This window comes from Eumetopias jubatus, unplaced genomic scaffold (genome assembly GCF_037043125.1).
Source record: "Eumetopias jubatus isolate StellerSeaLion01/CBP00866 unplaced genomic scaffold, mEumJub1_p1.0 scaffold_15, whole genome shotgun sequence".
Taxonomy (NCBI): domain Eukaryota; kingdom Metazoa; phylum Chordata; class Mammalia; order Carnivora; family Otariidae; genus Eumetopias; species Eumetopias jubatus.
In genome coordinates this window covers 39,218,572-39,290,660 of record NW_028274821.1, presented here as the reverse complement: position 1 = coordinate 39,290,660, position 72,089 = coordinate 39,218,572, and positions in this window count along the sequence as shown.

The window sequence follows — 72,089 nt, the reverse complement described above, 5'->3', positions numbered from 1 at the left end:
CACTGAGGAAGAAGCCCAGGAGGAGGTGAGGAACTCAGTGACCCAGGCGACAAATAGATGTTGAGTAAAAAATGTGACATTCAAGCCCTGGACTAGTATGCACATTTGGGGGGAATTCTATGGGCTAGAGAAGCTGGGGACATTTTCAACCGTGAGAAATCAATGTTCATTCTCTTAGGAATCCTCTACCAAACCAGAAGCCCAGAGATGGGTGAGACTTCTCAGAGGTGGCAGAATCATTTTCCCGTTTCACAACACTTCTGGTCCCCCTTCACAGATAATGCAATGACAAGCATTAAAAGATGTACAAAAGGTTGTGGCTGTTCTCTTTAGAACACTGACCAGACTGCTACATTGATTTTTAGAAGTATCTTCACTAAAATGCAATAAAATGGGTGCTACCAGAAATTAAATACTGCTAACCAAAGGAGATGCCCTGAGTTTTGGATTCAACTCCTGCTTCTTACAGCCTACTTGAAGAACAATTTTTTTTCTTAACAGTTTTTTATAGAAACTGCCCCTATGCTAAAGGACATGAGATAATTCTGAGGTCAGAAAAAATGATTAGTTTTGGGAAGTGTCAGAGAAACTTTCAGAGAGAGAGCAGTTCATGAGAACTTACTGATAAAGTGGAAATAATATGTTCCAGAGCAGGAATGGGAGGAATTTGGAGGGAGAAGTTCACTGCCTTTAGGGACAGGTTGTTTACTTCCTTTAAAAAAAAAAAAGACTTTGAAATCCTGTAAGAGGTTAAAGCTTTTTAAAAAAGTAATTCCCTTAAAAATTAAATTTAAACTGAAATATGCAGATGCACAAGTGAGGCTGTGGAAAGTTTTTATCATAATCAGCGTCAAATTTACTAAGAAAATAGGATGAAATCCATATGCAGTCATGAATTGAGGGAAATCAAACTAGCTTATCTGCATTTCAAATAAATTTTTTCATTGAATTAACATTATAATTTTCCTATTTATAGAATGGGAAAATGAAACATTAAAAAGTTAAAATTAGGGGATTCAGAGAGATAAATTAAAAGCAATGTCAACATCAAGGGATTTGTGTTGCATGTGTGATTACTGATATTGTTTCTTATAAGTAGTTTTGATATGTTTTGAAGGGTTATCACTCCTCCCTTTTCCCCTTTACACAGACACACACTCATATGTAGACACATTACTTCCTTACGCTGAAATTTGTCTGAGGGGATTTTGGTAATGTGAATCATATTTAGAGAAGACAGATTTGCTTTTTTTTGTTTTGTTTTGTTTTTTATTATAAGAAGTTTAAAAAATGTTTGAAGAGACAACTAATATTTGGTGAATACTCACATTAAAGATATCCCTTTAATTTTTAGATAACCTTTGAGACGTGAGACAATGGTGGAGTATTCCCATACTCTTTCTACTTCTTCCCCAGAACCAAAATTCACCCTCTTTTCCCTCCATACTCCCTCTGATAATCCACAGGGGAGGCTGGACCTCAGAAGTTACACCACAAGGGGAGGGAATGAAGAAGTTGGCAGATCTGAAGTGCTGGGGGCCAGGTGGAAGGTGGTAGGGAAGGGTGCACAGAGTTCTGTAAGGTGACATTGGAGGACCAGGACGGTGTCAGAAGGGTGTCCCGAAGCTCATGTTCTACCCTGGAGAAGGCATTCCCGATTGCTGCCACCCCATGGACTCTGTATGGTTAAGAAGTATCCCTTATATTTAAATTAAGCAGTTGGTTAAAATGAGTTCTGTCTAAAACAGAGTGAGTTTTATCAGTTAAAGCTTTTATTTGGGAGTGCTCAACCACCTTGCCCTTGCAAATTAGGGTCACAGCAGAGTTACAATTGTTATATCTAATGTAAAAGAACTTTCTGCACTTGATTATTTTCCTGGAATGTTCGGTGTGAGGGTGGACGTATGTAGGGAACATAGTCTTATTTTTTTTTAAAGATTTTATTTATTAGAGAGAGAGAGAGAAAGAGCACAAGCAGGGTTAGCGGCAGACAGAGGGAGAGGGAGAAGCAGGCTCCCCACTGAGCAGGGAACCTGACATGGGACTCGATCCCAGAACCCTGGGATCATGACCTGAGCCGAAGGCAGACGCTTAACCTACTGAGCCACCCAGGCACCCCGAGGACAGTAGTCTTCAGGCAGAAATGCACACCATAGGGAAAAGTAGAAGAAAAAAATCTGTTGGTTTTGTGGGTCACATTGAGTAAGTGAGGCAGATTGTAGTACATGACTCATTGTAAATGTCATACCTGTTTATTCACATGTATTGCTTCCAGTATCTTTGAGATTTTTGAGATTTACAAAAAGGTTTTGTTAATGTCAACCGTGACTTCTTACCTTTTTAAAAAGTTTGTAAAAATTCCTAAGTGGGATTCTAAGAAAAGTGCTTATACAGACCCTATAGGGAAAGGTCTTTTGTTTTTATTAGGAAATGACCTATTAGCACTGCTTATTTCATATTTTATATCTTTCAAGAGTTCATTAATAGTCATTTTTCAATTTTTATATTTGTCTTTTGTTGTTCCATAATTTAACTCTTGTCTGGGCTGTTGGTAGTAAAAACATGCCTCGCTTAACCGTTCATTATCTACTCTTTTGTTTCTGTGGACATCAGTTAGGGAAAGGAACTCACACTCAAAAAGTACTTATAATATTGGGGGCACATTTGTAACCCATTTTACAGTTAAGTCTCACACAAACTCTATAAGATACATATCCTTACCCATAGAAGTTCATAAAACTGAAATGATTTGCTTAAGTTTGTACACCAGCAAATAGGAAATCTGGGATTGAATGTGTTTTACTAGTCCCATTTTCAGCAATATTTCCATAACATTACAGCTATTGTGTTGTTATATAGTTTGTGTTATTATATAACTTGAAATAAACGGGACAATTGTGGCAGGATATGGGGATGAAGGGAGAAGAGAGGGAACTATTAAAAGCTGTCTAAGGGACTGAGATATTGGTTGATAGAAGACATGTTTTTTTTTATGAGCTCTTAAAACTATAAAAGGTCATAGTCCCATAACCTTTTAATATCAAACTCCTTGTCTAACCACAGTGCAATGTTCCAGGTGTCATTTGAGTCTCCTTTCTGTCAGTGGTCATTATTAAATGTTTTCCTGTATTTGGAAATGAGCTCTACCACTGGATTGTTTTCTTATGCAGAACTACAAGTAGGTCAGTAAAAATAGAGCTCTGTATTCTTTCTGAAGTGCTCAGTGATTTTCCCCTAACATGCATAAAAGGTTTAAATGAACAAAATAGGAACTTGATGAGAAGGAAAATTAAGCCCAGATACTAATCAGTAGGAAAGATCAAATGGAAGCAAACAGAAGTTTTCCTTTGAGTAGATGAAGCATAGTAATCCAGTCACAAAATAATTTGTGTTCTCTATTCATGGAGGTATATATTAAATACTCTGATTATTATTTTGATCCCTGCATTTAAAAAAAAAAGTCAGGTCCTTAAAACATTACGTACTTCTGCCACTGCAGTTTATTATCATTTTTAAGACATAATGTGGTAAACTAAATCCTTTTACCTGGATAGTAGATTAAGAAATTTAGCCTAAAATTGACCAAAGCTATTAAATTTTTTTATTCAGCTGGAAATTTTCCACATAAGAACTATTCTTTCAAAATAAAAATGGAACATACACTCAGCAACCCAAACAAAAAGCAAAAGGAAAGGCATTAAGTACCTCCTGCAGAAGACTCACTTATAAGAAATTAAGAAGAAAACTCTGATTATATATTGTGATTTTCCTAAGCTTTCTTAATCTATGTTATATAAATGGAGGTCTTGGTCCTCTGATTCCCTAGGAGAAGATTTAATGGGGATCCGCAGGTGAAGAATGACAGCCAGAAGGAAAGTAGCAAGCACAAAGCAGTTTATTAAGGGGAAGGCACACTCTCCAAGTGGGAGAGGGCACAGGTTCTGCAAGGTGGAACTGGCCCTAGGTTGTTTCAGGATTGGAGATTATTGGGTCTCTCTGGGCTGGGAGGAGCTGTGGGGTGGTGTCTAGTGAAGGCTGCTTTCAGTCATTTGGGGACACTCCTCTTGCAGGTTGGGAGAGAGGGAGTTTTTGACCCTACAAGTTTTATACCTGACCCCTCCTCCTGGCAGCCCTTTCCATCAGGCAGGGCAGTTCCCGTAGTGCAAATGCATTATCCAGAGTCTAGGGGTTACCCTGGGGCAGAGGAGCAAGCTCTGCACCTGTGGCTCTTGATCTTTCTGGCCTAAGATCTTGGAAGCCACAAGCTCAGGATGTTGAGCCCCCAGGCTTTCAACGTGTAGTTTATTTATCATTGTCCTTGCCTCCAGCTCAGGTCTCTATCACTCCCCTTGAAGGACATGGGACTCTGCCTCGGGGCATTCCTTCCACTGCTTTTGTCTAGCTTCTACCTAGCAATACCATGACGAATATTGGGATGAAGCTTTCTCCCACTCTTGGTACCGTTTCCCCCCAGGCATGGGTTTATATTAAGCTGCCCCCTGGTAGCTAAGTAGGGCTATGCGATGAGTTTTGTCTGTGGATCATGTATGAAAGTGAAGTGTATCACTTCCAGGCTGAAGCATTTAATTATTGGCACAATTCTTACAGCTTTCTTGCTTGTGCGGGACACTTATGAAGGAGGCTCCATACTGAAATAAATGGCAGGGCTACAAGATCCATGCAGTCTGGATTACACAGGATACCTGGAATCCAAAGTGGTACTGCAGGCATGAGTTAGGAGACTGAGTTGGACATTGTTTGTACAGTATCTGCTTAACCTTACCTTGACTAATAATATGCCTTTACATTTATCTCAAAAGCTGGGCTCCTGAGTGGCTCAGTCCGTTAAGTGTCTGCCTTAGGCTCGGGTCATGGTCCCAGAGTCCTAGGATCGAGTCCCACATTGGGGTCCCTGCTCGGTGGGAAGCCTGCTTCTCCCTCTCCTACTCCCCCTGCTTGTGTTCCCTTTCTCGTTGTGTCTCTCTCTGTCAAATAAATAAATAAAATCTTTAAAAAATTATCTCAAAACCATGCAAGAAAGATTTGTTCATTCTAATTTTCTATATAAGTGAGGCTCAAAGAGGTTATAAATAACTACCAAAAGGTAGTCCAGGAGAAAAATTGGAATTTGAACTTAAGGTAGAGTTGCCAGATAAAACACAGGACTCCCAGATAAATTTGAATTTCAAATAAACAACAATTTTTTCATTGTAAATATATTGCATGGGGCATACTTTTTTACTTAAAAAACTGTTGTTTATTGATATGCAAATTTACCCAGAAATCCTCTAACTTTATTTGCTAAATCTATCATTCCTAACTTAAAGTCATAAGGCACATACTGTGTCTAAGATTCCATAGTCAGAGTAGATGCTATTTCATGAAGAGCTGTGTAATTTTTTTCCAGATCAAAAGGTAAAGAAGGAATTGCTTATTATCCTTCCAGATTATTCTCAAACAAAGAATGTGGATAATTTGATCTGAATAAAACTGATACAGTCATTGCTCCTTAACTGAAGTACAAAGAACCAGCTGCCACCACTTGGCCTGAGCCCGCATTTGATAACAGCACTAGACAGACCATGGGGCCCCTTTCCCTGCCAGCATTCACCTCAATGTAGGACTTTCACCAATTCATCACCTTCATTGCTGTGGATGCTGCATTGTGTCAACTTGTTAAAATATCTAACATAATCCATCTATGTGTCCCAAATCTTTGGTTCTCTGAGGTGGAGCAAGATTTAAGCTATCTGTAAGTTCCATAGCATAATCAATTTTCCAGCTTTCTAGAAGTTGGAAGAAACATCAGACTTAGGTCATAGTATTCTTTCTTTGTCTCCTAATACAAAGTATTTAAAATATATAATTAGAGAAACTCAGACAGCAATGTTTGTGGTTTGTCAGTACTCATTGCTGGATTTTTCATATGACTTTACCGTGAGATTGTGCTTTCAGGCAGAAATAATTTGCATTCTTTTCTTCCTTTTTTCACTGTAACTCATATGATCCTGGAATATGCCCAATGTTTTGAGACTGAGATCCAGTCTCTGAGTAGTTAAGTATCTCAGTGTCTGGCCAAATAATCATGTCTTTGTTGTCGGAAAGTAGTAGAAGCAGCTTTCTCTGTCTTCCATTCTCATTTCAGCTAACATTTAGTAACTTTGTCTATGGGTTTGGCACCGGGTAATGGAATGGCACACAAGAAAATGAGGTGTACCTTCTATTCCCAAAGAAGCTCAAATCATTAAAAAAAAGGCACAAATTATTAATTGCTAAAATGGAGGTAAATGACAAAAGAAATGGAAATACAGAATATGGAGTGATTAATTTTGGTTAATGATCTAGGATTATTATTTTCTTCAACAAATTATTGATCACCTATGTTAAGCACTGTGAATACAAAGGGACTACTGATTTGTACAGTGCAAAAGTCGCCTTGGTCTCAAGAAGCTTGTATTCTAGAAAAAGAACCAGTACAAATATGCGCACGCGAGAGAGAGAGAGTACAAGTAAAAAGTAAGTCCCAAACCCTGACAATTCAACAAACTGATGAATGAATTAAAAACATTGCAAATTGTGATTCTCAGTATGAAGGAAAGAGACAGAGGGTTGGGAAAGAAGATCACAGGGGAGAGTTGGGAAACCTATTTCATTTTTAATGAGGAGATCAGGAAGGTTTTTGTGAAGAGGTGGCATTTAATATAAAACTGTTAAAATGCTGCTTACACTGAATTTCACATTATATCCTTCATATATCATCTGTAACATAGGTAATTAATTTCATTTTTCTGCTTTCAATATAGAAAGAAGAAACACTTGAATTTACTTGACCCAACTTCGCCAGCTCACAGAATGGTATTTATGTGGTTACAGACATAATAGTTGCTACATACCAGTAGAGTTGCTGCTAGTTACTAAAACATTGAAACATTTCTCTATCAGTAGGCAAATAGTTCCCAGAGCTCAGTCCCACTCAAGCTCCTTTCTCAGGACCCTGCATACCTTCTCACCGTCTAACAAGTACTGCATTAAAGCCAGGCACTACAGGACTCTGTTATTTATATCTGTCCAATTGATCAGTGAAGCTTTCTCATTGCTATTAAATATTTTGAAAATTACTCTTTGTCTCATCCAATCAGTATTAAAAATAATTGATCTATAATGGGATACTATGGCTGACTCTGATACAGAAGGCCCCTGGAATATTCAAAGAACCACAGATACTGGTTTTATAATCGTATAATCAGAGACTGAAGGCAGAAATTGCAAATTCACAATTAATTTCCTCTAAAACTCATAAACGTCAGGATTTTACATTCATTACCTTACCTATGGATAGTTTTATTCCTTTTACTCCCTAGTCCTAAAAAATAGTCTGTACCTTCTATACTTTCTTCGCTAATTTGCTATGTATTTTTACATAATGTCTTGTATTTTTTCTTAAGTAAATGACATTTATAATAAAAACGTAAGTCATCAAGGCACATACTGTGTCTACGATTCCATAGTCAGAGTAGTTCTGAATTTAATAGGAAGAAATTCAAAAGGCAATTGTGGCTTATTAGTGACTTGCTGCCACAATTTTTGTATGATTTTTAGAATAAAACCATACTTTCAGACAGAAATGATTTGTAAGAGATACAATATGTTATTGAAGGAATAGTTTTTTTTTCTTAAGATTTTATTTGAGAGAGAGAGAGAGAGAATGAGAGAACGAACAGTTGGGAGGGGCAAAGGGAGAAAGAGAAAGGGAGAGAAGCAGGTTCCCTGCTGAGCAGGAAGCCTGATATGGATGGGGCTTGATCTTAGGACCTGGAGATCACGACCTGAGTTGAAGGCAGACGCTTAACTGAATGAGCCACCCAGGTGCCCCTGAAGGAATAGTTTTCATTTGATCTTAATTTATTTCTCTGTTCCCTCACATTTGAGTAAACCAGGTTCTGGTATTGAAAGGATTCCATTTGATTTACTGCAAGAGAAGAAAGGGGGGTATCTTTTTTTTTTTTTTAATTTTTTTATTGTTATGTTAATCATCATATATTACATCATTAGTTTTTGGTGCAGTGTTCCATGATTCATTGTTTGTTCATAACACCCAGTGCTCCATGCAGAACATGCCCTCCTCAATACCCATCACCAGGCTAACCCATCCCCCTACCCCCCTCCCCTCTAGAACCCTCAGTTTGTTTTTCAGAGTCCATCATCTCTCATGGTTCGTCTCCCCCTCTGACATACTCCCCTTTTCTTCCTCTCCTGTTATCTTCTTCTTTTTCTTTTTTCTTAAAATATGTTGTGTTATTTGTTTCAGAAGTACAGAACTGTGATTCAGCAGTCTTGCACAATTCACAATGCTCACCGTAGCACATACCCTCCCCAATGTCTATCACCCAGCCACCCCATCCCTCCCAACCCCAACCACTCCAGTAACACTCAGTTTCTTTTCTGAGATTAAGAATTCCTCATATCAGTGAGGTCATGTGATACATGTCTTTCTCTGATTGACTTATTTCACTCAGCATAAGACCCTCCAGTTCCATCCACGTCGTTGCAAATGGCAAGATCTCATTCCTTTTGATGGCTGCGTAATATTCCATTGTGTATATATACCACATCTTCTTTATCCATTCATCTGTCGATGGGCATCTTGGCTCTTTCCACAGTTTGGCTATGGTGGACATTGCTGCTATAAACATTGGGGTACACGTACCCCTTCGGGTCCCTACATTTGTATCTTTGTGGTAAATACCCAGTAGTGCAATTGCTGGATCGAACGGTAGCTCTAATTTCAACTTTTTGAGGAACCTCCATCCTGTTTTCCAGAGGGGTTGCACCAGCTTGCATTCCCACCAACAGTGTAGGAGGGTTCCCAAAAGGGGGGTATCTTTAAGAAGCTGTTGGAGAAGATGCATTATGTAAGGGAATAAGGTAGGTGGAGATGTGTGGGGATAAATTGAGGGTTATTTAGGCAGTAATGGGTACCTCAGAAGTGGGTAGAAGAAGAGAGAAGTGGTAAATGAAGGAGAAACAAGGAAGGTGGAAAGTCCCACAGGGGTTGGTAGCATGGTATACCCAAGGAGGTAGGACTTGGATCATAGGATCCTAATATTTCTATACCCAATGTGTGACAATACGTGGAAAGCCACATCATTTTGGGTAGTCATTCTGAGCTAAGAAAATGAGGGTGCCAGCCGTGATATATATATTGTGTGTGTGTATAAACATACATATATGTAAATATGTGTGATATGTTTTATATATATACACATATGTGTGTGTATATATATATACACACACACATAGAGAGAGATTTAAATATTAAACTGACAAGACTAGAGAGCAAAGAAATCAGAATAGAAGATCAAGATGGAGAAACTAAGACTGTACATGCTTATATATACATATCTAAGATTTCTAAAGAGTTGACAACATTATAGAGTGATTGATTGTTTTAAAGACAAGACATAGATCATGCTGTCCCCTGTTCAAGACTCTCAAATGATCTCTCCTCACACATGGAATAAAGCCCTGATTACTTCTTCATACTACAGCACTGGCATTGCCTTTTCCTGCCCATCTCTCTGACCCACCTGATTGCACATTAAATCCAGCCACTTTTGTGGCCTCTTTCTTCTCCTCCGCTTTTCTTTTCTTTTCTTTTTTTTTTTTTTAAGATCTTATTTATTTGTTTGACAGAGAGAGACACAGCGAGAGAGGGAACACAAGCAGGGGGAGTGGGAGAGGGAGAAGCAGGCTCACCGCCGAGCAGGAAGCCCAATGCAGGGCTCGATCCCAGGACCCTGGGATCATGACCTGAGCCGAAGGCAGATGCTTAACGACTGAGCCACCCAGGCGCCCCTCTCCTCCCCTTTTCTATCAATGGTTTAGATTGTTGACTTTCTTGGGGCTTTTGTTCTTGTTGTTTGCTTTGTTTAGACACTCTGGTCCAGAGCTTTGACAGTCGCCCTGAATTAGGGCTCAATTCTCATCTAAAATGCCAGATTCTCTCAATCATGTCAACGTATTTAATTTCTTTCCTAACATTCTCTTTACAGAAATTATTTTGCTCAGTTATTCCTTTTCTTCTTTGTTTCATCTTTCTCCTTTCCGGGTCCACAAGAATGGATGTTGCAAGAGAATGTTCCTTGCCTGTCATTTTCACTGCTGCATTCCCAGTACCCAGACCAAAACGGTTTCTGAACTGTACTGGACATTTATAATAATTCCACACAGAATAAATGAGTGAGTGTGTGAATTCTGTGTTTGCAAGCAATAGAAGGGAAAGGGGGATATGATGAGTTACAGACATTTTATTGTCCAATAAAGAAAAGTTCTCCTGATGGAGGATGAAAGTTTTTCTGTCAATAATAATGAAGACATTTCTCTGATGGGGCTTCATATTGGGCAAAGACATTGTATGTTACAATGTTTTCAACAATATCCTGGAAACATTCTTTTTTGTTTTTTTTTTAAGATTTTATTTATTTATTTGAAAGGGGAAGAGAGAGAGAGAACAAGAGTAGGGGGAAGGAGAACCAGACTCCCCATTGATCAGGGAGCCCAACACGGTGGGGGTGGGGGTTAGATCCCAGGACTCTGGGATCAGGACCTGAGTTGAAGGCAGACATTTAACTGACTGAGCCACCCAGGTGCCCCTCCTGGAGGCATTCTTTGGTTTCTTAAATAGTTATCCAGCCAGGGCTTAAGCTAATCAGATACAGGCAATGAAGCAGGGATTTTTTTTTTTTCTCTCTTATTGTAGGTACAGCATTTAAAGTTCATCCACAGAAACAGATTAAGTCTCTTAGTAACTTCTGCTCCATGGTGTCATGTACAGCATCACAAAGGATTGGACCAGCTTAAACTGGGATGGCACTGCAGCTTCATCTGCCCCCACCTACCCCTGTTTTCTTTCTTCTCCACGATTATTCCATGATTATATATACATACACATATATACATACATACATATATAGTTTTTTTTTAACTATTCCATTTCTAGGACTATACTCATATCTATCCAACATTCTCCCTCAGGTCAATGCACCGTTTAAATTGTAGTACCCAGCATTATGTCCAGGTCTTTAAGCATGTTCATCCCACCATGGAATAATGTGGGACTTCTGTCACCATTTTTTAAATCCTATTCTTTAATTAAAATAAATCCTAAGATTGTGTTATTGTTTGTTTTAGCAGCTTCATCATCCAAACCTGAATTCTTTATACATGGAGCTGATAGAGAAATCACTTCCTTCAAATTTCTTTTACCTTAGAATTCTGCTGTCGGTGTTTGATTGTTCCTGTTATATTTCACTTGTTCAATTTTGCCAATTTTTATGGCCTGATAAGATCCATTCTGAGTCGAAACTATTATTTTCTAGAATTTTTATCCAGTTCTATGTTATTTGTAAATTTGGTTTACATATCTGTGTTCTCTTTATTCAAAATTTTGACACAATTTTAATAGTTAAAGTTAGAAGAGAGTTATTCTTCCATGTAGACCTTGCCTGGTTTTAATGACTCATTGAATCAGCCACTGAAAAGCCACTTAATACTAATTCAGCACTCATTATTTTAGTTTTTGCAAGATGGAAAAAGACTATCAAAAGGACTTACTCAAAATCAGCCGCACTATGCCTATGACATCCTAGTAATCTTACAATCCAGTAAAGAGGTGGATATCAAAACACGGAGTTGTTAAATGTTTATGAAAATTGTGCACACAGGAAATTTTATGACAACTGAATAAAATTTAACTAAAAAGAATGAGGGGCGCCTGGGTGGCTCAGTCATTAAGCGTCTGCCTTCGGCTCAGGTCACGATCCCAGGATCCTGGAATCAAGCCCCGCATCGGGCTCCCTGCTCAGCTGGAAGCCTATTTGTCCTCTCCCACTCCCCCTGCTTGTGTTCCCTCTCTTGCTGTCTCTCTATCAAATAAATAAATATAATCATTAAAAAAATAAAAATAATGATACAGATTATGTATCTGTAGCTTCTTTTTGCCAAAAGATACTTTATACAATGCCCTCATAGACAGTAGTACTTGATTAAGAGCATACCCCTCGATATGAAGGAAGACTAGTGAAAATAATAGTTATTGAACACCTACCATGTGCTAGGTAATATGAAAGTATTTGCAAACCTATCTTTTTTTTTTTTTAATTCATGAGAGACAGAGAGAGAGAGGCAGAGGGAGAAGCAGGCTCCCAAGGAGCAGGGAGCCCGATGTGGGACTTGATCCCAGGACCCTGGGATCATGACCTGAGCCGAAGGCAGATGCTTAACCATCTGAGCCACCCAGGTGCCCAAACCTACCTATCTTTTAAATTTTTCCCACAATTTTATGAGGTTGAGTCTATTACCATCATTATTTTCCATATGAAGATACACAGAGTTAGAGGATTTAAATAAGCTATGCAAGTAAAAAAACAAAAAAAAAAAAACAAAAAGCAAAAACCCTGAATTTGCCTTCAGGTCATTAATGTGAACTGCAACGCCAATATCTTCTATCATCTACAAATTATAGTATGTTACACAGGGTTTTTCAGATCTTGGAAACCATGGAATACATGGAAGCTATTTATTATGAAGAAACTGAGACTCAAAAGACGTGAAAGGAATTAATTATATTGACCAACTCAAATTGGAGAAATTCCAAAGAATGAAAATTGAAACCATTCTACTTTTTTAAAATTGAGGGAAATGCCGAGGGAATACATGCAAAAGGGAAATAACTGACTGAATTGCATAAATGAAGTTCTCATGGATGCTTTGATAACTTGGCATTGTTCATTGAGCCAAGTGACGTTAGTTATGTACGCACGCATATGTGCGACTAACCCATGACCTGCAGGACAAAGAATGCAATATTGTGTTTCCCTCACAAGTTTGAAAGTCCCTCACCAGTTTAAACTTTGAAAAGGTTGTGTTCTCACAAGTCCAACAGGATCATATTTCCTCTTTTCTAATTAAGTTTGCCATGCCTCAGTCAGGCACCCAGTCAGAGCCTTTTCCCTGGGTCTTTATCTGAGATTTAAAGGCATTAATAAAAAAGTAACACCTTGAAATAAGTGCAAATAGTTGGAGAAACAGATTATTGATTTTAAGGACATTCTGCCAACTACTTAAGCAATACCTTACCTTCATATTAGTTCACTAATTATACATTCATAGCAATTAACTTCTGGAGAATAATTAATGCCAATCCAGAAATCACGTTAGTTATTTAAAAGGAATATGGTAAAACTGTACTTTTTAAGAAAAATAAACTCATTCTATATAACTCCAGACTGGAAGTGTTACACTATTGAGTACAGGGAGTTAAATAAATAAGGAAGGAAATGAAACAAAAAACAGATAGTATGTTGGTACGGAAAGGCAAGTATAAAATCTGTGTTGTATGTTTATTATGTCTTATTTGGAGTCCAGTTCTCCATTAATGAGATACCTTCTATAAAAGAAAAAAGAGAGAGAGAGAAACCTTCTGACTCAATGTAAAAAAAATATTTTATATAATTACATAAACATATTTATGGTTGTTAGTTACCTGAGACTAAACTCTCTGCCATACAAAATAATATTGCATGTATTTTAATTTTTTATTAAAAAAATTTTTTTGCACATATTTTTAAATAATAGCAATTTTTTAGGTATGGAAAGATTTCTTTGGAGTCCAAATGCCCTCTTTATTATTTGATGAGAGATTAGGACACCCTGATAAACTTAATTTTTATGATTATTAAAAACTTGTAAGAAAAATTGGGATAATCCTAGTCCCAGTTGTGTTCTGTCACAGAAACACATTGTGTAGATTTTCACTAATCCACCAAATATTTTCAAACATCTTTCTACTTTTGATAAAATTTCTCATCTATAAATAGAAAGATGTAATTAAGTTCATACAGTGATTTAAGATCAGTGAAAACTATTAGCATTCTAATTTATACTATAAACATTGAATTTTTTCAAATTTTTTACATGAAACTCTTTAATCTCTTAATCCCCAAACCTCATAAAGATAGCACATAAAAACAAAATTATAGACCGATCTCATGTAGGAATATAGATGCAAAATTCAAAATAAAATACCCAGCAAATAAATTCCAATACCTTACTAAAATACAATACATTTCAATCAAGAATTTATTTAGAAATACAAATGGGAATGTAATTTTAAGAAAATTTTAAGAAAAGTAACAATATATTCTATAAGTAAAAGTAAGAAACATCATGGAGTTCTTAGTAAATGCTTAAAAGACATTTAAAAAAATTTAATACTTTTCTCTGATCAAAATAAAATTTTGATTACCGAATAACAGAACAATATTTCTTTAACTTTATTTAAAATACATATTTAAGGGGCATCTGGGTGGCTCAGTCGGTTAAACTCTGCCTTTGGCTCAGGTCATGATCTTGGGGTCCTAGGATAGAGCCCTGCATCAGGCTCCCTGCTCAGTGCAGTGAGACATAGGGCTCCCACCTAGTGCAGTGAGACATGAAATAGAAAAAACATATACTTACTGGAAATAAAGAGAGAAGTTTATGATGCTGCTGCTACTCTGCTGGTGGTAACTACAGGGGAGAAAGTCAAGTTAGATATTTATATACTGAATCAGTAAGAACAGTAGATTAAATGGATTAGTTAATGTAAAATATAAATCTCTATTAGAAAGAGATAAATAATTGACATAAATAGGAAAGTATTTTCTAGCATACAGCCATTTTTTTAAAAGGAAAATATTTACAAAAATTACAAACTAAGCTATAAAATTGCACTTATAAATCCATAAAAGATACCATCAACTGACTAACAGGCAAGTGCTTTGCACAGGATGTTTAAATAATAGAAATATGTAAGAATTTAAGAAAATTTATGCAATCTTATAATCAATACATTAATTGACGATTTCAAATTTTTTATGATTAAATTGGCAAAGGCTTTTAAAAATCTTTATATCCTTGAGTGTGTAATACTGTCCACATTTATACACAGCAGGTGGGCATAATGGATACTTATGAAATTCTTCTTTAAAGAAATTTTGTGTTATGTATCAAATATATAAGCTTTACATGCTTATTTATGACATGACATTTCAAGAACTCTATCATTAAGTAACAGTCAAGTATATGATGACATATGGATTTTATTGCACTTTCTTATTGTAGTGATAAATAATAAATAGGTGTTCAAAAATAGTGAATTAAAGAACTAATTATGGTGAAGCCATATGAGCTACCACAAGACCCCTAAGAACAAAGATCTCACCTGCTTGTTCCCTGCTGTATTACCTGCATCTAGAATGGTGTCATGAACATAGTGTGCCCTGAATAAGCATTTGTTGAATGAATGAATTAGAATAATATAAAAGCATTAACAGTGGTGCTTGTGAAGATTTATGGGGAGAATAACTATGGCTACAGTGTTCGTTCATTGACTGAAAGAACCAACTTTGATTCTGATGATCATATTTCAGAATCAACTTCTTTAGGCCAGAATACCTTACAAATAAATATCTTACAATGAATTTAGTATTGTGTCAACTCAAATTATATACTAACCTCATATTGATTTTATTTACATCGTCCCTTCAGATGTTTTATCAATTTAATTTTGTGAGATGCTAAATTGTTCTTGAAAATTGACCTTGACATTTTTTATGATTAACAAATAGGCTTCTCTATGAGGAGTGGTTTTATTCCTTTCATTAACAGGAATCTCCTGGATCTTCCACATTGCTTGCTGTCACAATATTTTTCTGTTGTGATAATTGTCATCAAGTCTGTCCATCAATCACTCTGACTTCTCTGTAGCCATCTATCTGCTTTCTCACCTCTCCATAGCCTGTGATTTCATGGTAGAAGGGACTACCTGTTATTTGTCTTTTAATCCCACATTTTAACACCATCTGTAGCATACAATAGGCTAGTTGTTTGTCGTTTTCATCACCAAACAGCAGTCAGTGTTTTTCTAGCCTATCAACAAATTCTATCAGTAACTATTATATCCTTAATATAATATTAATTATTCCATAAATAATTTATATATTTCCACTAAGGAGGAAATGCTGATGTATATGAAAGATTAGCAAACAATATAGGCATGAATAAGTGTTAAATGGCATGAAATAGACCACAAGGGTCATTGAAGATAGGAGGAATTGGTGGCTGACATTCATCAGGGCTGCCCTCAGAATGGAGGTAAATAGAAGTGTAAATTGAAGTCTACTTGCTAGACTCCAAGTGTTATTACAGCCTGGGATATTGATTGTTAAAGAAATCAAGTGTCTCATTCACTTTTGAAAATGAAATATTAATTAGAGTTCACAAATATCCTTCTAGTGGGTAGATACTAAAATGTTCATTACATCACTAGTGTTGAATTTTAATCAGTAATTCAGAAATGGTATGTGAATTTTCTGATGAAATTTTAATGGAGCATTACTTTCTTGCAGTGTCCTCTGGTATCATAGCTGATACTGAAGTTCTAGCACCGATGGCAAAAATTCGAGTGTAAAATATGCTGTCTTGTGGGTCCCTTCCACACGCAGTAAATTATCTCCTCCAGGGAACCATGAACTGATATTATTGCGTATACTATGTCTGGTATACTTTCTTAGGATCTCACAGTGCCTCATTTTTCAAACATCTTTTTAAAAAATATATACTTACGTAAATGAGAAACTGATGGAAAACATTTTTCCTTTAGAACTGCATATTTAATTTTTGATTGATAATTTATGTTAATTATGTTAATATAGGAAATTATTTTAGCATCGTATTCTACAATCAGGAACTGTCAGTCTTTTCAAGTCAAATTCTCCAGGTACCATCAGTGACTTACAAGTAAACCTACTATAAATGATGAAACTTTGAAGTCTAGTAATATTACATACATTTTAAATGTTTGAAATATGTAAAACTGTGTGTATAAAATGTGAATGAACTCTTTTCTTTGGACCGCTAGTGATAGAGCTTATGGTAGATTTTTTTTTTTTTTTGTCTCCTGTTATTTTATAATGGGTCAGAGGTTACTTGGTCCTCATATGCATATTTCTGAAAGGGCAGCATGCATTGAAAAAATGTCACTGCATTAATGTGTGCCATTCTTGGCTTCCTTGGCCATGCCCACTTGTCACAATTATTGCCAAAGCAATGCCATTGTGTGTCCTGTGATTCTCTGCCCATGCAATTTAGACCAACCCATTTCCATGTTCTTAAGGTAATTATGTCCCTCCAAATGTCAGCTAAATGACTTTGACATTCAAGATTTGTAACAGCTCTTGAACACCATATTATCTGTGCTATTTGTAATTCATATTCATGCAAATCTCCAGCCCCAGACACATTACACCATCCCATCTGCTAAGAAGGTTCCCACTCCTTCCGCCTTTGAATTGTAGCTGGCTAGAGAGGCTATATACCTTTTGAAAATGGTTTTAAGGTATTTATTTTTTTCTATAGATTCTACTACAGGTAAGATATTCTGACCATTGTCAATGAGAAAACTCTTTTTTAAAAATTTAGCAATTGTTCTCTTATGAAAATACATACTATTTTCTTTCTTTGGGCAGTAGCAATAACTTTCCCAGATTATGCTTTGGCTTAGTTTATCTTTGGTTTATTAGTAAAATAAATAAAGATGTACTTGTAAAAAATCTCAAAAGAAGAAAAATATGTGGAGATGTGTCAAAACAGGGGGAACACCTCTACATTCTTATATGACACATGTAAAGTATGTGTCTTTGGAAGATACACATACATATGACAACTTGCTCGATGTAAACCAGAGAGTTAGTGAAATTATGTGGATAATCTAGGCAAGCTATTGTGGTTGTCATAAGATCTCTGTGCTACATGTGTTTTGAAGTCCAGTTAATTTTTTTTTTAAAGAGCAGTCATTGTATATTACTAAAAAGTGACCCAACAACACAATGTCATGTTCATAGATGGCTAAACCCTTGAGAATGGCTCTTTCCCATAACACAATTATACACCCCTCAACTCTTTTCTTAGCCATTTGAATTTATGTTTGATTAGCTGACCTCTCCAGCCATTCCGGAGGAAAATAATTTCCCATCATAAAATGAATATATTCCTGATGCTACTCACTAGAGAAATATACTTCATCGAGTTGCTCATGTGAGCAGCAGGTTAATCACAAATCAATGCTAGTAATTTTCTGTCTGTCCTTGTGAACTACAATTTAAGGCTCATATTGGAATCATGCCATTTACTTCTGATTGGGAAATACAAGAGCCTCTCCTATTTCTCCTACTTTTAATGTTAATTGTCTTATCTCTTTTAAATGTAACCTTCCCTTGCCCTAGATCCATGCAAAGAAGACGCAGTTTATGCCTAGAAGTAATTATAATAGAAACAGAAAGAATCTTAGTAATGGCTTGAGAACATCAGTCTCTAACTCACAGATTCATTTTTCAATCCTTTCAGGATTGAATTGTCTAGTCCAGTTAGACTTCCATCACTCCTAAACTGTTTGGAAATATTTTCTATTATATATTTTAGCTATTGTTCTTTAACTATATTTATTTAAAAAACAAAGTAAAAGAATGAACTGTTATGCCCCAGATATTAATTGTATTGCAATGATTAAAACAGATTGTCCTGGTTCACCTTAATGGAAAGCTCATTATTGTTCAAGCTTTTGCTATTTGACCACTAGCACAGTGATTCTGTTATACCTTTGAATCATACTTTATGAGGAAGTCATGTTATTAAAAGGGATTATATACCACAGTGCATTTCTCACAGAGAATTCTGTTATAGAATGAAGGAGGCAGTTTGCTGTAAATCCCTGCATGTTAAGCATACAATTAGCTTGTGTTGCTATGAAAATAGTATTTTTAAAAACATGCTAGTTCCAGATACTGTACTAGGTTATATATTCATAATCGATGTTATACCATTTATTTCTCACAATCATCTTTTAGGTTTATTGTTGTATATATATTACATGGCAGGCAATGAGTTAGATACAAAGGATACAACAGTAGGATCTTAAGATCTGGTGCTCTAGTCTCATGGAGTGAATAATCAAGAACTGAAAACATAGATAGATACTCACCTATGTAACAACTACCTAGAGCCATATATACAACATTCCCAGCAGACCTTGAAGGCCCCCACATGCCTCCTTCCAGTTAATATGCCTCTCTAGCTAAAGACTATTCTGAACTCTTCACTCAGCATGTCTTTGAGATTCATCCATGTTGTTTTGTGTAGCAGAAGTTGTATTCTTTGTTATATCTATATATAATAAATAATTATATACAAATACATTCTACAGTTTATTAGTTATTCAACTTAAATGGGCATTTGTATTATTTCCAGTTTGGGGTTATTACAAATACACCGGTATGAATGAACATTTTATGTATTGTATTTGATGCACAAAAGTTTGCATTTCTCTTGGGTATTTACTTCAAAGTGCAATTGCTTAGTTATAGATTATGTGCATTACAAAGTTAAGGGTTATTGCTAAGTTTTTCCTAGGAGAATGTACAAATTTATTGTATTTAAAATTTTTTTATTTGGTATAGTTGACACAATGTTACATTAGTTTCAGGTGTACAACATAGTGATTCAACTAGTTTATACATTGTACTGTGTTCACCACAAGTTTGAACCATCTGTCCTAATACATCAGTATTACAATATCATTGACTATATTCCTTAAGTTGTGCCTTTTATTCTTGTGACTTATTCATTCCATAACTGGAAGCCTGTATCTTTCAATCCTCTTCACCCATTTTGGCCATACTCCTCTTCCCTCCCCTCTGACAATCATCAGTTTGTTCTCTGTATTTATAGATCTGATTCTGTTTTTTTTTTTGTTTATTTTTTTTTTTATGTTCTACGTGTGAGTAAAATCATACGGTATTAGTTTTTCTCAGTCTCACTTTATTTCACTTAGCATAATACCCTTTAGGTCCATCCATGTTGTCTCAAATAGCATGATCTCGTCATTTTTTATGGCTGTATAATATTTCATTGTATATATACATCTTCCTTATTTGAGAATGCACAAATTTAGACTCATACCAAGCATTATATGGAACTTACTGTTTGCTATACACCTTCCATTTATTTAGGTCTTTAATTTTTCCATGTTTGTGATTATTAGTTTAATAGCCTTATATATCTTTCTTTATTTTTATTGATAGATATTTTATATGTAATGATGGGATTTTAAATGACATTTTAAATTTTTTCTATGTTTTGTCTCTTGTATATAAAAATGCAATTTACATGTACAAAGTCATTTTTAGTTCTTCTTTTCAAACTCCTTCCCTTTTATTTCTTTTTCTAGCCATACTGCATTGATAAGCCCCTCCAACACAGTGTGACTGGAAGTGGTGATGGTAGGCATCTTTGTCTTGTTCTTAAATGCAGGTGGAAACATTCAATATTTCACTAATAATTATGTTACTTGTGGATTTTTTTAGTAGATACCCTTAATCAAATTAAGGGAATTCTTTTCTATCACTGATTTACTGAGACTTTTTAAAAATTTTATTTTATTTATTTATTTGAGAGAGAGAGAGAGCATGAGTTGGGGGGGGAGGGCGAGAGGGAGAGGATCTCAAGCAGATTCTGAGCTGAGCTCAGAACCTGACCTGGGACTCAGTCTCATGACCCTGAGATCATGATCATGAGATTTAGTGGAAATCAAGAGTCAGATGCTTAAACCAACTGAGCCACCCAGATGCCCCTACCAACAATTGTTAAGATCATAAAAAGAAGTTGAATCTTTTAGAATCTTTTAAGATTATTATGTAGATTTTCACCTCTATTCTGTTACTGTGAATTACATTGATTTATTTTCTAAAGCTAAATCAATTTCGCTTTTATTAGATAAACTCACTATGTGTTTACTTATTATATATCACTGGATTTCTTCTGCTAATATTCTGTTTAGGAATTTTTTTTGTAAATATGTCCATGAGATAGGTTTACCTGTTATGTTATTTTATTTTCATATCCTTGTGAGGTTTTTGTGTCAGTATTATAGTGGCTTCATAAAATGCACAGTGTCCCCTCTCTTCTCTCAAGGAGTTGATGGGATATATTAAAATTCACCTGAGGCTCAGATTTTTCTTGTGGAGGATTTTTAATTATAAATTGAGTTTCTTTAAAAAGTTATATTATTATTCAGATTTTGTATTTTTTTGTCACTTCTAAAGTTGTACTTTTAATTTTCTCCAATTCATCTAAATCCAAATATTTTCATTTCTCCTTGTGGTCATAAGACATACTCTATATGATTTTAGTCTCATAAAATTTGTTTAGGCCTGATTTACAACCCTGGATATGTTTTGATTTCCAGTAAATTTCCATATGCACTTGAAAAAAAATTATAATCTGTACTTTTTTATGGAATGTCTGATAAATGTCCATTAGGTAAAGTTGGCAAATATTGTTCAAATCTTCTATATCCTTTCTGACTTTTTAAAAGCCACTTTCTAAACTGTGCAAGAAACTTTACAATAAATTAATTTCTTTTTTCCCTTCTCACATATTTTGGTATTATTGTCTTATATCGAATTCTATGGTTTTATAAACTTCATTTTTGAATAACATTTCATTACCTCTAATATAAAATCCTAGGTTGCCATTTTCTTCCAGCATTTTGTTTATGTAGTTCCATTATGTCTGGCTTCTAGTTTCTAGATAAGTCACTTATAAGTTTATTGCTCCTCTTTTGAAGGTAATGTGTGCTTCCCCCCCCGCCCCCGCTTTCTTTTCTGTGGCTGCTAGTAAGGCTTCTTTTCTTTAGATCTTTGGTTCTTAAGAGTTTCATTATGAAGTTTGTATATGTGTGGTTTTTACTCTGCCTAGGATATGCTGAGCTTCTTGAATCTCTGATCTGTCTCTCTTTAATCTTGGACATGTTCCAGCCATTATATCCTCAAATATAGCTTCTGTCATATTCCTCCATCACCTTCATTCATATTTATCCTAGCTGATAAATCTTGACTGTCCCACATAAGTCTCTCATGTTCTTTCTTGATTTCTTCTCCTTGTTTTGTATGTGTATTTTGTTTGTTTTGTTTTTAATCTCTGTTTCATTATGGATATTTTCTATTTTCTGTTGATCTCTTTTCCATTTATTTATTTATTTATTTATTTATTTATTTATTTATTGTTCTTAAGTAAGCTCTATACCCATTGTGGAGCCCAACATGGTCTTGAACTCCCCACCCTGAGATCAATACCTGAGAGGATATCAGGAGTCACATGCTTAACCTACTGAGCCATCCAGGCATCCCTCCAATTATTTAATCATGTAGTCCATTGTTCCACTCAGCTTTTAAACTCATTTAATTAACTCTCAGTTTCAGATATTCAATTTTTCAATTCTACAATGTCCATTTAAAAATCGATTCGGGGCACCTGGTGGCTCAGTCATTAAGCGTCTGCCTTCAGCTCAGGTCGTGATCCCAGGGTCCTGAGATCGAGCCCTGCATCAGGCTCCCTGCTCAGCGGGGAGCCTGCTTCTCCCTCTCCCACTCCCCCACTTGTGTTCCCTCTCTTGCTGTGTCTCTCTCTGTCAAATAAATAAATAAAATCTTTAAAAAAAATTGATTCTATTTATCTTTTGAAATTCTCCATTTTTCAGATATTCTGTTTTATCTTATCTTCTGCTTTTTGAAACATATGAATCCTAGTCAGTGCATAGTCCTCACCTTCTAACTGTGATATTTAGGTTATCCTTGTGTCTACTTCTACTGTCTCACCTCTTGACTTTTATTGATTTTTTTCTTGTCTCTAAGTATCTAGTAACTTTAAAAATTTTTTTCTAGATATTGTGTAGTAAAGAAAACTAGAGGTTATAGATGCAGTTGATGGCCCTGGAGGGCTCCCAGGCTCAGCACCAGCAGGGTTCTTGGCTTTGCATGAGAAAGAATTCAAGAGCAAGCCATTTAGAGTAAGGGACAAAGATTTATTGAGTATGGAAGTAAGACAGGGGCTACTTCATAGAGTGTATCACTCTCTCTTCCTAGGTGAGGAAGAGCACCCCCCTACTTTGCCTTTAACACAGGATTTTAAAGTTTTTAAAAATTAGCTAACCATACAGGGAGGGACTTACTCTTTAATTTGAAACTTATCATTTACATTAGGTGGTTAGTTTTTCCAATGTCTTAGCATTGTGTAATTACCCACAGGGAGCAATTTCAAGAATATCCAGCCTATCTGGCTTTTACTGCCAGAGGGAGTGGAGTCTTACAGTTTTTCATGAGACAAATCTTATGAATTTGTTTATGACCTGCTGACTTTTAGGTTAAGAGTCAGCCTAAGACCAAAATGGGATTACTTTGGTCAACCTGTCTCCTGAAACTTCTTTCCCTCCTGCCTCACTATTATTACTCACCAGAGAAATTTTTCTTTCCATTTATAAGCATGTAAGATAGAGAACTGATCACCTAAATCCAATTGGAGATTGATCTATTACAAAAATATGCTGATGTTTTAGTATGACTCAGTGTACCTCAGTTCATCTGGAGTCTGGCTAATAACCTGTCTCCTTAGCCTTGAGCTATTAGAGGTCCCCTTCTGCTCTTGAGGTTTCCTCAGCCTAGCTCTCTAGATCCCTGTACTAGTCAAGGTTCTCCAAAGAAACAGAACCAGTAGAATATAAATATATATATGGACACAGATACAAATAAAGATGTATAGCTATTTATTCATCTATCCACATATAAACAGATATCTATCATCTATCTATCTATCTATCTATCTATCTATCTATCTATCTATATCTAGAAAAAAGATTTATTAAAAGGTATAGGCTCATTTGATCATGGAGTCTGAGGAGTCCCATGATCTGCCCTCCACAAGCTGGAGACCCAGAAAGGCCTGTGGTATAGTTCAAAGGCCTGATAGCCAGAGATCTGATGGTGTACATTCCAGGCCTAATCAGAAGGCTTGAGAACCAGGAGTGACAAGGGCAGATCAGTGCCCCACCTCAAGCATCAGGCAGAAAAAGAATACAACATTCCTCCCCTTTGAGTTCTGTTCAGATCCTTAAAAGATTGGATGATGTCTACTCACACGGGGAAGGCCACCCACTTTCTTCAGTCCACTAATTCAAATGCTAATCTCTTTTAGAAACATCTTCAGGGACACTTCCAGAAACAATGTTTAACCAACTGTCTGAGCATCCCTTGACCCATTCAAGTTGACATATAAAATTACCATCAAAACCCGCTCCCCTCATAGTTTTAAAATCTGTCAGATACCTTGAGAGACTGGGAATGTGACTGAGGCATGACCTCTCTCCCAGAAGTTCTGTGCTTAGAATAAGCACTGTGAGACTGCAGGGAGTTCACTCTGATTTCCTGTCTCACATGGAAATCCCACATTTCAGCAAGGGTCTAGAGGGTAAAGCTGAATATGCATTTGTGGCCCACCAATCACCCAGTTACTCCCAAGGGGTCTGTTTAACTGCTAAAAACGTAACTAGTTTTCCTCAGTAGAATCTCTCTGCCTTTTAAAGTCATCCCAACACACAGCCTATGCTTAGAATTAGCAAATGCTTCAACGGGAAAGATGGATGGGATTAACAGTTGAGCTTGGAAGTTGAGCTTAGAATTTTAGGTCAGCTATTTTTTTAAATATAATTTTTGTAATTTATCCTGCTTTCTTCATTGATTGTCATGGGAACAATAGTTGATTGCACCCTACTTCTTCTTTTGAGGAAATAGCCAGATTGATTTTTCTTAGAATAAATGATTCAGATCATCAATTTGGGGTGATTTGGAGGGTTTGGGTACTCTTCTGCCTAATCTCAGCTATCGTCTATAATTATCTGAATATTTATATGTTAGAATTTATGCAGGAGTTGACAATAAAAGGATAAATAGGAAATAACCTCTGTCTTGAAGGTAATTCTAGTCCAGAGGGTGAGAGAAATATTGCTGCTAATCTCCATTTGGTGTGGTGTGAACTATGATAAAGCTCAACACAGGCTGTGATAAGAACCTAGAATAAAGTCAGGTCCATCTTGGAGTATGATAATGCTTAGAAGGAAAACTAAGGTAAAGTGAAGGTGAAGAAGAAAAGGGCTGACATTCTAGATAGAGAAATATGAAAAATAACATGTGCCAGTGACTTTGAGAAATTTAATATCACTGGGGCATAAAGGAGGATAACGTTTCCAATGAGTGGCTATACTAGAGAAATAGAGGCATCGCTTTTATGAATTGTTTTTGTGGGCACCAAGGGCCAGTGTGTTGAGTACTCTGCTTCAAATTTGAAAAGCGTATAGCTCAACCTCCAATGCCATTTGACATGGATTGTGGTACCATAATGGGCAGGGGCAGAATTTACTACTTATTTTTTCCTGTTGCACTTGGAACATTTAAAGTACCCCTCTTCCCAAAGAAACAGCTAAATTCGGAAGAAGACACTTTAAAATTAGTTTGGGGAAGATTACTCCTAAATTCTCTAACTTCCTCCCATCCTTACTACAGGAGCCTCTTCTATTTTTTCATCTTATGGGAATATATGTTTCTGTGTAAGACTTAAGAGGAAAACTCTTATATATAGATATAAGCCATATATATATATACATATATATATATATATATATATATATACCAAAAATTTGGCATAATAAAATCCTCTTTGTTACTTTCCCAACATTTTTTCCCTAACCATTCTTGTCTTTAATGTCTCCATCCTGACCTTCTTAATTTTTTTGGCATTCTGGAATGCCTTTTTCCTAAATATTTTCATACTTATGTCATCCTTCTGTGAGAATATTGCTAAATATTCTATCTAAATAATCACTGCTTTTCATCCCTGTTGGGAATTATTTTTTCTCTAGAGCACTTAATATACTTTACTATCATATTATATAGCTACTTATTTATTTGTTTACTCATATCTCCCAGTAATATTTGAACTGCTGCCTAGGCACCTACAAAATCCATTGAGTAAAAGTTATGTAGGCAAGGATTGGTTTTGAATTCTTTACCAGAGTATCTTTGTTGTCTATAACAGTACCTAGAGTAGGGATTGGTATGTAGTAGGTACTCAATAAACATCTTTGAAATTAAGGTATGGAAAAATAAAAAAGAAATAAAAATAAAAAGAATGGAAAGGAAGAAAGAAAAAGAAAAGAAATGAAAAATGAGAATTGAGAATGGAGGGCAGGAAAATAAATGATTTAGTATCTGTCTGTAATAAACTATTAAATTACACGTTCATATGCATCCTGTATGTTCCTTTCCCACTAGATTATTTTAGATATGGATCATTTCTCTTTTATCTCTCAAGTAATTTCAAGTGATATTATATGATATGGGAGACCTTAAAAGAAGGGTAGAGAGAATAGAATAAACAAAGAATGATGCAAGAAATGTTAGAATGTGAAGGGAATGGTCACTCTTAGTTTCAATGAAGCATAAATTTCATAAAGGAAGTTGTAAACACTAAGATAGATGTCAATTTATAGATAGATAGTGTTTGATACCAGGAAATGTATTTAGAACTTTATTGTTTAGGTCATGAAAAGGTCACCAAATATTTTCTTCAGGGAAAATACTTATTAGAGAGTATTTCCATGTGATAGCTTAGCTTTCTTATTGTATGATATTTGGAAAACTTTTAGAGACTGTCTAGGAGAATCAGATGTTGAAACCCCAAAACAAGAAAACAAACCAAAACTAAAATTGAATTCATAGATGCAGAGAACAGATTGGTGGCTGCTAGAGATTGGGGGATGGGGAGTGTGCAAAATGGGTGAAGTTGCTCAAAAGGTACAAATTTCCAGTTATAAAATAAGTCCTGGGATGTAATGTATATGATGACAATAGTTTATAATACCATATTGTATATTTGAAAGTTCCTAGGAGAATAGATCTTAAAAGTTCTTATCACAAGGAAAAAGTGTGTAATTAAGTGTGATGAAAGCTATTAAGTAGACTTATTATGGTGATCATTTTGCAATATTTACATGTATTGAATCATTACCTTGTACACCTGAAACTAAAGTTTATATGTCAATTATATCTCAAAAAAAACCCCCACATAAGATTACTGATAATTTTCTAGTGCAATATATTAGCCATTTGGTAGACATTGTAAAAAAAAAATGTATTATTTTATTGTTGTTGTTGTTCATTTGAAGCCTCTTTTTCATTGAGCTTCAATTGTTTTTATAAATATTAAGCCAATGAGAGAGATGTTTTAGAGTCTTAAGACTTGCTTGATAAAATAAATCATGGGTAAGTAGAATTTCATAAAATGTTGCATCATTTAAAAATTAAGTTGCAAGTTGTAGCCAAGAAAGGGCTGCAATTTAATTTGATATCATAGAAATTGTCTCAGTACTCTCATTTTAATGTGGAACAATTACTATAAGCAATTTCATTGTAATTCTAGAATATTATTTCATTACAGAAAATGCTCTATAATTTCCAATAGCAATGTTTGGGTGGATATTTTAAGTATTATAGAAACAATCTGGTCTCCATATGTAATCATAGATACTTTATTTTTTGCCCTAACATATTCTCCCTAATCTCAACCCCCTTAGCAGCATGTGCATATTTTATAGTAATTTGTGTTGAGAATTATTTTACTGATCTCCATCTGCATATTATATTACAAACATTTAAAGGCTGGAAATATGTCTTATTTATATTTTTAAATCCAACACCTAATAAATAGTGGATACAGTGAGTATTTTTTTAATAAAGTGCATGTTTGGAATGGATTGTCATTCTCTGAAATCAGGTCTAAGTGTACACACATTTTAATAATTGGTGGAATAGGCTGATTTTTCAATAAATCAACATTTTAGTTCTATTATCACCACCATCACTATTACCACTAAGACAAAAGAGTCTACAGTTTCTTTTCTCCTTTCTCTGACTACAGATCAATTATGGAGGGCTTTCAGCATTGAGTACTGTGTGAATGTCTGTGTCTCATTTATTCCTAACACCAACCCTATGAAACGAGAACTGTCATCATGCATGTTTCACAAGTGAGAAGACTGAAGCCTAGAGAAATTAAGAGTCTTGTCTAAGGCATATCGTTATGAATAGTAGAAAAGGGAAGCAAAGGCTGTGGATATCTGGGGTTGAGACTTTTATGAGCACAATGTTCAAGTATATGCCCTTGCTCTCGAGTAGAAAACACGGAACTTTTTATAAAGTAGGGTTGCTTTCATAGCAGTATGGGTGAAGGAATACTGATTGAGCAAATATGTAAATGTGTCAGCATTGTCGGGAAATAGAGCTCTCACTGAGGAAAGAGGGAGAGAAAAATATAAAATGTGGGAAGACAAGGGTGAACCACGTAAGGATGGATAGCAATTGAAGGATGAGAGTGAACTCTTGATTTCTGAAATGTGTATGTGTATATTCAGGTATATGTTTATGTATTTAGGTATCTATATATTTGTATATGCTTATAAATTTATGTATGTTGGTGTATGTATGGCTTTATAAACATGCATAGGTTTCCTAACTCTGTCCACTGAAAAAGTCTAGAAACAAAGACACCTGGGTATTCAGGAGCACACGAAGCACCCAGATGTTGGTTTCTAATACCACACTCCAGTAAAAGGAATCAGGATTCCTTGAAGGGATGTTGAATACAGCGCTGGGGCAGAGAAGATAAGCCTGGAACATCTTGTTATGCTAGAAAGTAAGAAAGTACTAAAAACAATGATGAGACCTGCCACACTCCCTCTGCCAAAGCAATGACAATTTGAGCATTAAAGAAAAAAGGAGAGTAATTAATTATAAACTATTGGAAAAATTAGAATCCATGAGTCCTTATTTCCACATCAATAATAGATTAAGAATAAATGTGGGAGAAAGTAGAATGGGGATCTTGTTCACAGTAGATACTAATGCTGACTGTTAAATATGGGGGAAGTGTTAGAAGTGGAAAAATCCCCCTTTTTAAGCTATTTCAGTAAAAATTGGGTCAGCAAGAATCATCAATAAATGCCTAATCTAAGAGAAATCTTGATGAAGATCAGGATATGTGTTTGATTTTAAAGAATGTCACCCAGGGGCGCCTGGGTGGCTCAGTTCGATAAGCGTCCAATTCTTGGTTTTGGCTCAGGTCATGATCTCTGGTTCATTAAGATCAAGCACCGGGGTTGGGCTGCACGCTAAACGGGGAGTCTGTTTGAAGATTCTCTCCCCCTGCCTCTCCCCACACTCACATGTACATGCTCTATCTCTCTCTCTCAAATAAATAAATCTTTAAGAAAAAAAGAATGTCCCCCACAAATTCCTTGTTAGTAAGGAGGGGAAAACTATATAATAGGGGAATAGAATGGCACCTTGAATAGGAAATCAAAAGTAATCTCAGAAATAGGGACAGATGGACTTAATGTACCTCTGAATGTGGTATCTTGAGAAGGAAACATCACTTATGTTGTATTCTAGCTAGAAATGTATAACCTGAATAATCATGAGGAAATATCAGACAAACAAAATGAGGAACATTGTATTTAAAAAGGAGATGGGAATAGAGACTTTTCAGGAAAAAAATTCAATGTCCTATAAGACAAAGAAAGACTGAGGAACTTATCCAGTTAAAAGGAACTGGAAAGATATGACACCTAATCGTAAGCTTGATCTTGGACTGAAGAAAAACTGCTATCAAAGAGATTATTAGATTCAGCAAAAATAAAGTTCTAATAAATTCTATGAGAATAGAATAGCATAGAATAAAATAGAATAGACAGTTTTCTTCAGTGATTCTTTTCATCCTCCAGAGTATGAATTCTTATTGGGAAATATCTGATAAAGTTGATTTTAAAATCTAAATCCCTTTTTTAGGTGAAATTCAGAAAGTAAAATTCATACTCTTTAAAATGTGAAACATGTGATTACATCTAAAGAATTGCTAGAGATAATTCTAAGACTCAGATCAAGTCTCCTTACCCTTCATATCCAAATGGGATTTGTTTTTTAATTGAAGGAAAATTTTTTGACTAACAAAACTAGAAACTAGATGTATGTGATTATGATAATTGAAGCATCTAATTTTGGGTTCTAAATTATTCAGATAGTCATTAATGATTGTCACTTTTTTTGTAATTTCAACATGAGTGGGGCAGTTTTTTTAAGATATGTATTTTTTTGTCTGTGGAAGAAAGTCTGTAATTTATACAAGAAGCACCATTTTCATATTAAGAATGAATTTCTGTGTATGTACCCCAAAAGTTGAAGACAAAAGGACTGAAAATCCTTAAGAGGGGCACCGGGGTGGCTCAGTCCATTAAGCTGCTGCCTTCGGCTCAGGTCATGATCTCAGGGTCCTGGGATCAAGCCCTGCTTTGGGCTCCCTGCTCAGTGGGGAGTCTGCTTCTCCCTCTTCCTCTGCTGCTCCCTCCACTGTCTCTTTCTCTCTCTTTCAAATAAATAAATAAAATCTTTTTAAAAAGTGTACTTTAGGATTTTAAAGAGAAAGGAAATAATAAAACAAATTTTATTCATTCCTTAAGGCACTTTACCTTGGTAAATTAGTTTACTATTAAAGTAAATGAATTTGAAATGACATGTATTCCAATTACTTTAGAAATTTTAACATGAAATTCAAAATATTTTCATAGTCATTTCCATTTATTTATTTATTTATTTATTTATTTATTTATTTTTAAAAGATTTTATTTACTTATTTGAGAGAGAGAGAATGAGAGAGAGAGCACATGGTGGGGGGGTCAGAGGCAATGCAGACTCCCCACCGAGCAGGGAGCCTGATGCGGGACTTGATCCAGGGACTTCAGGATCATAACCTGAGCCAAAGGCAGTCACCCAACCAACTGAGCCACCCAGGCGCCCAGTCATTTCCATTTAAAATGAAAATAGATTCATTCTTTTCTATTATTACTTACAGCACCAAGACCACTGCATTCTTTGTGGGAACATAAAGGCACATACTACTGCCCAAATTCTATGGCACAGTTCTTAATTTTCCATGAGTTTCAAGTATATTTTTTTAAGATTTTGGCATGAGAGAGAGAGCATGAGCAGAGGGTAGGGGGAGAGGAAGAAGCAGACTCCCCGCTGAGCAGTGAGCCCAACATAGGACTCGATCCCAGGACCCTGGTATCATGACCTGAGCCAAAGGCAGATGTTTAATGGACCAAGCCCCCCAGGTGCCCGAGTTTCAAGTATTTTTTAAAAAATAATTTCATTCTTTGAATATCTTATTAATGGACTTTCTTCATTATATAGAAATGGAAAAAGATAGCAGCCTATGAAGGTAACTTTTGTTCTTGAAAATTTAATGCTTTATAATTATGTTACATAAATATAAAAATAAGATATATATTATATATATAATATTTATATATATATATATAAATTTTGGAATTGGAGACAGAGGACCAAGCTTCAGTTTGAGCTCTGTTAATGATTTCTTGCCTGTAGTTTGCTTCTTTATTTCCTCTTTCTTCCTTTCTCCACCATGCTTTACATCTTAAGATTGCACCAAAAGGGCTGCCATAACCTCTGGTGTCCATTTGGGTTCAATCAATGCAAAGTGGGATCAAGGTCTTCATTTCCCCTGCTCCTTTCCTGCTGGTCACAGTGGGCAAGAGATTTCTGTTTACTGAATGTCAGATGGCCTCTCTGTGTATCTTTTCTCTCTGGGTTCTGGTAATTCTTTGTCCCCATGGTCCTTTCAGCATAGAGATGGTAAGCACTTCTACTTAGACCTGCACTTAATTGATTTCCCTACACCCTGAACTCACCTTTATAAATAGCATCTTTATTCAAGTCTCTTCAGTCACCTTATTGGAGTATGCCATCCGTTTTCTCCCAGAACTCAGACTGGTACACCAAATTACCTTGAAATTCACATTTGGTTTTTGACTTTCAAGTTCCTTTTTGTATAATACACACGTTAATGCCCATCACTGAGCATTGTTAGGATGGCTCATCTTTGTTCTTAAGATAAAGTTCAAACTTGACAAGATCAATTCATGGCCTTCTTAGGTCTTCAGTTTTATCTTTTGCCAAATTCCCACTCAATATCTATACTTTAGCCATATTGAAATACTTTTAACATCCACATTTGCTCAGTGCTCTATGCTCAACACATTCTGAGCAATTTATATCATCTGGAACCCTCTCTTCTCTCATCCTTCTCTCTATTCCCTTCTGTAAAGTCTTCTGAGCACTACTTAGACTACAAAGACTACCCTAAGTAGTCTCATTCCCAACCTAAGTTGAACTGAATATATATATTTTTAATTTTCCCAATTGTCCTTTATTACATACGTTATGGCACTTAGTTGCCCGTCCAGTTGTCAGTTTCTCATTCTAGAATAAAATATCCTAGGGTCAGGGATTAGGTCTTGCTCACTAGATCTTTCAGTCTCCAATACAATTCTGCTCCAACAATGGTCAGTAAATAAAAATTTATTGTATGACTATATATACATGAAAACATATATTTTCTTTGAGGTATTTTTTGGTATTTTCAGAATATTAACCAATTAATTTAAATTACTCTAAGACAAACAAATATATAATCAAAACAACAAAAATAGGCAAACAAACATGTCTTACCAATCTATTCTTTGTCACTTTGAATTAACTTAAACTTTATGTATCTTTAAAAATTTATATCTTCGAGGGATATAAGGGAGCACTCCCATCCCTGGTGTTTTTTAAGACTTGGGCCAGTGTGGCCCTGGCAAATCACCTGAGGCTATTTCAGAATATGCCTGACCCTTAGCCTGACAATCCCTCTTTAAGAGGGTTATACTGTGGCATCAGGAAATAAAACTTGGCAAGACTATGCCTCTATAGGTAGTGCTCTATTGAGAACCAAGCCCATCATTTATTAATCCTTTTGAATTTTAACAAGGTTTGAAACTAAACTATCTGGACAGTTGTCTCATTGCTTCAATTCCTACTTTCTATCAAATTTGATATGTTTAGCATACGGCGTGAAATAATTTTCAAGAGGCTTGGAAATAGAGTTTGGCCAGAGTTTCTTAGGCATTTGTTGCATTCTTGTTTATGCTTGCATGGAATAGATTGAATAAGCAGTGATTTACCATGTAATCTTGATTCACATTCTAGGTGATGGAGAAAAGTCTGCTGTGCATGTGGAACTCATTCAAACAAGATTTTAGATTTTTTCCCCCAAATTAAAAAAATTGGAAATTTTATTTCCTTTTGTTTAAAATAAGTGTTTTTTGTAGAAGTCTATTTTGTAGATAGTATTCAAAATTTTCTTGTGATTTTAGTACTGTTTTTGGGCAAAAAAAACTCCACAATTTTTAAAGCTTGGCCACTGGCTTTTAGATATGACTTTCACATCATTTCACATCTTGGTTTGAACTCGTTTTCATTTATTCCCAGAGACAGCAGGAAATGACATTAAGTGCACAATAATGCTTATGTTGTGATAGGAAGTCATTGGAGAATCTTTTAGTAGGTGCTTCCAAATAAAGATAAGGTTTCTGGGAGCTGAGAAGCATCAAATAACCAAACATGGCTGTCAGCTGAATTATACACCTTTATCTTCTTTTTATTGTATTGTTGAATCTGATATTCGTGCTGACGGGTTTTTGTAGCAGATGTGACCTTTTCAAAATTTTGGAGGGAAAAAAGCATGCAGCAAAATTACTAAACAAGGCTAGGATTTCAGAACCACTTATTGACATTTTAATTTTTTATTTCATTCACTTAAAAGATCTTTCCTGTAACCTGGCTAATAAGAATGAAGGGGTATTTAAACTATTAAAAAATCCAAATAAGCATGTTATTTTTCAATAATTTTTTTAAAACTAACCATTTTCAGGTAAGTGAATCCCAAAGGAAGGAAGGAGACCCCTCTCCCACCTGCCTTCTCTACTGCCCCATACACAAACACAATAGTGTTGCCATGGGAGAAAATATCACAGGCACGCTCATCATTTAAATGCAAGACTAGCTTGTTTATAAGAACTGCTGCAGGAAGGCAAGAGAATGCTCATCAATAGGGGTTGGAATCTTTACACCCAGTTCCTTAACAGATTACAATTTTAGGTTCTTTCCAATTCCACCAAAGGCACCCTCTAAGATGTGCATGTGGTTAGTAGTGGTGGAGAAGGGGGTGTGAGATTCTGTCACTCAGTAAAGGAAGAAAAAGTATACTGTAGACTTCTAAATTAGCAAAATCAAAAAAGGCTCTTTGAACGGGAACTAATGGCATACATTTTAGAGGTCACAGCGTTTCTCATAAAGATTTAAGATCTTTAAAGGGAGGACAGTGTGTGTTCTGGGGAATAAATCATTGAAGATCTCTAAAGACACAGGACTTGTCCCAAAGATTATCTCACATTAATGATTTCCTTGTTAGTTGAGTTTTCAAACTTTTAGAATAGAGAGCATGAAGATTTGTTGATCATGAGGGTGTGATCTCAGACAAAATGTTCTTTTGGGATATTTAAGGAAATATTAGACTTTAAATTTACATATATTTTAGATGATATGAAAGCAATTCAGCATTACTAATATTTACTATATGGATTAACATTCCTTCTTCGGGTGTATTCTATGGTCATATTTCACTCAGCTCAAAAAATGTAAAACAAAAGCCATTAGAAGTAGTTTCCTATGACAACTGATTGATATCAGAAAAAATGTCTATTTAACTAGCCATATTCCAGCACATTTTTTGAATAGTGTGTGGCTAAAATTAAAGAATGAATATATTAATTAAGAACAACCAGTGATGGCTTTTTTTGAGTTTGGGTTTGCATAACTTTTTCCAGCTATGGGAATTATCAAACCAAGCATTAAAATATACTCTTCTTAGACTCAGATATTTGAATTGTTATATTGCAAAGAGTTAAACATTTTTGATGAAAAAAATAGCAGTTCTACTTAATCTTTTTGAAATAGTTTATACATTTACCAAATACTATAATTAAATATTACTCATTTCATCCTATCAACTATTATAAATTGCTCATTTCTATATGATTTATAAAAATATATTAACAGGTTGCTAAATATGTATCATATGTAAGTAATTATATTTACATGTATTATTAGTAGGGCTTCTAAGAAAATTTTTTTTCTAATGAGGTACCTGACCAAAAAATATTGGCAAGTCCTAAAACAAAAAGAGATTCCTTATCTTACCCCATCTTTCAAGTAACCAAAATTCAACAAAAATGTACTAAAATGTTTTTACTCATTTAAATATAAAATATAGTCCACTCTAAAGTGGGAAAACTGAAGGAGAATATTTAACAAACTAGCTGAAAAATTTATAGCATGCTATATGGTATTTAGAGAATAAAACAAAGAATATAAGGACTAAAACTATTTTTATTTTAAATATCTATTTAAGTGAATTTATTCAAATACAGTAAACTTTTTTTTGAACTAAATAGAACAATAAACATACACACACATTTTTTTGTTGTCTCTCCTAATGAAACATATATTTCTAAAGGGGCTGGTTGAGAATGTCATTTATAATTCTCAGCTTTTTTTTTCATATTTAAACAAATTCAAATAATGAAGGAAATTTTCTTGAAAATAAAAGAAAAATGATTATATGATTATAATTGTAAGAGAGAGAGAGGGGGACCAGAATCTCTAGGAGTATCTCAATATTTATCACCAAGATTCACCAAGAGATTTCTTATTTGGAAGACATTCACTATCAAAAGCATATCTTGTCACATTTGATAATGGAGTTATTTATATTTCCAAAGCAATATTGCCAGCCTACAGAAATATAATGATCACTAGTGTTTATAAAGAGTATCATTAAATGTATATTGTTTGTAATACACACTAAATCAATACACTGTATGTGAGAGTTAAGTTTCATGAAATATGCAATCTTGTTGGATGGATTTATCTTTATTAGATATCTAGGAGAGAATGTGAGGGAAGGGGAGAGAGAGAGAGAATGAGAGAGAGAGAGGGAGAAAACATGTGGTCAAGGAGGTTACAGGAGCTACAGATAATGGCAGGGGGTAGGAGTGTGAAGTCCCCTTGAAAGGAGACCTAAGTACACACAAATTATATAAAATGATCTGGGGAAGCAACTAGCCTTTATGTGCCTTACTGCTTGTACTACATAGTTCAGAGAAGGGTGTCTGCTATTCATTGGATATTATGGTGTTTCCAATATGTGCATGTATTGGGCCCTTTTGGTCTAGTGTTAAAAATCTCTGTGTAATCCAACATTTGAATGGCTTGAGCTTAATAAATGGTTATGGGAAGGAGACAGGTAATCCAAAAATCATAGGTTGAATTTGAACATACAACACTCCCCATGTAAATGTATATATACTTAAGGGGGCTAAAAACATTTTAGAGGATCCTGTAAGAGGTACCCATTTCTAACAAGAAAAGATGCATTAAATGCATAAAGTCCTTATCACAATACAGTCAGATGAGTTGTTACATGGCCCTATAATTATCTAAAATTAAGACCAAACCAGTTTTTCCACATCTTTTTGGGATAACTACGTGGCACTAGCAACAATCAGGGATCTAGAATCAATTTGAGAAATTCATTATTTGTTATAGTCACAGTTTCCATCATCTCAGGTATTGCAAACCTTCTAAGCTTCCTGACCACCAGAAGCATGGTACCCTTAAACCTAAGCAGTTGGGGGAGAGGAATGAAGTTATACCATGTTTACTGTTCTGACTGCTGTACCCTGATAAAAGAGGATGTGTGTAAATTCTTTGTCCTTGATCACCCAGATTAGGAAGAAAGTGGGAAATAGCCTCAGAACACACATATCCAAGCACAGGCACTCTGCAATCTAGCACAGAAGATAGGACCCATTACTAAGGGGTGGGAACTAAAAAAGCTAATTTTTAAAGCAAAATCTTTTGTCCTAGAATTTGTTAAACTGTTTCTGAATCAAAGCAGGAACAAGTACAATTTTGCTTGCCTTCAAAATGGGCAGCTGTTCAATGTGGAGAAAGCTGAGGTGAGACCTTGCACGTTGTTTGGAAACCATGGGACCCTACATTTTCAGGCCTCATTAATCTTTGCTTATGTTCTATAATTCCAGCAGGCTCTGTAGGTCTGTTTAATTACTCAACATCACGGAAGGAGTTGCCAGTTTCTTTTCTTGGGGTTATTTTATTCATTCTAAATATCTAACCCTAATACCCTTCACTTGGAGGAGAGCACTATATTAAAGATAAGAAAATGGAAAAATAGTAAAATTCTTAATTTATTCTGTTGTCTGTTGCAAAAAGAAAATAAAAATAAGAAGAAAAAGTGGTCTCAGTAAACCAAAAAAAAAAAAAAAAAGGAAAAGTCATTTATGCAACTCAGTGGGCTTTCACAGTTCACCCATTTACTAGGCTTTAGGTTTTGCTCCTGATGATCACAAGGGTTTATTCCAAAGAGAAAATCTATTATTTGTCATGAATTATCAATGTAATTGAACAGACTTCATTTTACCTTTGATAAAAAAGTACACTTAAAAAATCTTTTAACAATATGAATTTCCATTTTTGAATATTTAATAAGTAGAGATAATATTTTGGATTCTATCTCTTTTTCCAAGTTAAAATCAGCCTCTTCAGTAGAGAATGAATTTGACTAGCTTTAAAACAGGATACTGATAAAGTACCAAGTCGTGATTTATTCTGGCGAATTGAGGGACTGCTGAGAAAACTATCACCAGAATCTCCATCCCACAGAAACTGTTCAGTTTTCTAAGGCATGTGCAAATGTTCCCAGTTTCACATACTAGAACTTGTTTCTAGAGCTTGTCTGATTTTAGGAATAACTTCCCTGGTTCCTAGAGCTCTAGCTGTGCAACCTGTATTTATGAACAATGTCTTAATATTTCACACACACACATACGCACATGTACACACACACTAATAAATACAGTGTTGACATGTTGCCTTTGTTGTACTTAACAGACTTTCCTGTGATACCGACAGAGATACTGTGCAAGTTGTTTGTTCTAATTATGTTGTACTTCAGCAGAATACTGAATTTAGAGAAATACCACCTAAGTGCCAGAAGGTGGCAGTTTCAGACCACTTTGAATTAACAAATCAGCTTTGCTTTGCAGAGAGGCTCTTATTACATGCTCTTCTTAAGATGTTCATGCAAGGAACCATCCAAAGGATGGCTTTAAATGATTTATTTTCTAATACAATCTTGATGAAAAATGACCTTTCAGAATAGAAGTAATAAGTTTGGTCCCATTTGGTTTAAATTGAAATACAAGGGCCACTATTCAAAAAGCTGAGGGTTTTTAAAACTAGCAGATTTATGAGATCCGACTTTTACGAACAGTAAAAAAAATATATCTAAAAGTAAAAAATTCATAGCTGTGTCCTTGGAATCTATAAAGATACTACAGCTGCTGATTTAGAGCTTTGAACTTAGATCTGAACTTAGATCTGAACATAGGAAGTATAAATTAGTGCATATTTGGACATGTCAGGTGTCTGGAATTATTTAATAATGTTTTCTATTCCCTGAGAATTTTAACTCATTTTCAAGCAGTTTCAGTGGTGAGAGAGAGAGAGAAAGAGAGAGGGAGAGAGAGAGAGAGAGAGAGAGACTGAGAGGTCAAGGAATTAAGGTAGAAATCAGAGCCTTTCAGAACAAGAAGCTGAGAAATATCTTTTCAAAGTAGTAACTTGAAGGTAAGTGGATTTGATGAGTTGAGGTTACATCCTTCTTGGCCTCTTTAGGTCTTTCAAGAATTTTTTTAAATACATTTTTTCAAATAATGTCAGGAACTGAAAAATAAAGCAAGTAAACAATGATTTTCTATTGATTTACAAGATTTGCAGTGACATTATCTGACAACACTGACAAATGCTGACTTCCATCATTTTATTGCTCTACAATTGTACCATTCAAGAGGTTTTTTTCTCTCCTTTTTTTTTAGGTTTGATGATATGTTTTTATATGCAAGTATGCACCAGAATATAAATTGACACATAAAAGTATATCTTCTGTAACATTGCAGATAGCTAGGAACTAGGAAAACAAGAGACCCTTAGCGGCTGAAATAGATAAAAATAATATCTGTGTACCACAGTTTCTTCAAATATTGCACATATGCTTCCTCCTAAGATTCATATACATTCTTCTGGGGAGGCCTGTTGATAACTAAATAATAGATAGTGAAGCTATCAAGTGTTTCCTCTTGTCTTTTGGGCTCATGCCATAGAAACATGTATAAAAGATGACATAAACTACTCTTTTTAATAGCATTTGTCACATTACTATCAAATGGATTAAGACCTGAAGTTACTAACTATGTGATTATGTATAAACTGCTAACATTTTGGAATATAAGGTTGGAGAGGGAAAGGGTATTTGCCAGCAAAATAAAACAAGGAAATTCATTAATTTCGAAGGAGTCAATGCATGTTTTGTGATTTCCACAACTTCTATTGATATATGGTGTAGTTAATGCTTTATTTGGAATATGTTACCTACAAGGAAATAATACATTATTGACCACTTAAATATTTTCAAGGTTCCAAAAGATTTGTAACATGGTATTCAGATAAGTTCAAAATTATACCTAGATTTGAAATGTCAAACATCAAGAGATCTAGAAAAGTTCTAACAAACCAGAACCCATATCTACTCAGTTGGCCTAACAGGACTTATCTTTTAGTGATAACAGGGGGACACACACACACACACACACACACACACATGATTTTTTGTAGTCTCAAGTGTGTTCCAATATGTTCAAAGTGAAAACCACTTTTCTTGAAGAGTTTTTGAATGAATAAAGCTAGATAGTGACTAAGGATTCACTAAAGTCCGAGGCCAAAAGCAAAATTTTCTGAGAGTGTTTATATAGGAAAGAAAAGGTATTACTAGCAAATAGAGGATGTTGGATCTGAAATCATCCACTTGTTCATTGTGTTATCTAACCCCACAATAATGCCTGGTACTCTGGTTTGGATTGAAATTGTTGACATACGCTCTAAGGACCTAACTGACCGCTCTAACGTTTATTCCTCCTATATTTTAAAAGTGAATACTTGAATTGTTCAGACGGCATGGGCTAATTCTAGAATCTATAATCTTAGTCACTTATATTAACATTAACCACCCCCCCCACCCACTCACACACCAATTCTGTATATACGAATGTAAAACTCAGATAGTTTTCCAGGGAACACATTGCTGTTTTCAATAAATACCCAGAACAGCGATTCAAAACAATACAGTGTTGGATGCACCTACCGTTCCGATTTTACTTCATTGCTTTGACAGTCATTTATCCAAGCTCTTTCTTGGGATTAAGATCATCTCCTATCTCTACTTTTGAAAATAATGGTGTAAACTCTTGACAGTTTTCCTGATGGGTTAAAAAATGCCTTGCTATCACAAAGTATTTACCTCTTTCTTTTTTTCCTATTTAGTCAAGAGCATTCTATACACTTATGCTTAAATTCAGCCCTGTGTTGGGGCAAGGCAAGATGGCGGAGTAGGAGACCTAAATTTCATCTGGTCCCAGGAATTCAGCTGGATAGGGATCAAACCATTCTGAACACCTATGAACTCAACAGGAGATGGAAGAAAAGAATAATAACAACTCTCTGAACAGAAAAGCGACCACTTTCTGGAAGGTAGGACGTGTGGAGAAGTGAATCCGAGGCAATATTCAGGAGGATATATGGCGGAGGAGGGGGCCTCCGTTGGCCGCCACTGGCAAGTGATAGAGCTGTGGAGCACAAAATCGGAACTTTTAGAAGTCGGCTCCACTGAGGGACGTCGCTCCAGTGGCTAAGCAGGGGTTGGAACCCTCGCGGGGCAGTGTGGTCTCAAGACCCTCGGGGTCACAGAAAGACTAGGGGTGCCTGAGTGCAGCAGAGCTCCCAGGTATCGGAGCGGGGAAGCCGGCTGCAGAGATGGAGCCAGGGAGCAGGCTCTCAGCTCGGGGGTTGCCATAAACTGTGATCAGTGACACAGTCGGGCCGCTGCTCCTCCAGCAAGGACCCAACAAGTGGCAGATCCAGGGAGACTCCCCTTCCTCCCCTGGGAGGAGCGGCGCAGGAGCGCGCCATAGGAATCTGCTGGGTTTGGAGCCTCCACACCTAGTCGGGTGCCAGAGATAGAAACGCTCGGTCACAGGCTGGGTGAGCACGGAGTGCGGCCGGAAACTGGGGAAATGAGAGTGAATGACTGCTTTTCACTGGGGGTGCACTGAGGAGTGGGGCCCTGAGTTTTTGGCTCCTTCAGAGTGGAGATTGGGAGGCCGCCATTTTCGCTCTTGTCCTCCAAAGCCATGGGGAAAGCTTGCAGGGAACAAAAGCTCCCAAGAGCAAACCCGAGCAGATTGCTTGGCCCGGACCGACAAGAGCAGGGCAATTCCGCCTCCAGCAAAGACATTTGGGAACCACGGCAACAAGCCCCTCTCCCAGAAGATCAGCAAGAACAGACAACCAAGACCAAGTTTACCAATCAATGAGAACGGCAGAACTCCAGCACTAGGGAAATACTGCATATAGAATTCATAGCTTTTTTCCCATGATTCTTTAGTCTTTCAAAGTTAATTTTTTTAATTTTCTTTTTTCGAATTTATCTTTTTCCCTTTTTCAACCAAAATCTTATCAATTGCTGTTTTTTAAAAAAACTTTTTATTTTTCATTTTTAGAGTTATATTCTATCCTTTCATAGTAGTTAACCTTATTTTTGGTATACATATAAGTTGTTCTCTCGTTAAAACTTTGGGATACAGGGGGGGGAGCAAGATGGCGGAGGAGTAGGAGACCTAGATTTCGTCTGGTCTCAGGAATTCAGCTGAATAGGGATCAAACCATTCTGAACACCTACGAACTCAACAGGAGATCGAACAGGAGAGTAGCAACAACTCTCTGAACAGAGAAGTGACCACTTACTGGAAGGTAGGGCGTGCGGAGAAGTGAATCCGAGGCGATATTCGGGAGGATAGACGGCGGGGGAGGGGCCTCCGCCGGCCGCTTCTGGCAAGTGATAGAGCCGTGGAGCACAAAAATCGGACCTTTTAGAAGTTGGCTCGGCGGAGGGACGTCGCTGCAGTGGCTAAGCGGGGGGTGGAATCCTCCCGGAACAGTGTGGTCTCAGGACCCTTGGGGTCACAGAGAGACCGGGGGTGCCTGAGTGCGCCAGAGCTCCCAGGTATCAGAGCGGGGAAGCCGGCTGCAGAGACGGAGCAGAGTCGCGGGCTCTCAGCTCGGGGTTGCCATAAACTGTGATCTGCAGCCCATTCGGGGCACGGCTCCCCCAGCAGGGACCCAACAAGCAGCAGATCCGGGGAGACTCCCCTTCCTTCCCGGGGAGGAGCGGTGCGGAAACGCACTGCAGGGATCTGCTGGGTTTGAAGACTCCGTGCGGGGTCGGGTGCCAGAGATAGCAACGCTCGATCACAGGCCGGGTGAGCACGGAGTGCGGCCGGAGAACGGGGACACGGAAGTGACTGCTTTTCTCTGGGGGCACACGGAGGAGCGGGGCCCCGAGTTCTCAGCTCCTCCGGGTGGAGATTGGGAGGCCACCATTTCTGCCCTGGTCCTCCAAAGCTGTACCGAGAGCTTGCAGGGAGCAAAGGCTCCTGAGAGCAAACCGGAGCAACTTCCTTAGCCCGGACCGACAAGGGCGGGGCAATTCCGCCTCCGGCAAAGACATTTGGAAACCACAGCAACAGGCCCCTCCCCCAGAAGATCAGCACAAACAGCCAGCAAGCCAAGACCAAGTTGTTGATCGATCAAGGAGAATGGGAGAACTCCAGCGCTAGGGGAATACTGCACATAGAATCATGGCTTTTTCTTTTTTTTTTTTTTTTACCATGATTCATTATTTCATCAAAGTTAATTTTTGTTGACTGTTTTTTTTATTTTTCTTTTTCCCTTTTTCAACCAACATCTTATCAATCCCTTTTTTTTAAAAAAAAATTTTATTTTTCATTTTTAGAGTCATATTTTATCCCTTCATAGTAGTTACCCTTATTTTTGGCATATATATATAAGTTGTTCTCTCTTTAAAATTGTGAGGTACAGTTTCTTCTAACAGATCAAAATATACCCTAAATCACTAGTGTATGACTTTGTTCTAGTCTCCTGCCTGATCACATTCTCTCCCTTTTTCCTTTTTTTTCTTCTTAAATCTTCTTTCTTTTTTCAAACAACTTATCTTACCAAGTCCTTTTATAAAATCTTTTATAATTTTCATCTTTACAGTCATCTTCCATCCCTTCATTGTATCAACCCTTATTTTGTACATATATGTCTTTCTTCCTTTAAAATTTTAGGAGGCACTTTTTTCTAACAGACCATAATACGCCCAAAATCTAGTGTGTGGCACTGATCTATGCACTGGCCTGATCATATTTGATCATATTCTGCTTTTTTTGTATTGTTTTGTTTTTGTTTTTATCTTTTTTTTCTTTTTTTTTTTCTTTTTCTCTTTCTCTTTTCTTTCTTTCCCTTTCTTTTCCCCTGGTTCCAGGTCTTTTCTGATTTGTATACAGTATATTTGCTGGGGACGTTGTAAACCTGTTAGCATTTTGTTCTCTCATTCATCTGTTCTCCTCTGGACAAAATGACAAGACGAAAGAAATCACCTCAGCAAAAAGAACAAGAGGTAGTACCGTCAGCCAGGGACCTACTCAATACGGACATTAGTACGATGTCGGACCTAGAGTTCAGAATCATGACTTTAAAGATACTAGCTGGGCTTGAAAAAAGCGTGGAAGTTATTAGAGAAACCCTTTCTAGAGAAATAAAAGAACTAAAATCTAACCAAATCGAAATCAAAAAGGATATTGATGAGGTGCAATCAAAAATGGGGGCACTAAATGCTAGGATAAATGAGGCAGAAGAGAGAATCAGCGATATAGAAGACCAAATGATGGAAAATAAAGAGGCTGAGAAAAAGAGAGAGAAACAACTACAGGATCACGAGAGCAGAATTCGAGAGATAAGTGATACGATAAGACGAAACAACATTAGAATAATTGGGATCCCAGAAGAAGAAGAGAGAGAGAGAGGGGCAGAAGGTATATTGGAGCAAATTATAGCAGAGAACTTCCCTAATGTGAGGAAGGAAACAGGCATTAAAATCCAGGAGGCACAGAGAACCCCTCTCAAAATCAACAATAATAGGTCAACACCCCAACATCTAATAGTAAAACTTACGAGTCTCAGAGACAAAGAGAAAATCCTGAAAGCAGCTCGGGAGAAGAGATATGTAACCTACAATGGTAGAAACATTAGATTGGCAACAGACCTATCCACAGAGACCTGGCAGGCCAGAAAGGACTGGCAAGATATCTTCAGAGCACTAAACGAGAAAAATATGCAGCCAAGAATACTATATCCAGCTAGACTATCATTGAAAATAGAAGGAGAGATAAAAAGCTTCCAGAACAAACAAAAACTAAAGGAATTTGCAAACACGAAACCAGCCCTCCAAGAAATATTGAGAGGGGTCCTCTAAGCAAAGAGAGAACCTAAAAGCAGCAAAGAGCAGAAACGAACACAGACAACAGACAGTTAACAGTCACCTTACAGGTAATACAATGGCACTAAATTCATACCTTTCAATAGTTACCCTGAATGTAAATGGGCTAAATGCCCCAATCAAAAGACACAGGCTATCAGATTGGATTAAAAAACAAGACCCATCCATATGCTGTCTGCAAGAGACTCATTTTAGACCCAAAGACACCCCCAGATTGAAAGTGAGGGGGTGGAAAACCATTTACCATGCTAATGGATACCAAAAGAAAGCTGGGGTGGCAATCCTTATATCAGACAAACTAGATTTTAAAACAAAGACTGTAATAAGAGATGAGGAAGGACACTATATCCTACTTAAAGGGTCTATCCAACAAGAAGATCTAACAATTGTAAATATCTATGCCCCGAACGAGGGAGCAGCCAATTATATAAGGCAATTAATAACAAAAGCAAAGAAACACATTGACAACAATACAGTAATAGTGGGGGACTTTAACACCCCCCTGACTGAAATGGACAGATCATCTAAGCAAAAGATCAACAAGGAAATAAAGACTTTAAATGACACACTGGACAAAATGGACTTCACAGACATATTCAGAACATTCCATCCCAAAGCAACGGAATACACATTCTTCTCTAGTGCCCATGGAACATTCTCCAGAATTGATCACATCCTAGGTCACAAATCAGGTCTCAATCGGTACCAAAAGATTGGGATCATTCCCGGCATATTTTCAGACCACAATGCTTTGAAACTAGAACTCAACCACAAGAGGAAAGTCAGAAAGAACTCAAATACATGGAGGCTAAAGAGCATCCTACTAAAGAATGAATGGGTCAACCATGAAATTAAAGAAGAATTAAAAAAATTCATGGAAACCAATGAAAATGAAAACACAACTGTTCAAAATCTTTGGGATACAGCAAAGGTGGTCCTGAGAGGAAAGTATATAGCAATACAAGCCTTTCTCAAGAAACAAGAAAGGTCTCAAATACACAACCTAACCCTACACCTAAAGGAGCTGGAGAAAGAACAGCAAATAAAGCCTAAACCCAGCAGGAGAAGAGAAATCATAAATATCAGAGCAGAAATCAATGAACTAGAAACCAAAAGAACAGTAGAACAGATCAACGAAACTAGGAGCTGGTTCTTTGAAAGAATTAACAAGATTGATAAACCCCTGGCCAGACTGATCAAAGAGAAAAGAGAAATGACCCAAATCAACAAAATCATGAATGAAAGAGGAGAGATCACAACCAACACCAAAGAAATACAAACAATTATAAGAACATATTATGAGCAACTCTATGCCAGCAAATTAGATAACCTGGAAGAAATGGGTGCATTCCTAGAGATGTATCAACTACCAAAATTGAACCAGGAAGAAATAGAAAACCTGAACAGACCTATAACCACTAAGGAAATTGAAACAGTCATCAAAAATCTCCCAAGAAACAAAAGCCCAGGGCCAGATGGCTTCCCAGGGGAATTCTATCAGACATTTCAAGAAGAATTAATACCTATTCTCCTGAAACTGTTCCAAAAAATAGAAATGGAAGGGAAACTTCCAAACTCATTTTCTGAGGCCAGCATTACCTTGATCCCAAAACCAGACAAAGACCCCATCAAAAAAGAGAATTACAGACCAATATCCTTGATGAATATGGATGCAAAAATTCTCACCAAAATACTAGCCAATAGGATCCAACAGTACATTAAAAGGATTATTCACCACGACCAAGTGGGATTTATTCCTGGGCTGCAAGGCTGGTTCAACATCCGCAAATCAATCAACGTGATGCAATACATTAACAAAAGAAAGAGCAAGAATCATATGATCCTCTCAATAGATGCAGAAAAAAGCATTTGACAAAGTACAACATCCTTTCTTGATCAAAACTCTTCAGAGTATAGGGATAGAGGGTACATACCTCAATATCATAAAAGCCATCTATGAAAAACATACAGCGAATATCATTCTCAATGGGGAAAGGCTGAGAGCTTTTCCCCTAAGGTCAGGAACGCGGCAGGGATGTCCACTCTCACCACTGCTATTCAACATAGTATTAGAAGTCCTAGCCACAGCAATCAGACAACAAAAAGAAATCAAAGGCATCCAAATCGGCAAAGAGGAAGTCAAACTCTCACTCTTTGCAGATGATATGATACTGTATGTGGAAAACCCAAAAGACTCCACCCCAAAACTGCTAGAACTCATACAGGAATTCAGTAAAGTAGCAGGGTATAAAATCAATGCACAGAAATCAGTGGCATTCCTATACACCAACAACAAGACAGAAGAGAGACAAATCAAGGAGTCTATCCCTTTTACAATTGCACCCAAAACCATTAGATACCTAGGAATAAATCTAACCAAAGAGGCAAAGGATCTGTACTCAGAAAACTATAAAATACTCATGAAAGAAATTGAAGAAGACACAAAGAAATGGAAAAACGTCCCATGCTCATGGATTGGGAGAATCAACATTCTGAAAATGTCAATGCTCCCTAGAGCAATCTACACATTCAATGCAATCCCCATCAAAATACCATCCATTTTTTTCAAAGAAATGGAACAAATAATCCTAAAATTTGTATGGAACCAGAAGAGACCCAGAATAGCCAGAGGAATACTGAAAAAGAAAAGCAAAGCTGGCGGCATCACAATTCCGGACTTCCAGCTCTATTACAAAGCTGTCATCCTCAAGACAGTATGGTACTGGCACAAAAACAGACACATAGATCAATGGAACAGAATAGAGAGCCCAGAAATGGACCCTCAACTCTATGGTCAACTCATCTTTGACGAAACAGGAAAGAATGTCCAATAGAAAAAAGACAGTCTCTTCAACAAATGGTGTTGGGAAAATTGGACAGCCACATGCAGAAGAATGAAACTGGACCATTTCCTCACACCACACACAAAAATAGACTCCAAATGGTTGAAAGACCTAAACGTGAGACAGGAGTCCATCCAAATCCTAAAGGAGAACACAGGTAGCAACCTTTTCGACCTTAGCCGCAGCAACTTCTTCCTAGAAACATCGCCAAAGGCACGGGAAGCCAGGGCAAAAATGAACTATTGGGATTTCATCAAGATAAAAAGCTTTTGCACAGCAAAAGAAACAGTCCACAAAACCAAAAGACATCCGACAGAATGGGAGAAAATATTTGCAAATGACATATCAGATAAAGGGCTAGTATCCAAAATCTATAAAGAACTTATCAAACTCAACACCCAAAGAACAAATAATCCAATTAAGAAATGGGCAGAAGACATGAACAGACATTTCTCCAAAGAAGACATCCAAATGGCCAACAGGCACATGAAAAAGTGCTCAACATCGCTCGGCATCAGGGAAATCCAAATCAAAACCTCAATGAGATACCACCTCACACCCGTCAGAATGGCTAAAATTAACAAGTCAGGGAACGACAGATGTTGGCGGGGATGTGGAGAAAGGGGAACCCTCCTACACTGTTGGTGGGAATGCAAGCTGGTGCAACCACTCTGGAAAACAGTATGGAGGTTCCTCAAACAGTTGAAATTAGAGCTACCGTTCGATCCAGCAATTGCACTACTGGGTATTTACCACAAAGATACAAATGTAGGGAACCGAAGGGGTACGTGTACCCCAATGTTTATAGCAGCAATGTCCACAATAGCCAAACTGTGGAAAGAGCCAAGATGCCCATCGACAGATGAATGGATAAAGAAGCAGTGGTATATATACACAATGGAATATTATGCAGCCATCAAAAGGAATGAGATCTTGCCATTTGCAACGACGTGGATGGAACTGGAGGGTGTTATGCTGAGTGAAATAAGTCAATCAGAGAAAGACATGTATCACATGACCTCACTGATATGAGGAATTCTTAATCTCAGGAAACAAACTGAGTGTTACTGGAGTGGTTGGGGGTGGGAGGGATGGGGTGGCTGGGTGGTAGACATTGGCGAGGCTATGTGCTACGGTGAGCGCTGTGAATTGTGCAAGACTGTTGAATCACAGATCTGTACTTCTGAAACAAATAACGCAACATATTTTAAGAAAAAAGAAAAAGAAGAAGATAACAGGAGAGGAAGAAAAGGGGAGTATGTCAAAGGGGGAGACGAACCATGAGAGATGATGGACTCTGAAAAACAAACTGAGGGTTCTAGAGGGGAGGGGGGGAGGGGGATGGGTTAGCCTGGTGATGGGTATTGAGGAGGGCACGTTCTGCATGGAGCACTGGGTGTTATGAACAAACAATGAATCATGGAACACTGCACCAAAAACTAATGATGTAATATATGGTGATTAACATGACAATAAAAAAAACCTTTGGGATACAGTTTCTTCGAACAGACCAAAATATACCCTAAATCTCTAGTGTATGGCTTTGTTCTAGTCTCCTGCCTGATCACATTCTCTCCCCCCCTTTTTTTTAATCCTCTTTCTTTTTTTAACCAACTTCTTATCAATTCCTTTTATAAAATATTTTATAATTTTCATCTTTACACTCATATTCCATCCCTTCATCGTATTTACCCTTAATTTGTACATATATAAGCTTTTCTTTCTTTAAAATTTTGGGAGGCACTTTCTTCTAGCAGACCAAAATATGCCAAAAATCTAGTGTGTGGCACTGATCTATGCATGAGCCTGATCATATTTGATCATATTCTGTTTTTTTATCTTTTTATTTTTTTTTCTTTTTCCTTTCTTTCCCTTTCTTTTCCCCCAGTTACAGGTCTCTTCTGATTTGTATAGTGTATATTTTTCTGGGGTTGTTGTTACCCTGTTAGCATTTTGTTCTCTCATTCATCTATTCTCCTCTGGACAAAATGACAAGATGGAAAAAAATAACCTCAAAAAAAAAAAAAAAAGAATAAGAGGCAGTACCGACTGCCAGGGACCTAATCAATATAGACATTAGTAAGATGTTGGAACTAGAGTTCAGAATGACGATTTTAAAGATACTAGCTGGTCTTAAAAAAAGCATGGAAGATATTAGAGAAACCTTTTCTGGAGAAGTAAAAGAACCAAAATCTGATCCAAGTTGAAATAAAAAAGGCTATTAATGAGGTGCAATAAAAAATGGAGACTCTAACTGCTAGGATAAATGAGGCAGAAGAAAGAATTAGTGATATAGAAGACCAAATGATGGAGAATAAAGAAGCTGAGAAAAAGAGAGATAAACTACTGGATCATGAGGGCAGAATTTGAGAGGTAAGTGATACCCTAAGACGAAATGATATTAGAATAATTGGGATCCCAGAAGAAGAAGAAAGAGAGAGAGGGGCAGAAGGTATATTGGAGCAAATTAGAGCAGAGAACTTCCTTAATTTGGGGAGGGAAACAGGCATCAAAATCCAGGAGGCACAGAGAACCCCTCTCAAAATCAATAAAAATAGGTCAACACCCGATATCTAATAGTAAAACTTACGAGTCTCAGAGACAAAGAGAGAATCTTGAAAGCAGCTCGGGAGAAGAGATCTGTAACTGCAATGGTAGAACCATTAGACTGGCAAAGACCTATTCACAGAGACCTGGCAGGCCAGAAAGGGCTGGCATGATATATTCAGAGAACTAAATGAGAAAAATATGCAACCAAGAATACTATATCTAGCTAGCCTGTCATTGAAAATAGGAGAGATTAAAAAACTTACAGAACAAACAAAAACTAAAGGAATTTGCAAACACAAAACCAGCCCTACAAGAAATATTGAAGGGGTCCTCTAAGCAAAGAGAGATCCTAAAAGCAGCATAGACCAGAAAGGAACACAGACAATATACAGTAACAGTCACCTTACAGGCAATACAATGGCACTAAATTCATACCGTTCAATAGTTACCAGAATGTAAGTGGGCTAAATGGCCCAATCAAAAGACACAGGGTATCAGATTGGATTAAAAAACAAGACCCATCGATATGCTGTCTGCAAGAGACTCATTTAGACCCAAAGACACCCCCAGATTGAAAGTGAGGGGGTGGAAAACCATTTACCATGTTAATGGACACCAAAAGAAAGCTGGGGTGGAAATCCTTATATCAGACAAATTAGATTTTAAAACAAAAACTGTAATAAGAGATGAGGAAGGACACTATATCCTACTTAAAGGGTCTATCCAAGAAGATTTAACAATTATAAATATTTATGCCCCTAACATGGGAGCAGCAACTTATATAAGCCAATTAATAACAAAAGCAAAGAAACACATTGACAACAATACAATAATAGTTGGGGACTTCAACAGCCCCCTCACTGAAATGGACAGATCATCAAAGCAAAAGATCAACAAGGAAATAAAAGCTTTAAATGACATACTGGACCAAATGGACTTCACAGATATATTCAGAACATTCCATCCCAAATCAACAGAATACACATTCTTCTCTAGTACCCATGGAACATTCTCCAGAATAGATCACATCCTAGGTCACAAATCAGGTCTTAATGGGTACCAAAGATTGGGATCATTCCCTGCATATTTTCAGACCACGATGCTTTGAAACTGGAACTCAATCACAAGAGGAAAGTCAGAAAGAATTCAAATAGATGGAAGCTAAAGAGTATTCTACTAAAGAATGAATGGGTCAACTAGGAAATTAAAGAAGAATTAAAAAAATTCATGGAAACCAATGAAAATGAAAACACAACTGTTCAAAATCTTTGGGATACAGCAAAGGCAGTCTTAAGAGGAAATTATATAGCAATACAAACCTTTCTCAAGGAACAAGAAAGGTCTCAAATACACACCCTAACCCTACACCTAAAGGAGCTGGAGAAAGAACAGCAAATAAAGCCTAAATCCAGCAGGAGAAGAGAAATAATAAAGATCAGAGCAGAAATCAATGAAACAGAAATCAAAAGAACAGTAGAACAGATCAACGAAACTGGGAGCTGGTTCTTTGAAAGAATTAACAAGATTGATAAACCCCTGGCCAGATTTATCAAAAAGAAAAGAGGAATGACCCAAATCAACAAAATCAGGAGTGAAAGTGGAGAGATCACAACCAACATCAAAGAAATACAAATAATTATAAGAACATATTATGAGCAACTACATGCCAGCAAATTAGATAATCTGGAAGAAATGGATGCATTCCTACAGATGTATGAACTACCAAAATTGAACCAGGAAGAGATTGAAAACCTGAACAGACCTATAACCAGTAAGGAAATTGAAGCAGTCATCAAAAATCTCCCAAAAAACAAGAGCCCAGGGCCAGATGGCTTCCAGGGGAATTCTACCAAACATTTAAAGAAGAATTAATACCTATTCTTCTGAAACTGTTCAAAAAATAGAAATGGAAGGAAAAGTTCCAAACTCGTTTTATGAGGCCGCCATTACCTTGGTCCCCAAACCAAAGACCCCATCAAAAAGAATTACAGACCAATATCCTTGATGAACATGGATGCAAAAATTCTCACCAAAATACTAGCCAATAGGATCCAACAGTCCATTAAAAGGATTATTCACCACGACCAAGTGGGGTTTATCCCTGGGCTGCAAGGTTGGTTTGATATCCGCAAATCAATCATTATGATACAATAAATTAATAAAAGAAAGAATAACAACCATATGATCCTCTCAATAGATGCAGAAAAAGCATTTGACAAAGTACAGCATCTTTTCTTGATCAAAACTCTTCTGAGTATAAGGATACAGGGTACATACCTCAATATCATAAAAGCCATCTATGAAAAACCCACAGTGAATATCATTCCTCAATGGGGACAAACTGAGAGATTTTCCCCTAAGGTCAGGAACATGGCAGGGATGTCCACTATAACCACTGCTATTCAACATAGTATTAGAAGTCCTAGCCACAGCAATCAGACAACAAATAGAAATAAAATGCATCTGAATTGTCAAAGAAGAAGTCAAACTCTCACTCTTTGCAGATTATATGATATTTTATGTGGAAAACCCAAAGGACTCCACCCCCAAACTGGTAGAACTCATAAGGGAATTCAGTAAAGTGACAGGATATAAAATCAATGCACCGAAATCAGTGGCATTCCTATACACCAACAACAAGACAGAAGAAAGATAAATTAAGGAGTTGATCCCATTTACAATTGTACCCAAAACCATCAGATACATAGGAATAAATCTAACCAAAGAGGCAAAGGATCTGTACTCAGAAAACTATAAAATACTCATGAAAGAAATTGAGGCAGATACAAAGAAATGGAAAAACGTTCCATGCTCATGGATTGGAAGAAAAAATATCGTGAAAATGTCAATGCTACCTAGAGCAATCTATACATTTAATGCAATCCCTATCAAAATACCAACCATTTTTTTCAAAGAAATGGAACAAATAATCCTAAAATATGTAAGGAACCAGAAAAGACCCCGAATAGCCAGAGGAATGGGTCAACTAGGAAATTAAAGACAAATTTTGAGAAAGAAAAGCAAAGCTGGTGGCATCACAATTCTGGACTTCAAGTTCTATTGCAAAGCTGTCATCATCTTCGACCTCAGCTGCAGCAACTTCTTCTTAGAAACATCGCCAAAGGCAAGGGAAGCAAGGGCAAAAATGAACTATTGGGACTTCATCAAGATTAAAAGCTTTTGCACAGCAAAAGAAACAGTCCACAAAACCAAAAGACAACCGACAGAATGGGAGAAGATATTTGCAAGTGACATATCAGATAAAGGGCTAGTATCCAAAATCTATAAAGAACTTATCAAACTCAACACCCAAGAAAAAATGATCCAATCAAGAAATGGGCAGAAGACACGAACAGACATTTTTCCAAAGAAGACATCCAAATGGCCAATGACACAAGAAAAAGTGCTCAACATCGCTCGGCATCAGGAAAATCCAAATCAAAACCTCAATGAGATACCACCTCACACCAGTCAGAATGGCTAAAATTAACAAGTCAGGAAATGACAGATGTTGGTAGGGATGCGGAGAAAGGAGAACCCTCCTACAGTGTTGGTGGGAATGCAAGCTGGTGCAGCCACTCTGGAAAACAGTATGGAGGTTCCTCAAAAAGTTGAAAATAGAGCTACCAACCATCCAGCAATTGCAGTACTGGGTATATACCCCAAAGTTACAAATGTAGGGATCTGAAGGGGTAAGTACACCCTGATGTTTAGGGCAGCAATGTCCACAATAGCCAAACTATGGAAAAAGCCAAGATGTCCATCAACAGATGAATGGATAAAGAAGAAGTGGTATATATATATAATGGAATATTATGCAGCCATCAAAAGGAATGAAATCTTGTCATTTGCAACGACATGGATGGGACTGGAGGGTATTATTCTGAGCGAAATAAGTCAATCAGAGAAAGACATGTATCATATGATCTCACTGATATGAGGAATTCTTAAGCTCAGGAAACGAACTGAGGGTTGCTGGAGTGATGGCGGTTGGGAGGGATGTGGCTGCCGGGTGATAGACATTGGGGAGAGTATGTGCTATGGTGAGTGCTATGAATTGTGTAAGACCGTTGAATCACAGACCTGTACCTCTGAAACAAATATACATTATATGTAAAAAAAAAAATAAGAAGATAGTAGAAAGGGAAAAATGAAGACTCAGAGGGGGAGATGAACCATGAGAGACTATGGACTCTGAGAAACAAACTGAGGGTTCTAGAGGGGAGGGGTATGGGGGGATGGGTTAGCCTGGTGATGGGTACTGAGGAGGGCACGTACTGAATGGAGCACTGGGTGTTATACGCAAACAATGAATCATGGAACAGTACATAAGAAACTAATGATGTAATGTATGGTGATTAACATAACATAATAAAAAAAATTCAGCCCTGTGTTGAATGCAAGTGTATTACAACAGCCCTAGACTGAAAGTATGCTTCTTTTTAGTGCATGTTGGTAAAGACAAGATAAGAGAACAAAAGAGAAGGGAAGAGAAATAAATACGATGCCACCAATGCTTGCTATTTTCCTCGGCTGGGAAAATACTTTCCAGTCTGCTGGAAATAAACTGCTGGGATCATCCTTGTCTCAGAGTGACATTATGGATGATAAATCTAAATTAAGTTGATTGTGTCTTCTAAATTAAAATAGAAATGACAAATGGCTTGTTTTTCACACCTGTATCTTCTTCTTAATCAGCTTTTTTCCTCTCCTTAAGCAGGCAGTAGTTAAGAAGTTTCCAGTGGCATAAAATAAGAATATGTATTATTATTACCATGATTCTCATTTCTTTCTTTCTTAACAGGTCCTGGACACTAAGATCCAACATTTTATTCAACAATATTTTTTGAGCACTTATTGTATATTAGGTTCTGAGATTTACACTGTGGTGAAAAAGATAGACATGGTCTTCTCACCCTAAAGTGCATATAACCTAGTGATAGATGTAGAAAAGTAAACAGGTGCATCATGAGGCTAGGGAGAAACAAAGACATGCTGATTGCAATGAACACACTTCAGAGAACACCAAAATGCACCTCCAGAGATGAGGAAACTATTCAGAAGACACTTTATTCACTCAACAAGCATTTATAACCAGCTACTATGTGCAAAGCACTATGCTTAGCATTGAGATACTAAACAAGATTCCTGCTGTCTTGGATACTTTTATCTATTAGGGGAGATATATAATAAACAATACATGGATGTATAATATTAGGTAAGAATAAGAAAGAGTTAGTAGTGTAACAGGAAACAGGGCTGAAGATCATGATTCTCATGTATTTCATTCTTGATGAGGGGTCATGGAAGGATCCCCTGAGGAGATGATGTGAACAGGGACCTGATTGAAGAAAAGGAAGCAAGCCATGTGGAGATCTGAGGAGAGATCTGCAGAAACAGTCAGTGCGAAGACCCTGAGGTTAGGGTGTGCTTGGCATTGTTCAAATTAGAGCAAGAAGCCTGGCAAGGTCCAAGTGACGAGGTGACTATGAGAAATTGTTTGAGAATTTGCCCAGGGCAGCATATGTAGGGTCTGGGAGATAATGGTTATCTTTGTATTTGTTTTTTTCTTCTGATTAGAATGGACAACTTTGGAGGATTTTGAACAAGGAAGTGGCATAATTTTCTATTTCGGAAGGTGGCTCTAACTGTCATACATAGACTAAGATATGGGGTGGCAGGAGTGAAGACTAGGAGACTAGATAGGAGGTATTAGTGTCCAGGCAACAACTGGGATTTGGATGAAAGTGGTAGTTCTAGAGTTCATGAGAATTGATCAGAATTTATTTCAAAAATATTGTTGGCAGGAATTCTTGATGTATATTAGATAACAATGTTTTAACAAAAGCGACAAAGGCATAGGAGTTTCACTTGGGAAATGGGGTAAGAGGCAGGTCCTTTCATAAACTGGGGAAGTAAATTCTGAGGAGATAGGGAATGGAGCTTGGGAAGAAATAGCAAGCTTCCCATCTGAGGCCTACTAAGCTTTTACAATGGTGACCATAGTTCAACCTAAAGGATGAGTTAGAGTTAGCCAGCATTATAAGAAGAAATAAGGGAATGGGGCTTCATTTTACCCAAAGTCACTCGGTCTAGATCTAGAATTTTAACTCTCGTTTAACTGACTCCAGTATCTATATTCTTTCCACATTGCTCTACTCTGCCCTTCCCAACCAGTTTAGGAATAAGAAGGATTTGCCTGTAGCCCTGTGGGTATCTTTAGAATTTCATAGTTTTAAAGGAAAGGAGAGCAATAAAGGTACTACATTAGTGCACAAAAAACGGGAACTGTAGCCAACTTTGCCTGGCATTACAGGAATGTTCTTAGCCTGAACTGTAGAGGCTGCAAGTTCTTCCACAAAATCACTCTACCACTCTATAAGACTTATAATAAAGAACACTATTTTTTATTACATTTAAAATATATATGTATATATAAATACACACACATTTATACAAATACACATATTTTATTTATCCCTGCATTGGTATGCATCTACCTCATCCAGTTCTACCTTGACAGCATTCATTAATTCTGTCTGGGGAAAAAAAAGTCATAGTCCATAATGACTTTAGCCTAATACTCTTGATATTCTCTGTTGTGGCATCCCTTGTCAAACATAATCTATAGTGTCCAAGCAAACCTTCAAGATCAAATATAAAAACATACATGTATGTAAATACTGCTACTCCTAGTCCTAGAACTTAATACTATATCATATATTAGAATTTTCAAATAATTTGATAACTATAATTTTTCATTAGTTCTTACAGGACAGTTATCTATTCAAGGAATGTTTGCTGAGTACCTGCTACTATATAAATTGTGGGGGAAATGAAGAGCTCTAAGAACTTAGAGTTCAGGGGGGACTCTACATTTAAGCTTATACACATACCTATTTTGGGTTATTTGAGCACTTATGCTGTCTTCTTTAATTGCACATGCTAGACACCGGTCCTTTCCTGATGCACATCTTCCCATCTGCACGTTTTCTCCTTGGAAGTTCAGCTTCTGGACTACGCAGTTTACCATATAAACTTCTCTCATAGCAGTTACAATTTTATGTTGTATCTTTTAATTTCCTTTTCTCAATTTTCTAGCAGACTGTAGATGCCTTGGAAACAAAGACTTTTTATTTAACCCCATATACCGTAGGCCTTGAAATGTGCTTACCACATAGTAATTATCTAAAGAGTACTTGTTGAATGAGCAAATGAATTCAGTATTGGTGTACACTACATGAGGGGATTTAATTTCAGTTATTAAATCTTCATGTAAAGAAATTAGGAGAATGCATTTAGGAACAGAGTTGAATAGTCACATGATCAGCTAAATGATTATTTAATTATCGTATGTTTTATACTGATTCTAGCTCAACTTATAATTAATATTTGAGTTGGTTCAATATATGAGATCAATTTCACTTTCAGAAATTATATGTTGGAAAAGAAGGAGAATAAAGTGCTCTATAGTTCTAGAAATTTCCCCAAATGTGGCTCAATTTAGGTCGTTCTCTGTATGTTTTAAATCTGTTACATAAGACTGTAGTATTCAAATATAAACAGGGTAGCATAAAGTATGGAAAGACAAAAAGGATTAAGCTTCCTAGGGAGATGAAAAGAATTCTTTTTCTGTTGGTAATCCAAAAGCATTAAGCTCAGCAGTCAGAAAATAAAGTCTAGCAATGGGACTAAAGCAGGAAGAAGGCACAGTAAAAACTCATTAATTGACCAATTTCATTTTCATAGAGGAGATATTTAGCTGATTATTAAAAGTTGGACCATTCCTCAGACAGATATGGAAGGATGGGCAGAAGTAATAGTGACCATCTGCAAAGGGCAGAAAGAATGGAATGCTCTGAGATTGGAGAGAAGTTTGGTGTAGTTTGGTTAGTTGGAAATAGAATGCATTTTAGCAAAAGTTTCTTTATAATAGACTGGTTTCTCAGTATGAAGGGCTTTCTATGACATGCTAAGGAATTTGTACTGAGTCTTAGTCGGTAGGCAATACAGAGTTGATTGAGGTTTTTAAATGTTGACATGATAGGCTTTGCAAAGATGATTTTGTGACAATATTTAAAAAAATGCCTCAGTAACTCAGAGGTATTCATTATTTTCTAGCACACTAAAGAATTCCTGGCATCTTTTAATTGCCCCCAAAATCTTTGTGGAGTCAATAAATAAACATAATTGGCCAATTGCTGGATAAAGGAAAGTCTAGATGTAGGAGAATAACTGGGACACTATTTCAGAAATACAGGCAAGCGATGATGAATGAATTTGGAGAGGTGAAGTCATATTTGGAAGTTGAATTTGACATAAAATTTAGTGATGATTTAAATGAAGAAGGCAGTGGCACAAAGGGGGGAAGGGTCAATGGCAGCTCTGAAATTTCTGTATCCCCTAAGAGGATATAGGAAGAGGAGAAACGGTGTGGGGAGAAAGAAAGATTTTGAGTTTACTTTTTAAGTGTTTGAGTTTGTGGGGTTATGGAACATCAAAACAGTGAGGTCAGTAGAAAGGAAGCTCAGAAGAAATATCATTTTGTAACTCTAGGAGGCATTTAATCTAGTCGAGAGTGTGAGCCATAATAGTGACGGATGTCATTTCTGAGAGCATGGATAGGGTCACCTGAAGAGACAACCTTGGAACAGCACAGTCCCTCTGCCTGCAAATCCCTTTCCTACCTCACTCCATTGGTGAACTTCTCTTTGTTGATTAAGACATTGTTTAAACTTCATTTTCTCTGTGAAACATTCCTCTGTTCTTCTGCTTTCCCTGCTCCCCTTGCTCCTCTCCTTCCTCCTTCTCTCTGTTATGATCCTCATCACTATTACTTATCTAGTGTTTATCTGTGGCAGGCACATTGCTGAGTACTCATGTTCTTAGTCACATTCAGTCTTCAATGCAATAAGGCAAGTGCTTCTATTATTCCTTATTGTGCATGAGAGAAAAATGAGGTATAGGTAGACCTGGTAATTGAAGAAAAGCAAGAGCACATAGCTAGGAAATGGCAGAGATGAGATTTGAACCTAAGTGTTGTCTGATCCAGGGACCATGCTCTTTCTTTTAGGTCAGTTGTTTCATCCTCTGGGAATCAAAGCTGTTTATTCATGCGACTGACACAGCACTTGGCATATGGAATTGTAAGTTATCTGGTCCCATAAGGGGGCTGGGAATTCCTTATGAGTAGAGATGTTCTGATTAATTTTTGTGTTTTCTGGCAGGCAAAAATAAAAGAATGAATGTAGGAGTGAATATTAAAGGTGTGGGCTCAAGAAAATTTGTCAGGGAAAGAGAATATCAATAGCAATTTAGAGAAGAGGAGAACAGGAAACAAACAAAGGAAGAAGAATTTCAAGAATGATCAACAGTATTGACAGTTCTTCAGAGTTATGACTTAGCATTCTTTATTCTTTTGATATTTTTTCCCTTATTGGTGTTTTTTTTTTTTTTTTTGTCTGTCCATGTGCCTTCTGTTATTCTTCAAGATCCACAGATCCCGATTTTTTTTTTAAGTTGTTGAATACGTCAACAAAAATCTAAGGTGGAAGGTAATACATATGTGGAAAACCTGAAAGTAGAGTCCTCTGGTTGGAGGGTAGCACGCTTTGAGCTCACTCCCTTTGCCTTTCTTTCACTATCCCAAAGCAGGCCCTGAGAGTTTGAGAAAGTATCTTCTTGATCTTTCCCTCCATTTACATTTGCTGCTCCTGCTTTGAACATCCCTCACATGTCAGTTACATGGCACCAGCTATAGGCATTCTTCCTTCCTTCCCAAGCCTGTATTTTTGAACATGCTCTTCTCTCACCTCAAAATATCGCAGCTGGCTTACCCCTACTTCCTTTCCGCCTGAGTGACTTCTGGTCACCTTTCAAGATTTAGTTTAAAGATGCTCTTCTCCATACAGGAGTCACTCATCAGCACAGTCTCCTTGGGTCATTAGACTACCTCATAACTTTAGAAAAGCCCTGTAAAGTGTGTGTGTGTGTGTGTGTGTGTGTGTGTGTGTGTGTGTGTGTGCGCGTGCCCATGAAAGCATGCAAACAAACATTTGTGTGTTTTTTGGTGGCTGTTTATTTATCTACATTTTGCTTTTTCTCAAAATTATAAGATTATTAAGTCCTATCTTTACTTTCTATACCTGTAAAATATAGTACTTGCACACAATAAAAGCTCAAGCGTGTTTTTGAATGAAAGAATGAGTGAATGCATTAATTCACGAGTATTATTAATTATATTTTGTAATCCACACATTTTCTCTACCCAAACCATTAAATTCCACATTTTGCTATCAAGAAAATCTAAGATCTCTCTATATTTTTTTGTCAAGAAAATCTATGCTAGGCTCCTCAGACTGCTTTTTTCCCTTTTCTTTTCTAGTCCAATCCAACACTCTGTCTTTTTGGGAAGGTTAGAATTTACTGTGAGTCACAGCAACTAACAGGAAGTGTCAATGCTGATTTCTACAAAATTCTCCTCAATATTGCGTGACACAGAAGACACAAATGTTTAGAAAGTGAGAAGATGGTGAAATTAGCTTTCATAATCAAATCACTGTTTTCCTATACAAGTTTTTTATTCCTTATCAAAAAGTTGTATGTGTGTGTGCATGTATGTGTGTTCATGTATATATCATTTAAATATGGTGAAGGAAAATGCTCAAATCTTTTTGTATATTTCTAGATACCTCCAGTAAGTGAAAGGCCAGTTGTTTTCTTTGGAATGGTATCTTCCTGACCATTATTGAACTTCTGTTATGCTTAAGTGCACTTGATTTATTATATGGGATGAACGTGGCAGGGCAAAATCAGAAAACCTACTTGTTTTCTTTTCTTTTTTTTTTTTCCTATCACTAGCACCAGGCACAGTGATATTTCTTCCATTCTAATTGGTGGCATTTCAGGCACACAGCACAACTCATCTGATTCTTTCTCTCAGTCTAGTTCCAGAGCACCTGGGCCAACTTAATTACCTTCTATCTCAGATCCAATTCACATTTCTTCTTCCTTCCCCAGATCAGGTCTGGTGGGAGACAGAGGGTCTATGCTGGTCAAAAGGAGATGGGTCTGATTTTGTTATTGTTGTTGTTTATCTCAGTGATCTTCCTCATCTACCATTCCTGTGTGGGTTTTAGCTTCTCCGGTATCATGGTCAGGGCCAAGGGAATAAATGATTAGAAGAAGACATGTATGACCAGTGTTATGGCAATTAGCTTTCCCCTTCCCTCTTTGGAGCAGAACCAAAATGGTGCTTTCTGTGTGCTATTTATTAGGTTCTTAGGCAAACATTCTATTTCCTTCCCTGGTGCAACACTATTTCCTGGTTATAGTGTTGCATTTTCTGGCTAATCTGTCTCATTTGTCTCTCAAATGCTCCACATTGAAGGCAACTATAAGGGAGGCAACTATGCTTCACTCATCAGGTAGTCTTTTTTAGTGGAATGCTTTCAATACCACCAGATTCTGATACTTTGATGAAAGAGAAACTCACACTTGCCTCTTCAAATGCTACTCCTACTCTCCCTTTTTCTGTTCATCCTACCGTTGCAGGCTACTCCAGCCTGTTTCTTATTTCTTGAGACTTCTCTAGGAGGAACACATTACCATTGGTCTCAATGCTCCACAAATTCCAGAGGACATATTTAAAGCTTTTTCTGGAATATTCTTTCACTGTGCTCCTGTGGCAGCACAAGAAAGACTAACAAATTTCTCTACAAATATCCTGCTGGGACATAAGATTCTGATCTGCCTTCTTTAGAACTTCATGTTCTATCTGTGGCTCACTTGGGCAAGTACAGGGGAAATCCAGGCAGTCTTAGATGTTACCAATCCTGTCATTGATGGGCATTAAGGAGGGCACATGATGTGATGAGCATTGGGTGTTATACGCAACTAATGAAACATTGAACACTACGTCAAAAACTAATGATGTACTATATGTTGGCTAATTGAATTTAAATTAAAAAGAAAATTCCTTCAATTACTCTCTTGCTTTGTCTTACATCAAATGAAGGAAGGAGTTAGATTGATGGAGCAACTTGGTTATCCCTTGGTATGTCTTTCAAGGGCTTCTCTTTAGAAGTTGAAGGTATCTGTCATTCATTGTCCTCAGATTTGATGATTTAGGTGAAATTCAAGACAATAGGGAATTTTTTTTAAAATCTTGTTATATAAGGTAATTATTTCCTTTATTTCTCTGAATTCTTCTGACCCAAAGCACAGTTCCAGATGCATGGGTAGAAATATAGAAATAGTAGATGGCTCAGTAGGCCTACTTATTTTAAATAAATTAGCACATCTCAGTCAAAATATATATAGAAAACTATTTGGTACAAATTTTCCTCTCACTGTAATTAAAAATTTCTATTGTAAGAATATGGAACTGTTGTTTATTTAAGCAATTAATCTACATAAGCCTTTTCTTATCCATAGTAATTTGTATTCATTGAAAAGCACATGTCCTTGGGGTTATTAAGCATGGCATAATGACAGTCCAAGAACTTGATGCACCATTTCTTTCCTCCTTATTTAACTGGGGATTTAAAGATGGTTTTATGTACATATTCATTTCTATATGACTATGTACAATGTAAAAAAGAAGACTTTTGTAAAGTAAGATGAATGGACTTTATGGAGATAAAAGTAAACTAATCAGAATCTATAATTCATTCATGTGAGCCCACAAATCTGGGTTTTGCAAGATATTAAGTTAGATCCTAAATAAATCAAGTTGCAGAAAGGAATTATAATGACAGTTGAAAGCATTTCCTAGCAGTATTACTGTATAAATATTTTTATTACATACAATATGAAATTTATCACTACTATGAAAATGACAAGTGTGGTGAAGGGCGGATGAAGATTTTATGGGTCCCTAGATTTAAACAGATTATTTGTAAAGCAGTCTACATTGATTTTAAAAATCAACCACATTTTTATTAATAAAATCAAAACTCTAATTCAGGTCGTACTAAACCTACTGTTTACCAAGGTTATTTTGACCATTTCAGAGACTAAGTTTCATGCAAATGTAGCTATTGGGTCATTAACATAACTGAAATATCTACTTTTTCTTATTATTCAGGATGAATATTTTTATCTTAAACCTCCCTTTCTTTTTCTATCCTGTCATAATATTTAAAATTAAAGTCATGATTGTGTTATTATCAAATATGATTTGATTACATTAAAAATTAAAAACTGGATGGGTCACATTTAAGTAGTTCGATGCTTTTCTGAATAACTGATATAAATCGTCTCAAACACCTGGTGAAAAAATGTATTTTTTTGTATTATACAGTAATGGAGTACACTATACTGTACTCTAATCTGTAGATCAATGGTATTTTAAAGCAGGATGTGATAGGAGAGATCATCTACTGATACCACCAATGAATGGTTGCAAAATAGAGAAGGAAGTAGTGCTTATGAGAGTGACGGAAAATTAGTACCAGGCAGTTATTTTCTGGATCCCTAATAATGGCTAAGTTTCATTAAGTGAATCTTACCACCCTCCAGCTGCTCATGTTAAATAGGAAAAACCTTTATTATAGTGATTTCTAATTGGAGAAGGTACATTGTAGCTTCTTTTAAATCATCTTGGATGATAAGTAAAATAATGTATTAGAAATAAAAAGTTAACATTTCTGCCTTTTTGGTGAAATGCAAAAGTTCCACTGACATTTAAAAATCAGTCATTTAAAATGGTTATTGAAAATGGATTTGAGGGGTGCCTGGGTGGCTCAGTTGGTTAAGCAACTGCCTTCGGCTCAGGTTATGATCCTGGAGTCCCGGGATCGAGTCCCGCATCGGGCTCCCTGCTCAGCAGGGAGTCTGCTTCTCCCCCTGACCCTCTTCCCTCTCATGCTCTCTCTCGTGCTCTCTCTCTCAAATAAATAAATAAAATCTTAAAAAAAAAAAAAAGAAAATGGATTTGAAACAATGCTAAGATCATTGATATTTAAGTTACTTTGTATGTGATGTTTTAACACAAATAGTAGTGTAGCATTCACAGTCTTTTTTTCAACGTGTTCAACTGACTGGCTGAGGCCCAGCCATATTATGAAAGTTTTAATCAAAGTTCACTGATCTGAATATTAATCACATCTTTAAAAAATACCTTCATGGCAACATCTAGACTGGTGTTTGACCAAATATCTTGGTGTCATTGCTTAGCCAAGTTGATACATAAAACTAACCATAAGACTAAGTCTGAGGTAGGGCCTGAAAGTCTGCATTTCTAGTAAGTTCTCTTCTCAGTGCACTATAAATCCTTTTATTTGGCTTGCCTAGGCCTACTTCAATTTTGTGCCTTACCCTAGATCGATAATAACTGTCTCAGCAAATGCCACGAACCAGTTGGCTTAATCCCGTCACAGTTATGTTAGGAAAGATGAAGACAATGGAAATCCTTATTGGACAACCAAGTGATCTGCTACAAAATACATTAACATTAATTGCCCTGTATTAATATAGGATGGAGCATATAACTTCCCATAAATTAAATATTGTGTATACCTTACTAGGGCCATTCTTTCCTAGCGTTCATGTATTTGAAAAGCCAAATTAATAATTATGGACTGTCAGCATATTGGGTATATTTTAAAATTGTAATGAGGCTTTATTTATGCCGTATTTGTGGCCTCCAGGCAGAATTCATGTGGTCACTGGGCTCCACCAAATGATGATCAGATAGCAAGGCTCTTTATTTCAGAATAATTTTTTAATTATGATCAGTACTTAGGGATCTTCTTAAGGGAAATGCCTATGTTGTTGGGGCCACAATGAGTCTTCTATGTAGGATTTTTGAGTGTTGTAAGAAATGGACCACAGGAAGAAGCAATTGTTTTTGCAATCTAAATCCTTTAAACATTTAAACCATTTTTCCCAAAGGCATACTTTAACAAAAATCAAGCAGCTGTTATTCAGTTGTCCAGAACAAACTACAGATAACACAATCTCAGTGGTGATCAATTATTACCCTTTATATTGCAATATAAAAAAAACACTTCCTGTCAATAATCTGATACAGTAAACCTACCTAATACACCTCCCCACACCCTTTCCCAGGGAAGTATTACAGAGTCATCTGTTATGAGTTCATGGTCCCCCAAGGTCATAACATTTCCTCATGAATCCTGGATGGACATAGAAGAATCAGTAACCAAACAGTGGGACAAGTTTGATGCATGTTTCATTCTTTCCATGGTGGGTACTGACGGACCATGCCAGCTTCTGGTGTGAAATACAGGTGTATTATTGCACATGAACACTGTCACATCAATCTCACAAAAAATTACAGTTGTCTGTGATGCATACCAAGTTTATCAATATTAGTGGGTATTTGTTCAGTGTGGCTTCTCAAGTTCCTTCCTTGTCTCTTGCAAGATGTGCTCAAGGTAGAGCTCATGGTAACCTGGTAGTCTGCTTAAGGTGATCTTTCAGGTCCTGGGAATTTCCAACCGAGAGTTTACCAATTTTCTTGCATGCCTAATCCCATAATCTTAATAGTCCAACATACATAACTTACATGGTTTTTAAAATGGCATTTAATAACCATTAAATAGTTAGCAGGCTCTTTTGTCAAGGTTCTATAGTAATTGCTTTCTGTGCCCCAGATCATTTCAATATGTTATGAATAGCATGGCATCTGGGCAGTCACACTGCAACTATGGAACCACTATTGAACTGCAGATAGGAGAGATGAATTCTCTACACAGTACAAGGAGGTCTCAGCAAAAAATTCCGAGAGTTTGTCTTTCTACCTGTCTGACAATGACAGAGCTACCACCTATTGAATGACTCACAAGTCATAGACATCACGGTATATACTTCTTGTTTCATTAATTGTTAATTAATTTCACTTAATTTTTATAACTGCCCTGGATGAGAAATATAACGGGGTTATCTTAATTTTAGGTAGTACATTTAGAAGTACAAAAATAAAGTAGCTACTTTCTTTTCTTTTTCTTATTCCTTTAAGTATTTATTTTAATTCCAGTTAGTTGACATACAGTGTTATATTAGTTTCAAGTGTGCAATATAGTGATTCAAAACTTCCATACATCACCCTGTGCTCATCAAGACAAGTGCCCTCCTTAGTGTCCATCACCTATGTAACCGAACCTCCCACTCTCCTCCCCTCCAGTAACCATCAGTTTGTTCTCTATAATTAGAGTCTGTTTCTTGATTTATTTCTCTTTCTTTTTTCTCTTTCCTCATTTATTTTGTTTCTTAAATTCCACATATAAGTGAAATTATATGGAATTTGCCTTTCTCCGACTGACTTCCAATCCATTATATATAATATATGTCTCATATATATATATATATATCTCACATCTTCTTTATCCATTCATCATTTGATAGATGATAGATGCTTGGACTGCTTCCATATCTTGCTATAAACTTGGGGTGCATGTATCCTTTTGAATTAGTGTTCTTGTATTCTTTGAGTAAATACCCAGTAGTGCAATTGGTGGATCATAAGGTAGCTCTATTTTTAATTTTTTGAGGACGCTCCATACTGTTTTCCATGGTGGCTGCTTCAGTTTGCATTCCCACCAAAAGTGCAAGAAGGTTTCTTTTTCTTCACATCTCACCAATACCTGTTGTTGAGTTGTTGATTTTAGTCATTTTGACAGGTGTGAGGTAATATTTCACTGTAGTTTTGATTTGCATTTGCCTGCAGTAAGTGATGATGAACATCTTTTCATGTGTCTGTTGGCCATCTGTAGGTCTTCTTTGGAAAAATGTCTACCTATGTCTTCTGCCTATTTTTTAATTAGATTATTTGTGTTTGGGGTGTTAAGTTTGATAAGTTCTTTATATAGTTTGGATAATAATCCTTTATCAAATATGTTATTTGCAAATATCTTCTCCCATTCTGTAGGTCACCTTTTAGTTTTGTTGATTGCTTCCTTTGCTGTGCAGAAACTTTTTATTTTAATGAAGTCACAATTTACTTTTGCTTTTATTTCCTTTGCTTTAGGAGACATATCTAGAAAAAAACTGCTATAGCTGATGTCAAAGAAGTTACTGCCTGTGTTCTCTTCAGGATTTTTATGGTTTCAGGTCTCACATTTAGGTCTTTCATCCATTTTGAATTTATTTTTATGTGTGTAATAAAGTGGTCCAGTTTCTTTCTTTTGTACATTGCTGTCCAGTTTTCCCAACACCATATGTTGAAGAGATTGTCCTTTTCCCATTGGATATTCTTTACTGTTTTGTCAAAGATTAATTAACTATATACTTGTATGTTTATTTCTGGGTTTTCTATTCTGTTCCATTGATCTGTTTCTGTTTTTGTGTAAGGGCCATACTGTTTTGATAACTACAGCTTTGTAGTATAGCTTGAAGTCAGGAATTGTGATGTCCACAGCTTTGCTTTTCTTTTACAAGATTGCTTTGGCTATTTGGGTACTTTTGTGGTTTCATACAAATTTTAGGATTATTCTAATTCTGTGAAAAGTGGTGTTGATATTTTGAAAGCGATTATATTAAATATGTAGATTGCTTGGGGTACTGTAGACATTTTAACAATATTTGTTCTTCCAATCCCTGAGCATGCAATGACTTTCCATTTCTTTGTGTTATCTTCATTCTTTCATCAGTGTTTTGTAGTTTTCAGAGTATAGGTCTCTCATCTCTTTGGTTAAGTTTATTCCTAGTATCTTATTGTTTTTGGTGTAATTATAAATGGGATTATTTTTCTTAATTTCTCTTTCTGTTGCTTCATTATTGGTGTATAGAAATGCAACAGATTTCTGTAGATTGATTTTATATCCTGCGAACTTTACTGAATTCATTTATCAGTTCTAGCAGTTTTTTGGGAGAGTCTTTCGGGTTTTCCATTTAGAGTATCATATCATCTGCAAATAGTGAGTTTTACTTCTTCTTTACTGATCTGGATGCATTTTATTTCTTTTTGTTGTCTGATTGCTGTGGCTAGGACTTCCAGTACTGTGTTGAATAAACGTGGTGAGAGTGGACATTCCTGTCTTGTTCCTGACTGTAGAGGAAAAGTTCTCAGTTTTTCCCTATTGAGGATGATGTTAGCACTGGGTTTTTCATAGCTGGCCCTTATTATGTTGAAGTATGTTCCCTCTAAACCTACTTTGTTGAGGGTTTTTATCATGAATGGGTGTTATACTTTGTCAAATGCTTTTTCTGTGTCTATTGAAATGATCATATGGTTTTTATCCTTTCTCTTATTGATGTGATGTATCATGTTGCTTGCTTTGTGAATATTGAACCACCCTTGCAAACCAGGAGTATGGGTTGATCATAGCGAATGATTTTTTTCATGTACTGTTTGATTTGGTTTGCTAGTATTTTGTTAAGGATTTTTGCATCTATGTTCATCAGGGATATTAGCCTGTAGTTCTCTTTTTCTGTGGTGTCTTTATCTGATGTTGATATCAGGATAATGCTGGCATCATAGAATGAATTTGGAAGTTTTCCTTCCTTTTCTATTTTTTGAAATGTTTGATAAAATTCAACTGTGAAGCCATCTGGTCCTGGACTTTTGTTTGTTAGTTTTTTGTTTACTGATTCAATTTCATTGCTGGTAATCAATCTATTCAAATTTTCTATTTCTTCCTGTTTCAGTTTTGGTAGTTTATATGTTTCTAGGAATTTGTCCATTTCTTCTAGGTTGTCCAATGTGTTGGTATATAGTTTTTCACAATCTCTTATAATTGTATTTCTGCTGTGTTGGTTGTTATTTCTCCTCTGTCATTTGTGATTTTATTTATTTGGGTCCTTTCTTTTTTTTTCTTGATAAGTCTGACTAGAAGTTTATCAATTTCATTGATTTTTTTTTCAAAGAATAAACTCTTGGTTTCATTGATCTGTTCTAATTTTTTCTTAGTTTCTATGTCATTTATTTCTGCTCTACTCTTTATCGTTTCCTTCCTTCTGCTGGTTTTGGGTTTTGTTTGTTGCTCTTTTCTAGCTTCTTTAGGTGTAAGGTTAATTTGTTTATTTGAGATTTTTCTTGCCTCTTGAGGTAGGCCTGTATTGCTATCAATTTCCCTCTTAGAGCTGTTTTTGCTGCATCACAAAGGTTTTGTTTTCATTTTCATTTGAAAACACATTTCCTCTGTGTTTTCATTTGTTTCCATGTACTTTTGGTTGACCCATTCATTGTTTAGTAGCCTGTTATCTAATCTTCATGTATTTGTGGTCTTTCCAGATTTTTTTGTGTGGTGGACTTCTAGTGTCCTAGCGTTATGATCAGAAAAGATCCATGGTATGACTTTGATCTTCTTGCATTTGTTGAGCCTTGTGTTGTGGGCTAATATGTGATCTATTCTGGAGAATGTTCCATGTGCACTTGAAAAGAATGTGTATTCTTCTGCTTTAGGAATGTTCTGAATATATCTGTTAAGTATATGTGGTCCAGTGTGTCATTAAAAGCCATTGTTTCTTATTTTTTTAAGATTTTATTTATATATTTGACAGAGAGAGAGATAGCGAGAGCAGGAACACAAGCAGGGCGAGTGGGAGAGGGAGAAGCAGGCTCCCTGCCAAGCAGGGAGCCTGATGTGGGGCTCGATCCCAGGACCCTGGGATCATGACCTGAGCCGAAGGCAGACGCTTAATGACTGAGCCACCCAGGCACCCCTGTTTCTTTTTTTTTTAACAACAACAAAAAAAGCCATTGTTTCCTTGTTGTTTTCTGTTTTGTTGCTCTGTCCATTGTTATAAATGGTATGTCAAAGTCCTCTACTATTATTGTATTATTATGATTATTTCCTTTAATAACAAATGTTATTAACTGTTTTATATATTTGAGTGCTCTCATGTGGAGTGCATAAATATTTACAATTATATTTCCTTGTTGGATTGTTCCCTTTATTATTAAATAGTGTCCTTTGTCTCCTGTTATAGTCTTTGTTTTAAAGTCTATTTTGTCTGATACAAGTATTGCTACTCCAGCTTTCTTTTGACATCCGTTTGTATGATAGATATTTCTTCATCCCCTCACTTTCAATCTGTACATGTCTTTATGTCTAAAATGAGTCTTTTTTTTAAAGATTTATTTATTTATTTTGAGAGAGTGAGAATGAGAGAGAGAGAGAGAGTACATGAGAGGTGGGAGGGTTAGAGGGAGAAGCAGGCTCCTCACTGAGCAGGGAGCCCAATGCGGGACTTGATCCTGGGACTCCAGGATTATGACCTGAGCCGAAGCAGTCGCCCAACCAACTGAGCCACCCAGGCGCCCTAAAATGAGTCTTTTATAAGTGACATGTAGATAATGTCTTGTTTTTCTTATCCATTCTGTCACCTTATGTCTTTTGATTGGAGTGTTTCGTCCTTTTACATTTAAAGTAATTATCGATAGATATGTATTTATTGTCATTTTATTAATTGTTTTGTGATTGTTTCTATAGATTTTCTCTGATCCTTTCCTGTCTTTTGTTCCTGTTTTGCTGATTTTCTTTAGTGATGTATTTGGATTTCTCTCTAGTCTTTGCATATTTTTTAGTAGTTTCTGATATGTGGTTACCATTAGGTTTGTATATAACTTCTTCGGCAAATAGCAGTCTATATTAAGTTGACGGTTGTTAAGTTTGAACCCATTCTTTACTCGTTCCTCCAATTTAGATATATCTTATTATGTTTTACATCCTTTTATTTTATAAATTTCTTGACTGATTTTTTACAGAACTATTCATTTTTACTGCTTTTTTTGTTTCCTACCTTTATACTGTCACTTTTGATCTCTCCTTTGCACTCAAAGAGTCCCCTTTAATTTTTCTTGCAGGGTTAGTTTAGTGGTCATGAACTCCTTTAGCTTTTGTTTGTCTAGGAAACTCTATTTTTCCTTCTATTCTGAATGATGGCTTTGCAGATTTTTCTCCATTTGGCACTTTGAATATATCATGCCAATTTCTTCTGGCCTGCAAAGTTTCTGTTGAAAGATCTCCTGCTGGCTTTATATGGGTTTCCTTGTAGTTTACTGTCTTCTTATGTTTTGATGCTTTTAAAATGTTTTCTTTATCACTATATTTTTCCAGTTGAATTACAATATGCCTTGTTGTGGGCTTGCTTTTGTTGATTTTAATGGGAATTCTCTGTGTCTCCTGGATCTGGATGTCTGTTTCTATCGATAGATTAGGGAAGCTTTCAGTTATTGTTTCTTCAAATCAATTTTTCACCCCATTTTCTCTCTCTTTGTCTTCTAGGAGTCCTGTAATATGAATGTTATTATGTTTGATGGAGTCACTGAGTTCCCTAAGTCTATTCTCATTTTTCATAATTCTTTTTTTTTTTCTGTCTTTTGTTCTGCTTGATTACTTTCCATTACTGTCTTCTAGGTCACTAATTCATTCTTCCATTTCATCCATCCTGCTATTCATTCCACCAAGAGGGTTTCTCATTTCGTTTATGGAGTCCTTCATCTCTGTTATGTTATTCCTTATCTCTGTGTTAAGGGTTTCACTCATATTTTCCACTCTTTGTCAAGTCCAGTGAGTATCCTTATGATTGTTGTTCTAAATTCTCTATCAGGGATGTTACTTATATCTGTTTCATTTAGATCACTGGCCCTGGCCATGGCCCTGTCTTATTTTTTCATTTGGGATACATTTCTTTGTCTCCTCATTCTTTCTGCCTCTCTGGTCTGTTTCTGTATTTAACGAAAGTCAACTACACCTTCTGTTCCTGGAAGTAGTGCTATTATAAAGAAGAGGTCCTGGAGTGCCCTTCAGTGTGGTGTTCCCTGCTCACCAGAACCTGGCACTTCAGGAGTATATCCTGCCTGTGTTGCTTATATCCTGCTGTTGTGTGTGAGTCTCTCTTTCTTTCAGGGAAGTTTTCTGCACTGACTCTCTGCCTGTTGTGAGGTATGCTTGCTCTCTTTGGAGTTAGTAGGACCTGGGCAGGCCAGATGTGAGGGGACATGCCTTTCAGGAAACTTGGGAGCAGGGTGGTGGTGTTAGCAAAATTTGTGGAGGGCCACTAGTCCTTGCTGGATCCCTGAAGTGCTCTGGTGGCTGGGGGCTCAAGGCTGAGTGCAGCACACTGCAATGGCTGGGTAAGGCTGGTGTTGGTACACAATACAGCTGAGCAGGAACTGTGAAAACAGCAGCTGGGCTCAGCATGCAGGGAGCTTTAATAAAATTTGTCTTGTGCTCAGAGCAGAGGCTAACAGGCTTGAAGTGCCCGCCTCCTTAGGAGAACTTGTGGGCATTGTGCACTGCTATGAGGTTAGGTAGC